This window comes from Ursus arctos, unplaced genomic scaffold (assembly GCF_023065955.2).
Source record: "Ursus arctos isolate Adak ecotype North America unplaced genomic scaffold, UrsArc2.0 scaffold_24, whole genome shotgun sequence".
Taxonomy (NCBI): domain Eukaryota; kingdom Metazoa; phylum Chordata; class Mammalia; order Carnivora; family Ursidae; genus Ursus; species Ursus arctos.
In genome coordinates this window covers 23,758,004-23,829,066 of record NW_026622919.1, presented here as the reverse complement: position 1 = coordinate 23,829,066, position 71,063 = coordinate 23,758,004, and the positions used below count along the sequence as shown (strand labels likewise).

Here is a 71,063-nt window from a genome sequence, read left to right as displayed (position 1 = left end):
TGTGACCCAGCGGGGACTCGAACCATTATTCCTAAGGCATTTCTGTGGCTCTCCTTTTCTCATCGCAGGGTGCCCAGAGATGCTCGGGGGTTCTGTTGGCTCCTCCCACACCCTTCCTGTTCACCCCAGGTATGGTAACAATCACAGGACCCCTAAGCCTCCAAGTCAGTCATGAGCCCAGTGCTCTGAACCCCTCTTCTGTCTGTTTTCCTAGTGCCAGAGGAGCCTCAAATGGCAGAGGGCAAGCTCAGCTTCCCCCCAAAGGAATTATTATGTGCCCTGGTGGCCACATTCCCCCCTTGCCTGCCCTAACCTGCCAGTTCAGAGGCTGAGCGTGGTGATGCTGAGAGCGGGTCGCGGGGGTAATCTAAACCGCCCGTCCCCACCCCTGTCCCATAGATCCTGGGGGTTCGGACCCACAAAAGAAAAGCACTATGTTGATGGTGGTTCACTACAGAGCTCGGGCAGCAGCCTCACCATTGATGACAGCACCTCATCTTGCAAAGTGTTTCCCAGCTGGCACCCCACTGGGGCTTGGCCGGGTCAGTCCTTCCCTCAGTAAAGCCAGCAGCTTCCAGATGATGGACTCATGGTGAGGTCAGCAAATCCTGCCAGCCTTTACCCCTTGCCTTAGATTTACAGAAGAGTTGCAGGCTAGTGCACAGGGTTCCCATATCCCCTCACCCAGCTTCCCCGGAGGTTAATGTTTCTTATAACCACGTACTTGTAGTAACTCTAAGAAATTATCAGGGCACCTGGGTGGCTCAGCCATTAAGCGTCTGCCTTCGGCTCAGGTCCTGATCCCAGGGTCCTGGGATGGAGCCCCAAGCCGAGCCCCGTGTCAAGCCCCGCGTGGGGCTCCCTGCTCGGCGGGAAGCCTGCTTCTCCCTCTCACACTCCCCTTGCTTGTGTTCTCTCTTGCTGTCTCTCTCTGTCAAATAAATAAATAAAATCTTAAAAAAAAAAAGAAAGAAAGAAATTAACATTGGGACGATCCTATGAACTAAACTCCAGACTTCAACTTGGATTTCCCTGTTTCACTAGCGTCATTGTTCTGTTCCAGGACCCACATTCCACTTAGTGTCTTACTTATTTTTCAGGGAAGGGCTTTTTCTTCTCCTCCCCCTCCTCCCCCTCTCCACCTCCTCCTCCTTCCCCTCCTCCTCCCCTTCCTCTTCCTTCTTTTAAAGATTTTATTAGGGTCTCTGGGTGGTTTAGTCTGTTAAGCATCTGCCTTCAGCTCAGATCATGATCCCAGGGTCCTGGGATCGAGTCTCACATCTGGTTCCCTGCTCAGTGGGGAGTCTTCTTGTCCCTCTCCCTCTGCCCTGCTTGCACTGTCTCTGTCTCTCTTTCAAATAAATAAAATCTTTTTTATTTTATTTTTTAAAGATTTTATTTATTTATTTGACAGAGAGAGAGACAGCCAGCGAGAGAAGAACACAAGCAGGGGGAGTGGGAGAGGAAGAAGCAGGCTTTCCAGCGGAGAAGGGAGCCCGATGTGGGGCTCGATCCCAGGACCCTGGGATCATGCCCTGGGCCGAAGGCAGACGCCTAACGACTGAGCCACCCAGGCGCCACAATAAAATCCTTTTTTTTTTTTTTAATGATTTTATTTATTTGAGAGAGAGAACAAGGAGGGGGAGGGGCAGAGGGACAAGCTGAGTGGGGAGTCCCACGCTCAGAGGGGAGCCCCACGCAGGGCCCAGACTCAGGATCCTGAGGTCGTGACCTGAGCCAAAGTCAGACACTCAACTGACTGAGCCACACAGGCATCCCCAGGGAAGGGGTTCTGTGTGGGAGCTAGTATGGTCTAGGACACCATGGCCACCTAGAAGACATTTCATGGGTCCATAGATTGTAGCACTGACAGAGACATTGCGGGCAGGGAATACAAATCCGATTCCTGAATAAGTCCTGTTCCAGTGAGTCTGTCCCCTCCATTGACCTGCCACCAGAGAACTGGCTGGTTGCCTTGAGGTCTGGTATTTTATAAGCGGCTCGGGGTTGTCACTGTTGCTGGTTCACTGGCAAAACTGTGCCGGCCTTGATGAAAGAAAGCCCTCACTGTTCCACTCATGCATAACCTCCGTTCCTGCCTCGCTGGCTGCTTTGTTTCATGAGTGCCAGTCAGCCCAGGGGTCACCCTGTCCAGGGGGTTATAAGCCTCTCCTGCAGGGGCAGCCTTCTGGTAAACCTACCTATGATCCTTAAATACGTTCAGTCTCTGAACTCACCCTAACGTGACCAGCCACATAGCTCTCCCCAGATATCCTTGTCTCCAGTCCTTCGATTGGTCTCTAAGACCTTGATCATCTGACCAGAACCTTAATTGCTTCCCAGGATCAGAGAGGAAGGAATTCCCTTCCCTGCTGACTTTTGGGTCCCCCCGAGAAGCGCAGTTCCCAGAGAAAGGGAAATCACTGGGATGCAGACGTTCAGATGTGATCAGGCTGAAATTGGGGAAGTAAGAACGGAGAGGAGGTGATGAACTGGGGAGGTGATGAAGAGGGGAGGTGATGAAGAGGTACCCTTTTCAGGACTTCGAGATTGCTTGAATGTTGGCAGGATGGCAAGGAAACGTCTCACACGACTTCAAGTTTCTTTCTGGGATGACCGAGGGAATGGTGGTGTCACCAATCAGAAGGCCCTTCTCACCAGGTGATTCTAGGTGATTCCCGGTGGCTTCTCCTCCCTTCCCTTTTGCCCTGTTGAAAACCACTGCGAGGTGACAGCTGATAATATGGAAGGAGGTGAGTCCGTGCAGGGTGACTGCGTGGGGCAGGATAGGAAGAGGCCAGGGTGGAGCCTGGAGAACATTGGCCACTCAGGACTAGGTGGAGGAGGAAGGGCCATGAAAAGGACCAAGTAAGGAGGGTCATGGTGTGAGGAGGCCAAGCGGAGAGCAGAACATTGAAATTCTCATGGTCCTGAGCAATAAAATAAGTCAGGAAAAGGACTCCTAATTTCCCGGTCAACTAACATCAAGCCTAATCTTTCTTAAATTCTCTGTCCTTCCACACTCCACATTCACCAGAGAGCCCCAGGGCGGGATCCCCGGGCCTTAGAAGGAGGAGAAGGGAAGAGGGGAACAGCTGACTGGTTAATTCGGGGCTCAGCGCCTGGGGCTGGCCGCAGCTAGAAATCCTTCCTCGTGGATCAGGCAGCCCAGCAGCCCCCCCCCCCTTCTGGATTTTACCCTTGTAATCTGGAGGAGTTGGGGGTGGGGAGGGAATAGGCTCTTGTCTGCTTGGCATCTTGGTGCTATGACCTCAGGGCCTCTAGGAAAATCAGTCAGAGCCCCCTGGCCTGCCCCTGCCCCAATTCCCCACCTGAGCTTGAGGCCTGGGAACAAGACCGGCTTTATGGGTGCTTTCAACCTGTGCCATCACATGGGGCTTCCTACGGAGCAGGGCCCTCTGCTTGCTTGAACACTCTGCTTGAAATTCTTAATTTTTGAACAGGGGCCTCACATAGTCCATATCTGGTCCTGCGGAGGGAGGCGGAGGCCCCAGCCCAGGGGACGAGGCCAGATCAGGAGCAGAGTTTTTTTTTTTCCTTTCTTTCTTTTTTTTTTTTTTTAGATTTTATTTCTTTATTTGAGAGAGAGCCAGAGAGCACAAGCAGGGGGAGGGGCAGAGGGAGAAGGGGAAGCAGACACCCCGCTGAGCAGCGAGCCTGCTGATCTTGACCCTGGAATCATGACCTGAGCCCAAGGCAGACACTTCACCGACTGAGCCACCCAGGCGCCCCAGGAGCAGAGTTTAAGGTGGGGTTCAACATACCCCAGCCAGCTACTCCCTGCCCTCCTCCAGGATCTCTGAGGGTTAGAAACTGAGTGGGGGAGGCAACTCTGAAGGGGTTTCTCAACATCCCCGTGGCCCCTCTGGCTTCCCGGTTCCCTCGTGCGTCCACCTATACTCCCAGCCCTCTGCTTTTCATTTTACATCCGCTTCAGTCCTCGGTTTATCAGCCCGGATTTCAAGCACCCTGAGGGTAGAAGTCGTGTCTTTGATTTTTATATTCCTAGCACCTCGAACGTGGTAGGTGTCCAACAAGTGGGTGTTCAATGACTGCGTGTGTCCCGTAATTTACAGACTTTCTGTGTGCCGGGCATTCTGAGACGTGTTGCAAACACATTATCCCAGGCACAAACGAATAGACAAAGATGGCAATATACCGACAACCCTGGCAATCGAGCATAAGGGAAAGAGGCCAGGGGAGGCACAGACCCGGCTTCCCTGGTGGCCCGGTGCTCTGCCCTCTCCTGGTGACTCTGGTCAAGGACAACATTTGACAGTCACTACCTAATGAAAACTGCTACCTTTGGGGGACCTTCCTGGGAAAAAAGTCCTCGGGAGGGGCCCCTCAGACTGTTGGAGGAGAGAGAGGTTCTTTCCTGAGCTAGGAGGGATAGTTAGAGACGGAAATGTGCAGAGGCTCTCAGAAAATCTGCAGCTAGGAGGGGAAGGACAGAATGGGGTGGGGGTGGCGAGCTTGTAAATGTTTTACTAGCTGGGGGTTAAGAGCCATTAGTGAGTTAGGAAATCAATTTAGTGGATGGGGACCAACCTTTAGAAATCTTCCCACACCTCCAGGTGACAAAGACCTTGGAGCGCCCCCAGGAGACTTCCAGGCATGAGACACTCAGAATTTCTCAAGCCTGTTCTGTGGACAAAGGACGCAGGAATTGTTAGAAAGTTCTTCCGATTGCCCCTCTAACTTCCACCCACAGGTTCTCATCCTCTGCCTCTGTTGCTACCCTTCAAGTTTTGCTTTCCTCCCCACATTAGCACTTTTCTCAAGAGTCTGAGCTTCTGTAGTCCTCTCTGTTCTGATTCTTTCTAGCAGTTACCATTAGAGAGCCTCTCTTGGCTCAGGTGCCCAGAAAAGGACTTTTGCTTACTATTTTACTAGCTCTTGCCACCCTGCTATGCAAAAGGACCGCGGTTGTCCCTTTTCCTTTACTAATGAGGCTCCTAATATCTTTTTTCCAGATTTACTGAGATGTAATTGACATGTATGATTGTATAAGTTTAAGGTGCACAACATAAATATTTGTTTCACGTGTGTATTGTGACATGATTGTCACAATAAGTTTAGTTAACACGTCCATCACCTCACATAGTTACAATTTCAGAACATTCGAATTGCTTACCCAAATGCACCTGGACAGTTAGGGGCAGGGTGATATTCATCAGTGTTCTCCTATAATGCCTGGGATTGAACCTGATCCTTCAAACGCCCTTGGGCTGGCTCAGAGTAGAGGATCTCTATCCTGACTCCCCAGTCTGTGGACAAATTCTTGCTCTCAGATTCCTCATCCGTGACCAGGACAGAAACACGTCTCTAGATAGGTACTTTCTTAACTTCTTACATTGAAAAACACACTTTCAGAATAATGAACACAGCATAATGTGCATTTTAACAAATTTTTGTCACAAACAAGCTATGTAACCTCCACCCAGGACAAGAAATAGAATATTACCAGTTCCAGGCTCAGTCGATAGAGTATGGCACTCTTTTTTTTTTTTTTTTAAGATTTTATTTATTTATTCGACAGAGATAGAGACAGCCAGCGAGAGAGCGAACACAAGCAGGGGGAGTGGGAGAGGAAGAAGCAGGCTCATAGTGGAGGAGCCTGATGTGGGGCTCCATCCCAGGACGCCGGGATCACGCCCTGAGCCGAAGGCAGACACTTAACCACTGTGCCACCCGGGCGCCCCTATTCTCTATTCTTAAAAAGAGTCAGCATTGTCATTCTGTTGAGTGTAGAGTGGTACCTCATTGGGCTTTTAACCTGCATTTTGCTATGATTAATGACGCTTTGCATCTTTTCATATGTATATCAGTTATTTTTTTTAAGATTTATTATTTATTTATGTATTTGAGAGAGAGAACAGACGGTGGGGAGGGGCAGAGAGAAACTTAAGCAGACCCCCCCACCTCTGCTGAGTGCAGAGCCCTACAGGAGGCTCGAACTCAAAACCCTGAGATCACCAACTGAGCATAAACCAAAAATCTGAGCCTTAATCCACTGAGCCACCTGGGTGCCCCTTCAGATTTCTAAAGTAATCTCTACACCCAACATGGGGCTTGAATTCACAACCTCAAGGTCAAGAGTTGCATGCTCTCCCGACCGAGCCAGCCAGGTGCTCCTTTGTCAGTTATTTTTTATTTCCTTTTTTTGTGCAGTGCCAGTTCAAGTAGTTTGCTATCTTTCTATTAGGTTGTCTTTATTCTGACTTATTTTTTAAATTTTAATTTTATATTCTTACTGATTATTACAAGTTCTTTCATCTAGATACAATTTCTTTGCCAGTTATGCATTACAAATATCTTTTCTTATTCTGAGGGTTACCTTTTGGCTTTCTTATTGGGGTTTCTTGATAAGAAGAACACAGAGTAGCATATTAATATGGTGACATGGACTAAGCTTTCAGAACTCTTTGTGTCTTGTTTAAGAGGACTTTTCCTACCCTGAGGTCATGAAGATACTCTCCTGTGTTCTCTTCCAAAAGCTTTATTGCTTTTCCTTTCCCGTTAAGGTCTGTGATTCACACGGAATGTATTGCTGTGTTTAGTGTAAGTTGGGAGGAAACTGATTTCATATTTTTCCATTTGGACACCCAGTTCTCCCAGAATAATTTATTGAAAAGTAGATTCTTTTCCCTCCTGCTCTGTTGTGCTCCTTCGTCATGAATCACTTGTCCAGATATGTGTGGGGCTATCTCGGGGCCCCCTGTTATGCTCCATTGGCATGTTTGTCTCTCTTGCACCAGGACCACACTATTTTTATTCCTATAGTTCATAGTTGATAATAAGCTTTAATGTCTGGTAGAGCAAGCCCTCCCACCTCTCATGCCTACGTATTTTTGAGGCTGGGCTCGGTCACACACACAAATCCATTCAAACGTTTATGCAGTGTGTGGGTGGGGTGGGGAGGAGGGATGCTCAGGGGAAAGCGGAGCGAGGATCGTGTTTCCATGGCATCCTCCCGGGGGGCGGGCACGTATAGCCAGGGTGCCAATCACCCTGTAGGGAGATCACAAATGCGTCAATGGGCTCCCTCGTCACTCATCCCAGGGGCCAGACAGCTCTCAAAGCCCAGATACAATTCAAAGAAGACAACACTCCAGGCGCGCCTCTTCCCCTCTACCCCAGAGACACACCCTTTCCTGCAAATCACGCGCGACTGGCCAGCACCCAAAACACCAGTCCTGGACAGATTCGCCAACAGACGTGCTCAACCCTGTTAGTGAACCCCATAGAGATTCCTACCCTCTAAGGGAAAAAACACCCCACCCACAAGGTGAGAAACCGCGGTCGGAGACCCCTGACCGACTGGCACGGCCTGAAAAACAGACATGGACAACCTCACTGCCTACTGCCTGAGTGCCGGACAACCAACCAGACCCACTTCACTATCTGACCCACGCACAGGCGGACTGGATCCAAACGACACTCCCTTCTCCCCAGTCTGTTACTGTTTCCCGCGCCCCTTGGCTCCGCCCAGTATTTCTATCCGTTTATAAAGCAGTAATTGATCGTATTCTGCACATTAGCCAATAGGAAGAAAGATTCCCAACAGCGGGGGTTTGGGGGGGTGTCTTCTAGTCCGGAAGGCTGCGGTCCGAGGCAGGCTCCCTGGGGTCGCTTCACCGTCCCCTCCAAGGTAAAGTCACTCTCGGCCTCCACCAACACTTTTCCGCCCTGACTCTCACGCATGCGCACTGCGACTCCCAGGCTGGACCTGAAACCAGAGAGGGGGAGGGACCCTAAACCGCGATCCCCTAGGTCACGGGGGTAACGGCACAGCCCCAAGCGGCCGCCGCCGCCAGCAGTCCTCAAAACAGGAATTGTAGAACCAAAAGATTTGAAGAGGTCCCACCGAGATTTGAACTCGGATCGCTGGATTCAAAGTCCAGAGTGCTAACCATTACACCATGGGACCTGCTGGCGGATTTAGGCGGCCGGGAGGCTTCTCAAGCCACATGGCGCGCGAAGCTGCCCTTCCAGAACGCCGGCGGAGGTCCCGTTCTCCCCGCCGGGGCTCTGCGCTCTGGGCCCAAGGCCGGGAGGGCGGGCGGAAGCGGAGCAGCAAGGGCTTCCGCGGCCCCGACGTTGCCAGTCCTGCGGTGTCATCTCCTGTCGCCGCTCTTCCTGCTCTCCTCCCGGGGTCCTGACCTGCGCCCGGGGAAGCCGGGAGGCCGGCGGGCTGGGGGGCGGAGACGGCCCGCGGCGGCCCCTGCCGGGAGCGGAACGCTCGGCGCACGCATCCTGGGCTCCGGCCTTGTTTATTTATTTTCAAGCGCTCCTTCGGGGCTGGTGTGGCCAAGCAGGGAGAGAAGCGGACTGGCACGTGGGGAGGCGGCGGTTCAAAGCCCGGGTGTCCCAAGCGCGAAAGATGAGGGTGTGGACCTAAAACCAGGCTTTCTGCCGACACCCAGAGCATTCTGCTTCCGCTCCCCGCTTTACGGGCTACTAGGTGGCACTGCTGTGGTACGTGGTTCCTTCCAAACTGTAAGCTTTGATCAGTGAGAGATGGACTTCCCCTTGGGTTTTTCCAGGTCAGCTTTAAACCTCTTACTACATTTGACTCAGCAGTTTCACTTTTGCAACTTTATCCCAAAGGACTACGAGGACCAGTACCAAGTGTTCAAGGATGTTCTCAGCTGCGATGTTTAAAATGGTAAAGAATAGAATACAAAAACGAAAATCGATTTAGTAAATACTGACAATATCTATACAATGAATACTGTGCAGGAATTTAGATGAGGTTTTATTGTAGTGACGTTGTTTTGATTTATAGTATTACATTGATTGATTGCGTTGACACGAAAAGAGCCACAAGCCTCACCAAATCAAACCAACACCAAAAATCTACCTACCAGTTAGTATGTATAATAACATCCCACTTATCTACAGGCACAAAAACTGGATAGGTGCCATTTATTTGCCCTGTGACATCTGACTGGCTGCCTTGCTTGAGGGATCCAGCATGGTATGCGTCTGGGTGACAGCAGGACTGTGCTCCAAGACAGATACACTCACTCTCCGGAGTGCCTATGTGTCCCTTAGCCTGGCCAGCTGGACTTCGAATCCAAAGCGACTGATGACCAGAGACAGGAATGTTTTAGAACTTTATCTGCTGCTGGTGGTAGCTCGGACACCCAGTGTCTCAGGAGCAGTGACAACAGCCATTCCCTGTCCACTGGCAGCAGAAGTCGGGTCCTAACCAGATTGCCCCGGGTACTGACCTCGGCTGGGTTCCTGGTTGCGTAGTTCCCCCTCATTCTTGTCCATTTTCTTGAATTGCTTTCCTTTTGATGCTGTGAGCTATCTGACTTTCTTGCAAGGAGTACTGTTCCTGTTTCAATTGCCCAGAATCTGTTTCTCCTGCCTTTAGTCAAGAACCTGCTTAGCTCAAATCCAAAAAAGTCTGCTGTGGACAGATATCCCTGGGGAATACATTTATGAGGTCTCTTTCTCACAGTTTATGATTTACTGTATTGCTTGAAAAAATCCTTTTTAATTCTTGTATATTGTCAGAAGAAACATTATAGTTTTTCCATTTTGAGGAGTGAACCAAACTCCCACTGAGTTCCTATGGTGAGATAAGGGTGTCTCTTTATTAGGCTGGACTAACAATATCGAACTGACTTAATATCAAATGCTTTAGTCTCTCTGGCTTCCCATGTATTTCCTTCTTACAAGCACTCTGTACCCATGAAAGTGTATTGAAATTAATTTTTCAGAAGCTACATAGAAATCCTAAAGAGTTGTGATTATGCCCTTTGAAAAAATACAGGAGATAGTTCCTTCTGTCCAATAGGAGGACTTCTCCCTCCTCCCATTCCTGTGGGAGGTTCTTCCTTTCCAGTTCCCTCCATCTTCTCAGCTTGAAACATCTTCCCAGCCCAAATGAGACCCTCACTGAAATCCCCACCCGTGAATTCCTCCAGTGACATAAAAAGGATCATCTCCCTGACAGCTTTTGTCATTACTTATTGGAATTATAGGTCATTGTGTTCTGTGGCTCAGTCTCTCCCATCGTCCCTCCCCATGTCCCCTTGGTTGGACTGTGAATTCTTCTGGGGACAAGGCCCAGGACTTGCTGATTTTTAACTGTGGCTAGTGCCATCCCAAACACCCTCATTGAACCCCCTCAGAGGGCACCAGAGAACTCAGGAGGAAGAAAGAACATTCTCTTTAACATCACATTGGTTATTTTGGAGACAACAGAGAAAACAGAGACAATATGTAATCCCCCCATCCCGCATCACTAGTTTCTTTTAACATAAATGCGTAAGGCACGACACCCCGGAGATGGCATCCCATGAAGCCTTTGAGCGCAGACTCTCCGCTTCCACCAGGTGGCTCCTCGAGCGTGGGCAGGTCTGGGCTCTGGGGGAGGCGGGGTGAGCGTGGCTTCAGCGGTGGCACGGTGGCACCCGGGATTAAGGGCTGAACTGAAGCAGACGGTACCCCAGAAAGTTTAATGAGGTCAGAGATTAAGACAAGACAGGTAAGGGGTGCCTGCGTGGCTCAGTCGTTAAGCGTCTGTTTTCTGCTCGGGTCGTTATCCCGGGGTCCTAGGATCGAGCCCCACATCGAGCCCCACATCGAGCCCCACATCGGGCTCCCTGCTCAGTGGGAGTCCTGCTTCTCCCTCTCCCACTCCCCCTGCTGTGTTCCCTCTCTCGCTGTGTGTCTCTCTGTCAAATAAATAAAATCTTAAAAAAAAAGAAAAGAAAAGAAAAGACAGTTAAAGTCCAGGATTAGGGACTTTTAAGGTATTCTCCTAAGTTTCTTGTGGCGAGTGGAACAATAGTACAGTAATGTTTTCAGCGAAGTGGAAAGAGTTCATGTTCACTGTCAAGTCCAAGTCAGTTTCCTTTATCCAGGCTGACACTGCTCACAGCTAGCTGCCATAGAATCAGCCTTGCTGCGTGTCCTTGCCACCCAGGACAGGTGACATGTGCCACAAACCCCCTACTTTGCCTTGGGAGCCCCAGCTGTGCCAGACAAGCCATAAGCGCCACCTTGTGCCAGGTGACACGGGAGGCCCTGAGTCTCTGAGCCTGCTGCCCCGTGCCCTGCTCTGGGCCTGGCATTCAGAGGCTCTGATCAGGGAGATCTGGCTGCTTACTTTCTTTGAACAAAGCAGCAGCCACATTTTATCCCATTTTTGAAGGTTATCACTTTCTCCTTTTAAAATCATTATTTTATCTTTTCAGGTTATAAAGGCGAAGCATGTATTATGGAAAATGTAGAAAATGCAGTGAAGTAGAAAGATTTTTAAATAACTACAATTCCAACAAGCACTTTTTTTAAAAAAGTTTATTTTCTTTAGTAATCTCTCCACCCAACGTGGGGCTCGAACCCATGACCCTGACATCAAGAGTCCCACGCTCTTCTGGCTGAGCCGGCCAGGCACTCCCCAGCAAGCACCTTTGACACTTGATTTTTTTCCACTTCCTGTTTTAAAATGCATTTTTATGTAGTCTTCACTGTATAATTTTAAGCTCTGCTTTTGTGCTTAACACAATAATGACATTTTTTTTAAGATTTTATTTATTTATTTGACAGACAGAGAGCCAGCGAGAGAGGGAACACAAGCAGGGGGAGTGGGAGAGGAAGAAGCAGGCTCCCAGTGGAGCAGGGAGCCCGGTGCAGGGCTCGATGCGGGGCTCGATGCGGGGCTTGATGTGGGGCTCGATCCCAGGACCCTGGGATCACGCTCTGAGACGAAGGCAGTCGCTTAACGACTGAGCCACCCAGGTCCCCCTAATAATGACATGTTACTTAAAAATCTTGTTTCTTCTTTCCTTAAAAAGTTTAAAATATTTACATGGGTAATACGTGAGCACAGTACAAAATTCACAATGTATAAAAGGAAATGCACAGCCAAATAAACCTCTTGACTATAATTTTCTGCTCTCAGAGGCAATTTCTTTTTTTTTTTTTTTAAGATTTTATTTATTTATTTGACAGAGATAGAGAGAGCCAGCGAGAGAGGGAACACAAGCAGGGGGAGTGGGAGAGGAAGAAGCAGGCTCATAGCGGAAGAGCCTGATGTGGGGCTCGATCCCAGAACGCCGGGATCACGCCCTGAGCCGAAGGCAGACGCTTAACCGCTGTGCCACCCAGGCGCCCCTTTTTTTCCTTTTTTAAAAAGTAAGCTTTATGCCCAACATGGGGATTGAACTCACAACCCCGAGATCCAGAGTCTCATGCTTCCCTGACTGAACCAGCCAGGCGCCCCATACTCCTCTTCTTTTAAAAAGTGGAAACACTGTTCTGCACTTTTACTCATTTAGCATCATATCTTGAGGATTGTTCCGTAATAGTACATACATCTAATTAAATGGCATTTTATTGAGATATTATTTAAAGTAAAATGCACAAACCTTCACTGAAGAAATCAATTATTATTATTATTATTATTATTATTATTATTATTTACAAATGTAGGCGTACCCCTGTGTGACTATCAGCTAGATCAAGATACGCAGCATTTCCATCATCCCAGAAAGTTCCCTGGTATCTTTTCCTGTCATTCCCTGTCCTGCTCCCCTGAAATCACTACTTTGGTTTCTATCACTGAAAGACTGGTGTTGCCTCTTCTTTAAGCATATATATAAAGAACATATCACTAAATGGTATCTTTTGCTCGACACAGTGTTTTCAAGATTTATCCATCTTACTTTATCTACCAGTGGGACGTTTTTTTCTATTGTCAAGTAGTATTCCATTGTAGGAATACCAACTGTGTTGGTCCAATTGATGGACATTTGGGTTGTTTCCAGTTTGGGGCTAATACACAGAAAGCCGGCATGACCATTCTCGTGCAGACCTGTTCGGGTAAGAGTGGGATTGCTGGGTCATAGGTAAGCAGACATTTACGTTTATCAGGAACTGTCACGCAGCTTTGCAAGGTGATTGTACGCTTTTACCCTCCCACAAGCAGCGTATGAGAGCATTTCCGATGCTTCACATCTTAGCTAAGAGGTGGTATCGTTAGTCTTTTAAATTTAGCCCCTCTGGTGGGTGTGCGATGATTTCTGCTTGTGGTTTTAATATGCATTTTCCTGGTAGCTAATGATGTTGAACTTCTTTTTTCATGCTCCCTGGCCATTTGGATATCTTCTTTTCTAAGGGTTTCTTCAAGTATTTTGCCCATTTAAAACAATTGCCTTTATCTTATTGATTTATAGGAATTCTTTCTATATCTGGGATATGAATCTTTTTTTTTTTAAAAGATTTTATTTATTTATTCGACAGAGATAGAGACAGCCAGCGAGAGAGGGAACAGAAGCAGGGGGAGTGGGAGAGGAAGAAGCTGGCTCATAGCGGAGGAGCCTGATGTGGGGCTCGATCCCATAACGCCGGGATCTCGCCCTGAGCTGAAGGCAGACGCCCAACCGCTGTGCCACCCAGGCACCCCTGGGATATGAATCTTTTGCCAAATATTTGTATTACAGAGCTGCTTTTTCCAGTCTGTGGCTTTTCTTTTCACTTTCTTAATAGTGTCCTTTGATTAGCAGAAGGCTTGAATTTCAGTCAAATCAAATGTATCCTTTTCTTTTCCTTTTATGATTCATGCCTTCTGTGTCCTTGCATGCAGGAGAGCTGGGATCCTTTGCCAAGCGCCTGGGATAGGAGAGGGACAGATTATTCGGTTCCATAATTAAAACTTTTATAATCTCTTGGTAAAATTTCCAGTGGGATAAGAGACATAGATTTTTAGAAGGGAGACTTGTTTGAAGCCAGAGCAGGAAGGCTAAAGGACACGAGGGCTGCTGGAGCTTCCAGGCAAAGGATTAAGAAAAAGAGGAGGTGTTGAATATTCAGATATGAATCCTCTGTGAAGGTCATTCGATGTAGGGTTGAGTGTAAGAGATGGGGTGGAGACAGGGACCAGCTGGGAAACTGGTGATCCTGAAACTTGCTGATATCTGGAACACGGACTATGTGCCTATCAAGACTCTAGAATATCAAGAATGGGAACTGGTAGGAAAAATCAGCGTGTTGGCATGTGTTAGTGATTTCATGCAGAAGTCTTTAGGACGGTCCCATAAAGAAGACAAGTTTCAGGCTGAAGGTCCCCTGTTTTAAAGCAGGTATACTATGGTTTCTTTAAGAGTGGCTTGCAATCCAAGTTTCCTGGAAGGTCTGTAATTTGGAGTCTTGCAGGTCGGGAAAAGCTGAATTCTCTACCCCAAGAGAAAGTACCAACGGAGACTTAGCAGGTGACCAGGTTAAGCAAAAGGCCGGCCTGTTTACAGTGCGGCATTTTCATCATTTCTGCTCACAAAGAGGAAAAACCTGGGAGCAAAGAGCAGATTTTAGTCTCTCTGTCCCTCAGAGGAAGATTTTGAATAGCCTCCAGGCAGAAGCCGTTTAACCCAGTGCCAGAGGATAAAGGAGGCCGACAGTCCCGAGGTGACCAGACTGGGTTTCCCAGTCTCAAAGACTGTGTCTAGACAAGCTGTCTGGAATTGACTGGAAATGACAGAAAACCTCTTAAGTTTTAAGGAATTGCTAATAAAATTTCATTAGCAATTCAATTTCCTTAAAAATCTCACTGATAACCGATAGTAAGTTTTACCTCCTATGGGACTAACCGGAAGTGGGCAGTTAAAGCTTCAACAGCCCACAGAAAGGGTCACTCACCCTGCCTGAGGACCCGTCTGTGGGGGTATGGACGATAATGGACAAGGGGACCCTTCCTTGAGCGAAGAGCCTGGAACTGCCGGATGGGCTGAGCAAGGCACCCCCTCCACTGCCAGGCTTGGAATCCCCGATTTTCCTCCTGATCATGGCACACCTGTGGTCTGCCCCCCGCTTACCCCACCTGAGACCGTTTACGACAAGCTTCAACTTGGGTCAAGTTTCTGGTACTTGTAAGTAAAAGCATTCTAATAGATCACATTTCATAGTGGCTTATGTACACTTTTGGTCTATTAAAAATCAAAAACAGGAGCACCCGGGTGGCGCAGTCGGTTAAGCATCTGACTCTTGGTTTCGGTTCAGGTCGTGATCTCAGGGTCCTGAGATCGAGCCCCGTGTTGGGCTCTGCGCTCAGCACGGAGTCTGCTTGAGTTTCTTTCTCCATCGTCCTCTGCCCCATTCTCTCTCTCTCTCTCTCTCTCAAATAAATGAATAAATCCTAAAAAATAAAAATAAAAAACAGTTGGGGAGTCACCTTCTTCCTGGGCAGAGGAGAAAGTATCCAGAAGAAAGCGGATCCCAGTCCCATTTCCACTTCGGCCACATGAAAGGGACACACCCACACATGCCTGGTGGCCAACAGATTCCTCTTTGCTGAAAATCACACAGTAGCAGTTTTCCTTTCCTGAGCAGGTTGAGGGGAGACAGAGAGAGCAGGCTCGAGCTCCCCCTGGAGGCCCACACGATTTATTTGCACCAACTGGTCCTGGAATTGGGGGTTTAGCCCAAGTCTCAGGAAGGATGACTTCACTGCCTTCACTGTCCTTCACTGTCACTTTCCTGTAAGGGATGCTTCACTGTCCTGCAGTGTCCTGGAAGGAAACCTCTGTCATCGGTCTGGTCCGGGCTGCTTGGTTGTGTCTCAGAGTCAACGCTGGAGGGAGGTCTGTGCGGCTGTGATTGTCTGTGACCTGATTTTTGCTTCCCAACCAACCAAGGAGAAAACTTTTTAGTTAACGCTTTTCTGTTTTGAAAACAGCCAGACACACAGAATGTTGTATTATTCAGGACACTGTGGTTATAAGTAACAGGAGCCAACTCAAATTAGGGTTAAGCAAAAAGGAAGAATTATAAGGGTATAGTGTTTCACGAAATCCCAGGGCACAACTGTAGCCAGACCTTAGGAAAGAACCAGAAGGCTGTCAGGAGGCTCTCATTTCAGCTCCTCTTTGTGTGTATGTTGCCTCTTTTTTTTTTTTTTTCTGGCTAAAGACTGGCCTTCTCAGCTCCTCAGTCCGCACGCTGTAAGGGGCACGTCTGCAGCTCTGGAGTGTGACGTCTGAAGTCCAGCCGTCCACAGAGCCTTGCTTTGCAGACCCAATTCAAATTATTATTATTATTATTATTTAAAGATTTTATTTATTTATTAGAGAGAGAGACAGCCAGCGAGAGAGGGAACACTGGCAGGGGGAGTGGGAGAGGAAGAAGCAGGCTCCCGGCGGAGGAGCCTGATGTGGGGCTCGATCCCAGGACGCCGGGATCACGCCCAAAGCCGAAGGCAGACGCTTAACGACTGCGCCACCCAGGCGCCCCTAAATATTTTACTTATATCTTAATTATTTAAAAATATTTCAATATTTCAAAGCTATAATACCCGAAGCTAGCAAACTGTTAAAATACATGCTCTATCCTCTTATCTTGACAAATATATCTTTATAATGGCAAAATAAAAAATATTGTCAAGTTGTGGTTTCCATAGGACTAAAAGTTGGCAACATACCAAAGCCATGGGATTTAACAGTCATTGTGCATGTCTGGCTGTTGAGTTGATGCACGGTGACATGTGGATAGGAAAAAAATATATAGGTAGATGACAAAGATAATTCATAATTTATCATATATTTATTCCATATAATTTAATTTTCTTGCTTTTGTTTCAGCAAAGTCACTGGGTGGCTCAGTCGGTTAAGCGTCTGACTCTTGGTTTCATGATCAGGTTCTGATCAGGTCAGAGTCGTGAGATGGAGCCCCACATCGGGTTCCATGCTCCGTGTGGCGTCTGCTTGAGGTTCTCTTCCTCCGTGTCCCTCTGCTCCTCCCCCTGTTCGCGCACTCTCTCTCTAAAATAAATAAATAAATAAATACGTTTCAAAAAGATTAAAAGAAAACCAAGATTATATTGGACAAATACCACATTTAAAAATCAAATTTATTTAGCTATTTTCAATTTAGTTTTTGAAAATTTAAGTCATTAAATATTTTTATAAAAAAATAAAATGATTGCACCATCAGCATTCAAATGACCAACCAACTTGCCAGGGCAAAGAATCGGTGTCACGTTTCGAGCATGATGCATCTAGATTACATATATAAGAATTAATGCGTACAAATGGTTTACTATTTTCAAATGTCCCTGAAGCCACGAGGTGCGGCTGCTGTGAGTACGGTACTAATCTTTTTAGCGCTTTTAGAACCATGCACGGAAGGCAAGAAAATAGACACTAAGTAGTAGGCAAGACTCTGGTGCTATTTATGGTATCTGAGAGGAAACACTTGTCTTCTTCTTTTACCCAAGCACGTGGCAGATCACGTCGTAGCCGCACCCCAAAGTGCTGCCCCAAACTTTCAATGCATCTGGATGCAGTCATCTTTCGAGGACATAAGGTGTGGAGAAGCATTTCCCTGGGGCCTGAACACTCTGGGTCCCAAGAGTGGATATCTAGGGTAGCAGGTTATGCTGTGCTCACGCTGAGCACTGGGTCCCAGGTGACAGAGATGCCCAGGGGGTCACGAGCAAGCCCTTGTGTCTGTCATCTACAGTGTTCTCTAGCGCTCGGGATCCAGCGAGGGGCTTTTCTTGCCCGCTTCTCAAGGCAGGACTGAATGGGACAATCCAACATCATCTTCCTCTATAGCTTTGTTATTGCAGGTAAAGTGCATGTACTATTGCACCAGATGATTGTCCAGGTTAGTTAAAGTTGCCGAAGCATTTGCAATAGAATCGTGATCACATACACAATAGAAGGAGGTATGTATTCCATTCTGGGTTTGGGAGTATTAAAAAAAATGATTGTCAGTCTATATCCATAGCTGGGAAATGCTGACTTAAACAAAATTAACCTGATTTCTTTACTGCAGGACTTCTCAGAGCCTTTAATATGCAAATGTGAATTGCGACTTTTCAAGAGGGCGATACAACTTCCGGTATTTTTCAAAATGATGGGACCACCAAAACATTTTTTATGGAGTTTTATGCATATCTCAGAGCCACATTTTCAGGGATCCTGAATTAAACTGGAGCATCTTCAGCAGGAAAGAGGAGAAGCCGTCAAGGCAGGGCTTGTATAGTAGTAGTGGAAGCTGCCCACTCCTGAGATAACAGAGAGAGGCTTCCTCCACAACACGAGATGGCTCTTCTCTGCAGATGACATGGGTCTTGAGCGGTCAACAGTTGCACCACTGCACTGACACTGTCTATCATGGCACCTTAGCACTGGGTCGGAGTTCAATCCCTGGCGTTCCGGAATGTATCCTTGCAGTAGTGAGTCTGATGCCAGGGAAACCTCTGTTGGGGCAGACGGGGGACTCCGGCGCTCCCTCCCTCTGCTGCCTGAATCCCATCCATCTCCCCACCGAGCCTCCCTCAGCTGCCCGGCCCTTGGTCACTCCTCCCTCCTCTGATCCCCCGATCCTGGCGTGCAAGTCTGCTAGCGGACTGAACTGGACCAGGACCCTGCATCATTCACATCATTTAAGTCCCCAAGGTAGCAACAAATACATATTTGTGGAGGCTGGAGAGGGTGCTTCTGACTACGATATAATTTCTACCAAATAAGCCTCAAAAACCCCGCAGCCATTCTTTTGACCAAGGACACCAAGCCAAGCTACACTCTTTTGCACGAGATCCAATGAGAGGACGCGAGATACCACGTGTCGGATCCTCCCTAAAATGGTACCGCATCTCAGAAACAAGTAATGATTGTTACGGATGGGCCTCTGTCGCCCTTCTCAGGGATTGGTCCATTTCTAATGACCCTTGGCCTCTGATGGGTATTTCTAGTAACTGAGCCCCACCCACCTGCCCCGCCCACTGGCTTGTCCTTTACAGCCCTCCTCTCCTCCGGAGTCCCCCCACCAGAATCCGCTGTCTTAGAGACCCACCCCCGGTAAGTCCAGAGCGTTTCTGATGCCCGGGAGACTTCACGTGGAGCACTGGAGATGGTTCTTGAAGTAGTGGAGAGCCAGCTTGAACTGGATCTGGTCCTTGGTGTTGGTCCGGAATGCACTGTAGGTCTTCTCCAGGGTGGCCAGCTCCGGGTCAGCCACCGGAGAACGAGCCTGGTGACCTATCACCACTTCTGGACATGACCCCACGAGTAAGCTCCCGAGCCCGTCGATAAAGAACTCTGCCAAGAGAGGGAGAACACGGGCTTCAGCTGAAGACCCGGGGCCGTGGTCCAGGTCTGGGGGGAGAGGCAGGTGGGGAAGGGCGCAGTTTGTACCCGTGGGGAGGCTGAGCGCCAGGCAAAGCCCCCTGCCCAGGCTGGCAAGTTGGAATAGAGAAAATAAATAAAATAAAAAATAAATAAATAAAAAATAAAATAAATAAGTAGATAAACTAATAAAGAGGCACATTTCTCAGAGGTGTGGCCAGAAAGTCTGCAGACAGACCCAGATGAGCTTTCCAGCTGGACAGAACTATGAACTCCGGAACTGAGGGAATCCGTGGGGAACAAGGGTGGGGACAGAACTGCAGGGAAGGGTGTCTCACATGGGAGCAGCAGACGGGAGGTAGGAAGTCACAGTGAGAGGGAGGAGGGAGGCAAGAGAGACCCTGAGCTCCCTCGTGGGGGGGAAAGGGAGAGAAACCCACTGTTGAGGCAAGGACCACGATCAGTGGCTCGTGGCCCTTGGAAAGGACAAACTCCTGAGGTCAGTCCACGGGCCGACACCTTCCTCACCCAGCTTGTCCCCACCTGAGTGAGCCACTCGCTGCAGGCGGGGGTCGAAGCCAACCCTCTGGAGTCGCTCCGTGTGGGCCAGGAAGAAGTTGACAACACCACTGGTCACCACGCAGCGAGGGAAGCCATCCAGGGGCCTGAAAGAGCCTGGCCTCCGGTGAAGACAGTCCCCATTCTGACTCTTCTCCAGCAACAGCTTAAACTGGAACACATTCCCAAGCACACTGCCACCTACCTAACCGGTGGGCAGAGAAACGCACGTTAGAGAACACAGACTTGATAGCCATGTTGCCTCTGCCAGGAAGCCTTCCTGGACTGAACCTCAGTTACAACAAGAATCACACCTGTTCTGTATCTACCCTTCATACCCTTCCTTGGATACTCTCTTGTTGCTGTTATGGCTACAGCCTTCCGCACACCACGGCTAAGTCTCTTGGTCTTTTCATCCTGCTCACCCCAGGAAATCTCCTTGGCGGGAGCAGAAAGCACCAAGTCCAAAGGGCACACAACTCATCCGACAGCAAGTTCACTCTTTCCAGAAGGCAAGTCACTCCCTTACACAAGGAGGAGCCGTGTTTGGGGGCAGGCAGGCAGTAGCCTGCGTGCACACAGGTCCCTTTGTGGAGTCCCCACTGCCGGACTTCTTGCAACGAGCCGTGCGTGCCGGGTGCCATGTGTCTCAAGCTGCCTTCCTCCCACTCCTCTGCTCCCGGCTTTCCTCCCTGGGCTGTCTGTCCACACACTAGGGGAAGATATGCATTTCTAGGTGTGAGCCCCAACAAAACAGGATGAGTCCTGAACCATCATAAACATCCAGGACGGCTCCTTGTCCCCCATCACTCGTTCTTTTCTTCTTCCTTTAGCAAACTAGTTGTAAGTGGACTAAATTAAGATACAGCCAGCTACGCCACTGAAGACGGGCTCTCCCCACTTCCCTTGCGAGGTCTGACCATGTGTCTAAGTCCTGGCTGAAGGGATGTGAGTTAGAAGGGACGCCTGCAACTTCTAGCACATTCTGCAAAGGCAAATGCTTGTGCTCTATGTTCTCTCCCCCTTTCTTCCAGCCACGCAGCCGAGGACCATGAACACAGTGCAGCATCAAGGGAAGGAAGGAGGCTGGTCCAGACTGACGCTGGAAGCAAAGTCAAGGGCCAGCTTGGATTTTTATACGACAGGAGCTGTGCTTTCTACCTCGCTGGTGCTACTGTGATTTGCTCTCTGGAAGAGTAGTCGGGAGATACCGCAGTCATACAGATGCCCTGGGGACTGTCCTCCCGGAAGAAATAACTGAGATCACAACGACCCTGATTTTCTTATCCATTTCCTGTTTTTCTTTTCTTAAAAAAAAAAAAAAAGCCAGCTTTTATTGAGCTATCTTTGATACATTAAAATCGTACATCTATTTTTAAATTCTATACATTTAAGGCTTACGGCTTGATGTTTTGATATATGGATACATTGTGAAGAGATCACACAATCAAGCTAATTCACGTATCCACCACCCGCCTAGTTACGGTGCGTGTGGCCGGAGTGACAATCTACTCTCTTCACAATGTCAAGACCACAATACACTCTCATTAACTGTAGTGGCCTTTTGCTTTTCTATATGTGAAATGACTTTTGATGTTCTCATTCTTTTCTTTCTTCTTCTTCTTTTTTAAATGCCATTAGGGCTATGTGTGCTTTTAAAACTCTGTACCATTCGCGTTTTTTAAACATGGGGTGAGACAGAACCAGACAGCGTCGCTGCTTCTCACGCCAGTCCGGTGAGGGGAGTTAGAAGTGATGCACAAACACCCTGTTTCAAAGACAGAACAAGGCTTCATGGGGAGGGGGGTGTGCGAGAAAATTCGGAGGCAGAAGCCGCACAGCTCCTGATTGCTGGTAGGATGTTCTCAACCCCGAGTTGTGCTTATTCTTCTCCTGCTTCAGCCCCTCCCCCTCCCCCGACCCTCCCCCTCCCACCCCTCCCTCTCCCCCTCCTCCTCCCCTCCCCTCTCCTGGCTGTCTCTACAGGGGACAGCTGGGGTGAAACTGGCAACGCTCCCTTACCACGTCCAGCTCTGTTTTCTCAAGGACATCCACCAGCACCTCAATCTTGGTGTCGTGACTGAAGAGGAAATCATCGTCCACCCAGAGCACGTATTTGGTGGTGACCTGAGAGACGGCCAGGTTCCTACCAGCAAACCAACCCTGCAGGCGGAAAGAGGTTAGATCAGTGCTTGCCGTCCCTGGCCACATTTTATTGTATTGTATTGTATTGTATTGTATTGTATTGTATTGTATTTATTTATTTATTTATTTATTTATTTGACAGAGATAGAGACAGCCAGCGAGAGAGGGAACACAAGCAGGGGGAGTGGGAGAGGAAGAAGCAGGCTCCCAGCGGAGCAGGGAGCCCGATGTGGGGCTCGATCCCAGGACCCCGGGATCACGCCCTGAGCCGAAGGCAGACGCTTAACGACTGAGCCACCCAGGCGCCCCTCTGGCCACATTTTAGAATCACCTGGGAGCTCTCTAAATTCCCAACGGCCAGGCTGCGCCCCCCAAAGAGCGGTCAAGAACCACCGGGTTAAAGGGAGTCCGTGTCTCAGAGACCTTGGAGAAAGGACAGTGACTCCCTGAATCAAAGGATGAGGCGAAGAAAGGCTCGGAAGCCCTTCCTTGGTCCTCGGGCCGATGCGGATGGATTGAAGTCCTTTTTCTACTGAGTCTTCCATTTCGCCTTATGGTGCCTGGAAGGGTTGGAGGGTGGGCGCTATGGTACGGATACCATCCATTGCCTTCTGTGTGTCCTTGTAGGAAGGAGGGTGTGTGTGGGAGAGAGAGCGCGAGCCTCTAGCTTGGGTAGAATCATAGGGATCACAAGTTTCTCTGCATGTCGGGAACCCCTAGAATGTCAGTCACCTCGAGTCACTTAGAAGGACCTCAATTAATGTCCATACCAAGCGCTTCATTGATGCAGAAACGTGAGAGTCATCCAATGTCTCTGTGAATTTGGAGTCAGCAAAGGGACTCAGAGGACAGTCCCACCCCTCTGCTTCAGGATCGAGTCTCCCTGGGAAAGCCGCTCAAGCATCCCCATCCGGGGTGGACCCTGACTCTGGGGCCCTCTTTCCCAGGCCCCGGATGTCTCCCCATCCGGAAGGGACGTACCTTCCCGAAGGGCATGGTGTAATACTCCACGTGGTTGTCATTAATCTTCAGGGGCTCCTTGCTGTCATCGGCCACGATCACCGTCAAGTCTGGGTAGTACTCACGGATGCTCCGGAGCATGATCATGAGCTTGTGGGGACGGAGGAAAGTTTTGGTGGCAATGGTCACCAGGTCTCTGAGCTTCCTCTCTGGGCAAGAAAGGGTGGATGTCAGAGCACTGCGTTTTGGGAAACCTCACGGACTTGACTTGCACTGTTCTGGTGCTTTCTTTCTGCCACGACCTCTCGGCGTGGGCCTCATGCCTCTCGTACACAGAGCTTAGTAAGAGTTTGTTAGTTGGAATAGAAAATAAATATATTTAAAACATAGCCAGCTTGTTGAGATTTTATCTGTCTTCTAGAATTTCTTTCCCTGCTTCTGTTGGCTCGACTATGCCGCCTCCTACTCTTAGTGTGAATGCTTTGTCTTACCAACACTTCGTTTGCATCCTGCTGTCACGTTAATACTAGGAATTGAGATGCCCAGAGCTCTGCCCATCAAGGGGTTCAAGATGGAGGGACATGGGGCTCGCTGAGGGGAGGAAAGATCTGAAGGACTGAGACTTGCCCCCGTCATCAGCGGCACTCCTAGAGAGAAACACACTTGGTCTCTCTCCTCAGGAAGACTGGAGAGGAAGTAGGTCTACTTGGAGAGTGCCAGGTCGGGACCAGATCGTCCAGCTTAAGGCGTGTGATACATACAGTAACTTGGAAAAGGTACAGCTTTTCTGTGGAAAAGGCCTCATGTTGAATCCGCTGGAGCAGTGGTGTGTTTCTGGGATTGAGTCACCAAACGTGGAGCCACGCCAGCTGACTGAGCCCGTGGGATGTTGGGTGGGGTGGGGTAGGCTCTGTTGGGGTTAATGCATGCTGAAAGCTGCAACCCTACACCTGGCGTGGGGGCGAGAGCTCCAGAACCCCACTGCAGAGCTCCTTTTCAGGGTGACAGAAGTCAGAAATCATTCCAGAATCCTCCTTTTAATACCCGGTGCACCATTACACCGGCTCCCCCTGGGTCTGAGGGCATGAGGGAAAAGCGATCAGTGGGAAGAGTCAAGTGAATTGTGCTCAAGGGCATGCCAGATGAATATTGTCCTCCCTTTTCTTGGGCCACATGCCATCCACTTATAAAGAGAGAACCAGGGGCATGAATCACTAGAGGGTGTGGTCAAGATAGGGGGCTCCTGGCTAAGCGGGTGCTGTAGCTTTCTGTTTGAGAGTCCCTATTTTTTCCAAATCTATAGCAGCGATAAAGACAATACAAAGATATAACTATGCCCAAAATACACATTACTTCCAAGGAACAGAAATAAAACGCAGTGAGCAGAGCTGGGGCTGGGACCGGCTGCGTTCTCGGATCAGAAGTAGCAGAGAAGGCTGATTCTGAGGGGTAACAGAATTAAGGTCTCTCACGGGATGTGTGGGTCCAGAGCCAGGCTTTTTGCTAGAAGCCACGGTCGAGAGCTAGGCGGCACACCCTCCATCCCTCACCACATACTACCTGCCAGGCAAGGAGCCCCAGAAGAGCTATTCCCCCTGCACATCCCTCTGGGTGCAAACAGAAATGACACCACCTCACAGCCACGACCCTTGCCAAGCCACCCTCAGGCCCAGCAACTGGCTCTTTAATAGCTCCGATATCACCATGAGACAGGAGCCCCGAGACTCCAGTATAAAGAGGTAGACCAGAAAGCTGGGGAGACAGGGAGTAGATGCGACTATAAAGCTGTGGGATGGGAGGGAGTCAGGAGAGAGAAGGGAGAAAGTAGAACACAAGCCACGGAAGCTTCTACTCAAGATGAGCCCACCCACAAACATCACAGAACACTTAAAGAACATCTGCATGAACGACAGCCAACGAATCCACCGTGTACAGAGGGACCCATTCCAGACAGACTAAAAATAACAGAAAAATCCAAAAATGATTTAAAATGAGAATGTTCAAGCAATTGCATACATACATTGTTTCCCTCTTTCTTTTTACAGAAAGAATAACTTACTCTTCCCTCTCTTCTGTATCTGCTTATAACTTGGAAAGCATTTTGTAGCAGCATAAAAAAAAAAAAAAACAACCCTCCTGTGTCTCCCCCGTCCCTCCTTCCGAATGCCACCGCACGGAATTTCATTATATGGACGGACTGCACTTGATCTAATCGATGCATCCCACTTCTAAGGTTTTTGTCTTCGCAAACAATGCTGTAATAAAACACCTCAAACAAACATCATTTCCCGCAGATATAAGTATCTGCACGATCATTTCTAGAAGTGCAACTGCTGGGCCGAAGGGAATGCTGACCCAAATGTTGATAGGTATTGCCAAATTGCCCCCAGAAAGGCTGTGGCCATTTACATTTCCCACCAGGAGTTTATAAGAATGCCTCCTCCCTGCTCCTCGTCCAATACTTTCTGATATCAATGTATTTTTCATTTGCACTTTTTTAAGTATGAGACGGAGAGTATATTCTAATAGCTTAAAGTATTGTTGAATTTAATCTGTTGCCAACTGTGCATTTTTCCATTGGCTTATTAGGTGTTTGGTTTTTTGTTTTGTTTTGTCTAGGTGGTTTAAAAAAAAACAAAAATATTTGCTTATTTGGGACACCTGGGTGGCTCAGTCGGTTAAGTGTCTGCCTTCAGCTCAGGTCATGATCCCAGGGTTCTGGGATCGAGTCCCACATTGGGCTCCCTGCTCAGTGGGGAGTCTGCTTCTCCCTCTGCCTCTGCTACTCCCCCTGCTTGGGCTCTCTCTCTCTCACAAATAAATAAATAAAATCTTTAAAAACATTTACTTATTTAAGTAATTATTAAGTAATTACTTACTTAAAAAGTAAGTAATTACTTAATTACTTATTAGTAATTACTTAGTAAGTAATTAATTACTTACTAATTAAGTAAGTACTTATTAAGTAATCTCTACACCCAAGGTGGGGCTTGAACTCGCGACCCCCAGACCACAAGGTACAAGCTCCACTGACAGAGCCAGCCGGGCACGCAGGCCTATTGGGGGTTCTTACGGATTTATAGACACTTTCAAGTAAAAGTACACCTTTGACTTTCATGTATGTTGAAGATATTTTTCCCCAATTTGTTCTTTGTCGTTTGCTTTTGCTTTTGGTGGCTTTCTGCCATAAAAACATTTAAAAATTTCATGCATTTTATGTGTCGTCTTTTCTCTCTGGTCTTTGTGTTTTGTGTCATATTTAGAAAGGTCTTACACTCTAAGACTATTTTTTAAACTCCACGGGTTTTTTTTCGAGTGCCTAAAAATATGAGATATTTGATCAATTTGGAATTTATCTTGATATGAGCTGTAAGATAGAGCCAACTTTAAAAAAAAATATTTTATTTGTTTATTTGTCAGAGAGAGAGAGCACAAGCAGGGGAGCGGCAGGCAGAGGGAGAAGCAGGCTCCCTGCTGAGCAAGGAGCCCGACGTGGGGCTCGATCCAGGGACACTGGGATCATGACCTGAGCCGAAGACAGACACCCAACAGACTGAGCCCCCCAGGAGTCCCTAGAGCCAACTTTTTACCTTCCTTTATCTACGCAGTTGTCCCATGTGATTTCTCGGATCTTCCTTCTCTTCACCCTTCAATTTGGAAAGCTACCTTTATCGCATGGTAAGCCTCCAACATATCTGTCTCTGGATTTCCCATTCAACTCCAGTGAGAGAGCTAGCCACGGTCCCATACCACTCTGTTTTTATTACTATTACTTATTAAGATGTTATAATTAATTGTGGGGTTTTTTTGCCAAAATAAGCACAACCACATAATAAGTTAAATATAATTAAGAAATATTAGAATATTCGAATTTTTTTCTCCTTTGTCAGGAACCCTATCAGAGCGGTTACTTTCATCAATTCTCCTCCTGCACCTCAGAGCCGATCCCTTCCGAGTTTCACCGAGTTTCATCTCATCCCTGGAGCCCCAGGAGCAAGGGTCTTACCTGGTCCAGGGTCATATAACTTAGGGATGACAGGGTAGCGGATGGTCACCGGAAACTTGGCCACAGAAGACTTGGACTCCAGACTCACTGCAGGGAGAAATAAGGTCAAGGAGGGCAGCACGGAGTCTAGGTCATTCTCCACACTGCCCCCAAGGAAACCCATTTGCAGCAGGGGTGAAGGTTGGGTAGAGATTGTCCTGCCTGGGAGGAGACCCCACAGAGTGGACAGCATTCTGGCTACTGACTTGATGTGTGTCCTGGGGTAACTGGCTGAATGTCTCTCTCTCTTTTTTTTTTTTTAATTAAGTAATCTCCATGCCCAACACGGGGCTTGAACTCGGGACCCTGAAATCAATAATGGGGAACAGAGCCGGGTGGTTTGTACCGCATAGCATGCCTGATCTGCCCTCACAGAGAGATGTATATCTTCTTTCCTTCAAGTCACGCTGTGGGGTCCATGGCAACGTGGGGGTAATGTTGGGGACCGTAATTGAGAAGTTAGATGTCCAGGGTTTGAAACAAGAGCAAGGGAAGAATCCTAAATGCTGGCAGGCTTCCTGGAGGAGGAAGACTTTGGGAGGGCGCGGTGGTTTTTCCACTCCCTAATAAGCATCTTGCTGTGCAAGGACAGGTTCTCACCCACATCCACCCTGTGGTGCTGGTACACCGCGCTGGTGTACGTCACGTGCTGGAGGATGAAATTCAAAAGCTTCCGGTTACTGGTCGAAATGGTCAGCTGCTTCTGGCCTCTGCCCTGCACCACACTGTCTGGGATGTCAGCGAGGGTATTCAGTGTCCCCAGAGAAGCTGTCAGGGTGACCTAAGGGGGGTGAGGTAGAAAGATGCTAAACGCAAGGGAAAGCACGAGCCCAGGATGGCCAGCAGGGGGGCAGAGCGCAAGAGGCTGCGAGGATCACCCCCCACCCCCCATCCCCCCGCCCCTGGCAGCTGGGGTCTGGCTCTGCAGCGGGTTGCGGCTCTATCCCCAGTGAAGTCGAATCAAGTCCTGGGGACCGGAGTGTTCAAGGGCCATTGCTCTCTTCTTCCTTGGCTTACAGGATCCCGTGCTTCTAGATGGCTTCCTACTCCCGCTGGCTCCTCCTTTTGATTGCCGACTGCCTCCTCCCTCTCCTCCTCCTCTGTCTGACCTCCCCAGGGGACTTTTTTTCGGGTTGGTTCTGTGCTCTTTTCTCTTCCTATTCAACACCTTCTCAGTAAAGGAGGCGGCTTTGAATACCATTCAAATGCTAAAGGATTAACAGTGTCCATCGCCCGCTCCCGTCTTCCTGAGACCCAACTGCCTGGCGGATTGCTCCGCTAGGACATCGCACAAGCAACTGAAATCCTCACGACTGACCTACTGATTTTTCTCTATAAACCTGTTTGCCACTCTCTCCCTGGTTCTCCCTGCCTCCTGAATGGCACCTTCATTCGTCCAACTGTTGAAGTCCCTAAGGGAGGTCATTCCTGTTCGGAGTGAGTCCCATTGGGTCTACCTTCAACATGTAGCTAGAACCGGGCCCCTTCTCTCCGTCCCACGGCTACTCCCTAAAGCAACTCTGCTCTCCTGCCTTCTCGTCCTCTGGGCAGTCTGGTATTTTTTTTTTTTTAAGATTTTATTTATTTATTTGACAGAGAGAGAGACAGCCAGCGAGAGAGGGAAACAAGCAGGGAGAGTGGGAGAGGAAGAAGCAGGCTCATAGCGGAGGAGCCTGATGTGGGGCTCGATCCCAGAACGCCGGGCTCACGCCCTGAGCCGAAGGCAGACGCTCAACTGCTGTGCCACCCAGGTGCCCCAGCCTGGTATTTTTATGACAAGCACCCTGGGTTATGTCACATCTGCTGAAAGCAGGTCGGTTGGCCAACAGGTGTTTTCTGAGATCCAAATTATAGGTCTTGGGAAGACAGCGGTGAATAAAACCAACTCCCCACCTTCAAGAGGCTTAGATTCTAGTCGGGGAGAATGGCGGTAAGTATATCGTGATGCATATAAAATAATTCAGGTACAGGAAAGCACCATGAAGAAGATAACGTGGAGTACCGGGAAAAGTGGCAGAGGTTGGGGAGGGGTGCTTTGCTGGGGGTGGGGGAGGGCGGAGAAGGCCATCCGAGAACGACTAACATAGTAAATCCGTTTTGCAGAGTTGCTCACTCATCACCCACTCCATCCTCTGGCGTGCAGAGTGGGAAAACGAAAACTACATTCCCCAGACTCCTTTCTAGATTAGGGTTCTGGATGCGGTTTGTATCCCACCCATCAGCTGTGCACACCAGGGCTGGATTTGGAGCTCCATGAAGCGGGGAACGAAAGGCAGGGCGCAGAACACTGGTCTTGCTGGCTGGCACGCTAACCCGGACGGAGGCAACAGGCCCTGGAGCCGGGGCTGGGGCGACAGCTTTCTCCCGCAGCGAAAGCAGCAGCATCTGCCCTGGCCCAGGTCTTTGGAAGTCCTCCTGGGAACTCCAGCCACTGGCATGGCTGGAAAAATCATGCCTTCTGGAGGCATCTACTCCCTCGCCCCACCTGGGACTCATGTCGGATATTCAAACTGGAGGAGCACTCGGTCAAAATCCGAGACCAGCCACCATCAGGGATGCGGAGGTGGGCAGTGATGCCAAATGAAAAAAGGGTCTGGGAAGGGGACTTGCCTCATAGATGGGGGCCTCGGGTCCTTCAAACTGGAGACCTGGAGGACACAGGAAACAGGATAAAAAAAACACCATTTGAGAGGATGCCAAGGGCTCCCTGATGCTTCCTACCTTCCTGATGACTCCTACACGTCCTTCCAGAATGCCTTCCAGGGTCATCTCCTATCCAGGGTGTTTGCCGACTATTCCCCTCTCCCTGGGGTCCTGTGAGGTGGTGTCCCATGGTCCTTCTCAAATTCCAGGGGGTCTAAAGCCTCTGATGCCCACCCTCAACACTGGATGGCTTCTGTGAATTAATCCAGCCCCTTCCAGATATCTCTGCTACCAAAGGGAAAGCCACAATGGCTAAGGAATGAATCATCTTTATATGAGGGACCTAGAATAGTCAAATTCGCAGAGACGAGACAAGACATTCTACTGAATGGTGGTTTCCACAGGCAGGAGAGGGGAAGGGAGTCAATGTTAAATGGGTACAGCGTTTCAATTGGGGAAGATAAAAAAGTTCTGGAAATGGATGATGGTCACAGTTTCAGAACAATGAGAATATACTTAATGCCACAAAACTGTGGGCTTAAAAACGACTAACATAATAAATTTTGTTATGCATATTTTATAATAAAAAAAAGGAATCATCCAAAATGACAAATCACTTTTTAAATGACTATTCAAAAATACTAGCAATTCATCCAAATGTATTTACTTCAGAATCTCTGTTCTCGTAATATGACTAATTCAAGTTCTAATTCAAAAATAGTCTCCCTACGGGGCCTTAGATACCTCACGTCATCTGTGGAATTGGCAAAATAACATTTACCTCACAGGGACGTGGTGCTGTACTAGAGAAGTGTGTAGAAATCCCTTGTAGAGGGGAGTTTCAACCAACCTGAATATTCTTTTCAATATGCTCTCCCAGCAGGTGGGCTCATCTTTGCCTGCTCTCATGATGCTGGAGGACACCGAACAACTAATCATGTCCTAAGATTCCTAGAGGCACACAGATTTCTGTCCTCTTCTGTGTTATCTCGGATCCCCAGGGAGGTCACAGCGGCCAAGCGCGATTGATTCCCCACAGTGGAAACATTGTGATTAACCATTAAGTGAAATCACAGCGAGCTTCCCGTATAGTGCTGAGTCCACAGCACGTACTCAATGAATGATTGCTTCCACTCCCCCATTTTGCTTACGAGTTAAGAAAGTTGCCTGGCTCCTCTCCGGCTGGAGATGTACCTACCCGGGATGGGAACCGTATGCAGGGGCATCACCTCCACCCCATGGACCGGGTACCCAAAGGGGAGGTTGGGCTGAGCCAGCAGCGGCGGTGGACGGGGCAACCCTTCTCTGCAGGAAACAGAACCAGACCGTTAGCAGCTGCTCTCACGTGCCTCTCTGCTTCGTTCTGGAAGGGGTACCTGTGTCCGGAGCTCTGTGCTTGCCAATGGGAAGAAATCGAAAGCAGATCGTCCCGTTCACCCCTCCATTTCCTCCCTCCAGCCTTGAATTCCACAAAGGAATTGAGGCAGTTTACAACAAAGCACATATAAGAAAATTAAAAACACACCAGAGAGAAAGAAGAAACAAAATAACAAGACCATCTGGGCCAACCCCGCTGCAGCAGCGGGATGCCACGGTCGCCACGGTCGCACGTGAACTTCCCGGTAGTCAGGGTGTAACGCGGTGGACAGTCGGTACTCTGGTCTTATTATCAACAGGACAAAGCAAACGACTTCTGAGGCAAATAAACTTTGGCTGGCTCGGAACGCAAAAAGAAAATACATCGCAAGAAATGTGATTTGTTGCCTCTGTATTTTCAGAGCAAACACGGTGACGATTTTCGTAGGGTTTTGTTGTTATAATAACCTCAGGGGCGCCTGGGTGGCACAGCGGTTAAGCGTCTGCCTTCGGCTCAGGGTGTGATCCCGGCGTTATGGGATCGAGCCCCACATCAGGCTCTTCTGCTGTGAGCCTGCTTCTTCCTCTCCCACCCCCCCTGCTTGTGTTCCCTCTCTTGCTGGCTGTCTCTATCTCTGTCAAATAAATAAAATCTTTAAAAAAAAAATAACCTCAGTCAAGGGCAAGAGCATAGAAGCCAGCGAGACTGATTCTTTGGGGGACTAAGGTAATACGGTTGAAATGCAGCCTTCGGGCATCCAGGGTAGCCAAGGGTTTCATTTAGATCACCTGGAAGAAAGATTCGACTACTATAGCGAGTATTCCTGAGAATACGAAAGAGACGAAATTTAAAAATGGGAACTGATGTAAAGAGGCGATTAACAGAAGAGGAAGTACAAATGGCTCATGCATAAATGAGACGTGCTCAGCTTCAAAATTAACCAGGGAGAGGCAACTTTTAAAAACAATGAACTAGGGGCTCCGGGCTGGCTCCGCTGGTAGAGCCTGTGACTCTTGATCTCATGGTTGTGAGTTCAAGCCCCATGTGAGGTGTAGAGATTGCTCAAAATCAAATCAAATCTTCAAAAACAAAAACAATGAAATATCTTTTTCATTAATGTTTTAACATGTACTGAGAGGGAGTGTTGGTTAGGTAGGGGGTATCTAAGGCACTACGCTTACCCACTTGTCATGAAAGTGTAAGTTAATATAGGTGCTGTTGAACGCAGTCTGCCAGTATTTACTGCAAGTAGAAATAAGCACCTCTCATGAGTGAGCGATTCAGAGGCTAGTTAAGGGGAGAGACTCCTGCCTGTGTAAACAGCACCATGCACAAGGAGGTTCATTTCAGCAGGTTGAAGGGAGCCTCCTTATACGCATCTAAACGAAATAAGGAAAGAATGTAAATATAATGTAAGATGATTATTATAATTTATGTAAATGCAATCATGAAAATTTCCCCCAAATCTGAATATCATTCAATAGGAGAATAACTTAATAAAATTCAGTGTATTCATATTCATAGCTGTATAGCAATTAAAAGGAAAGAACTAGAACTATAGATAGCTCTTAAAAGTTACTTAATGAGGGATTCCTGGGGGGCTCAGTTGGTTAAGCATCCAACTCTTGGTTTTGGCTGAGGTCACAATCTCAGGGTCGTGAGTTCGTGCTTAAGATTCTCTCCCTCCTGGAGCGCCTGGGTGGCACAGTGGTTAAGCGTCTGCCTTCGGCTCAGGGCGTGATCCCGGCATTATGGGATCGAGCCCCACATCAGGCTCTTCCGCTATGAGCCTGCTTCTTCCTCTCCCACGCCCCCTGCTTGTGTTCCCTCTCTCACTGGCTATCTCTATCTCTGTCAAATAAAATAAAATCTTAAAAAAAAAAAAAAGATTCTCTCCCTCCTGCCCCCTCTGCCCCCGCTCCTTCTGCCTCCTTCCCGTGCTCAAGCACTCTCTCTCTAAAACAAAAACACTTGAAAAAAACCATATTGAATGAAAAAAGCAAATTCTAGCGCGATTTGTTCTTATGGTGTCAATTACATTAAAAACGTACACACAGATGGGTGAAACAGGTGAAAGGGATGAAGCCCTGAGTCACGTTGAGAATTGTGGAATCGCTGTCTTGTACGCCTGGAACTAACACAACACTGTATGTTAACTACGCTGGAATTAAAACAAAATTTAAAAATACACACAAAAACCCAAGAGTCTATGTTTATGTGGATACAGATACACATAAATACGCATGTGATTACGGGTGTTCATCCGTGTAGAGCAGTATAAAAAATAGTGTGGAATAATAGATACCAAACGCCTAAGGGCAGATTGGGTTGGCAAAGGAGCACATCATACAAGGAAGGGAAGCAAGGAGAGTTGAGCGGGTTGGTTCAAGTGGAGTTTTTTAAAAAGAGCGTTATCCTTGTACTTTTTTTTTTTTAAGAGTTTATTTCTTTGACACAGAGAGAAACGGTGAGAGGGAACATAGGCAGGGGGAACCGGAGAGGGAGAAGCAGGCTCCCCCCTGAGCAGGGAGCCCAATGCCAGGGCTCGATCCCTGGGATCACAACCTGAGCTGAAGGCAGATGTTTAACGACTGGGTCACCCAGGCGCCCCATGTACTACTTTCTAAGTGAAGCATACTATGGAGGTAATCAGATTCAAATGAACCAGAGATCATACCCAACATCAAGCTCCAGTCATGATTTCAAGGATACAGACAATTAAGTGGCAGAGACAGAGCACGCAGAGGTCCCGGCATCCGGGGCGGCGCCCCGCCCTGCTTCCTGCATCAGACGTGCGCTCTCCTGCAGAGGATAATAGGGCGTGATCTCCAAATGGGGTTTTGCAGGATTCCCTCACACAGAGGAGAGCACCTAAGTTATGAATCATCTCCATTGTATACCCGCAGAGAGTTGTCCGGCGTAGGTGACATTCGCCAGGGGCCGAAGATTCTGCGTTATTTATGCTACGTGATCCCTTTGGCCCTGTGCTAATGTGGGCACAAAGGGACCAAGAAAATCCCATTCCTGGAGGGGGAGAGCCCAGACTGAGACACCAATAACTAGAATACTAGGTCGTCTGTGCGGTAACAGGAATGAGGCCAGCTCTGAATGCTACCTTCTGGAACATTCCTTTTGTAATCCTCAGAATTGGGAACCGCTCTCCCTCCTAAGACCTACACTCCCCCTGACTAGACTAACCCTGAACTCCTGAGTTCCACACAGTTTGCTGAACACACCCTGTGTGCCACACAGCGCCCACGGTCACTCCACACTGAGCTGGGGCTCTCTGTGTAACTACAGCGGCGGCAGAGCCGGTGAGATGGAGGGTGGAGGGGACGCGGGGAGTGCGCTGACTGCATCCTCTCTGTGCGGCTGTGAGCTCCTGGGAGCAGGATCTCCATCAGCTCTGTCTTTGTACCTGACTCAGCACCTTGCCCAGACCAGGCATTCAGGGTGTTTCTTGGGCAAGAGAAAGATTTGAGGCCCAGATGGGAGCTGAGCATCTTCTCCCCTGGCTACAGCCACGACGACCTGAGACCCGGTTCACATCACTGATGATTCCTGGGCTCTGTTTGTCCTGGCACCTGCCTGGCCAGGTATAATCCCAGGAGAGCTGGGCATTTCCCCAGGTGAGGGAGGGGCAGGTGAGGACCCGGCCAGCTCACAGCCTTCCCTGTTCTGAGTCAGCTCTTTCTTCTAATGAATTCCTCTGCTCAGCCCCCTCCGGACCAGCACCCCCTCCTAAGAGTCCCCTGCTTCGACGTTCTCCTGCCCCTCTCCGTTCCCCCCATCCCACTCTCTCCAGTGTCTTCAGAGCTCCCTGCCTCTTCTCCCTTCCCCCATCACACACCTGCAATGGGCACACCTGCACTGGTATTTGCTGGAAACAGCCCTGACCCCCTTCTCCCAGCAGCCCCCCACTGCCCACAACAGGGACGGAAGCCATCATCCCGCAGGAACAGGCCCAGCTTTCCCCTTGCACCAGCCACGTATTCCACAGGGGCTTGCTGAGCCCTACTCTGTGTCGGGTGACTCAAGTCCCCGGCTAGCACAACCCCCCGGACAGTGACCAAGACAGACCGGGAGACACAGCGGGAACCACAGCGGCAAGAGGCAGGCGGAGGGAGATACTGCTCGCCGTGAGAGCTTATCACCTCCACTTCTGGTTGTTTCTATGGCTTTCTTATGTCTACTCTCCTCTACGTTCAGTGAGGTTATGAACGGGATACAGTTTTAGGCCCTTCCATGGGTCAATTCACTACATGTCACAACAACTCTAGGTACGATTACTATCCCCATTTTACAGAAGAGCGTAAGCAGCTGGCCCGAGGTCATCTGGCTGGGGCATGAAGGATGCAGGACCCAAAGGCAGTCAGTCAGCCTCCCCTGGCAGCACTGAGCCCTGCTGCTTCTCACACGGCTAGGAGGGGCCGGGGTCCAAACCCGTGCCAGAATCGTCGGTCTATCCCACTGGTTCTTTGACTTCCAAAGCTGCCTCTTGTGGCACCCCCACCCTCCTCTGTGGAGTCTTCCATTTGTATGTAGTTGGGGGGAGGGAGGTAGCTGATTCCCAAAATCTACCCCGGAGGGGCCCGACTCACCCTTTCCCTTCTTTGATTCATGACTCAGGCTCAGCCAACAGAGCACGTGGGGACAGTTCATCCCAGAGGCACAGACGGCACTGTCCCAGCAGCAGAAGGAACACTGACCTTCCACCTGACTGCTCAACAGATCCCCCTGCCTCCCCTACACCTTCCCTACCATGTATTCTCCACTGAAAAGTCAGGGCAATAGTTTACAAAAGAATCTCAGATAAGAACTCGCCACTTTGAAAAAAAATTCAACTCCTGGGGCGCCTGGCTGGCTCGGTCGGTTGGGCATCCCACTCTTGACTTCGGCTCAGGTCATGATCTCAGGGTTGTGAGATCGACCCCGGGCTGGGCACTGCACTCAGTGTGGAGTCTGCTTGACATTCTCTCCCTCCATCTCCCTCTGCCCCTCCCCCACTCATGCTCTAAATAAACAAACAAACAAATAAATAAAATCTTTAAAATAATTGTTCAATTATTTGCGTTACTCAGCAAAAATGCACGCTCCATCTCCCGGCTTACATGGCCTTCGTGACTGGCCTCGCTCCAGGCTCACATCCCCCCAGCCCTCCCCTGAGTTACTAGGGCTCCAACAGCCATCATGAAAGCCCCCCATGCCCAAGGCTCTGGGCCCTGTATTAACTCTTCCTTCTGAGATGTTCCTTTAGAGGAGATGGTGGCGACTCCCACTTGATATACAAATCAGAGTTCAAGGTCACCTTCCTCCATCATCCCATTAAAGTTCACGCCATCAAGTAACATTCTACCACACTATTTTATGTCTCCATAGAGCACTTATAACGATCTAATAAGTGAGTTATGTGCCTCTTAATGAATTATGTATCTCCTGGAAGAACCGTAAGAGCAGCGATATTAATAGTAAACCACAACAGTGGCCGTAGGTGAGATGTTTGTAGTGCTTGTGTATGTCAGGCCCATTCATGAGTTACTAGCTCTTGGTCTGTTAATACGATGCACATCACGAAGCCTTCACGAGCCTATGAAAGAAGTATCTTTATTACAATTTTTCATATGAAGATACTTGAGGACTGGGAGGTCAAGTTACTTGCCATCCAGACTGTTCCAGAGTTCAAGTGCCTAATCATGGTGCTCTTATTTTTATTTTTTGTTATAGCATGCCTTCTGCTATAACTCATAAATGATTGCTAGGAGGAAGGAAGGAAGGGAAGAAGGAAGGGAGGGAGGGAGGGAGGGAGGGAGGGAGAGAGGGGGAGAGGTGGGGGAGGGGAGGGGAGGGGAGGGAAGAAGGTGGGCCTGCCCAGCCCTTCTGTGCTCCCTTGGTTCCTGATTTCTTAGCCTGGTCATTCTATCACCTATGGTTTTGGGGGAGGATCCTACAGCCTTCCCACAAGTACCCTTTCTATATAAGCCCATCAGAATCCATCACTGCTCTTTTCAACCAACAATCCTGGCCCATGTGCCCCAAGTGTGTAATTCTGGGCTCTGCACACAGCAGGGGGCAGTATGTTCTCAACTATAAATGAATGAGAGCTGCCCCTTGCTGCAAAGTCACCTGCTGTAAAGGCCTGCATGCCTGGAGGTCGTGCCAACACCACACGGATGTCCCAGACTGCTTTCATTCCTTTGCTCTGATCTTACTATGAAATGTTCTCGATGTGCAAAGTTTAAGAAATCTTCATTTATGGGCCATTTTCCTCCATTCTCTCTTCTTGCTTTATTCCTAACAGTTCCCCAGGGACTCCGGCAAGAGAGGAGTTCCTCCCTGTTTTCTTGGGACCCGCACCCTCAGGACACAGTAGAGAGAGCTTCTGCTCTACCCCAGGATCCGAGAGCCCTCGCGGTCTCTATTACCTCCTCTGAAAGTGCTCAAATTCAACCCGTCTCCTCGCTTTCACTGCCGGGAGCTCTCTCTGGCCATAGGCATCCTGAAAGTTGTAGCTTTCCTGATGTTCACATTTGCACTGGTTTTTCGGGAACAGCCTAAAACCAGAAAAGGACTGTGAACATGGAGCTGGTGGGTGGGCTGGTGGGTGAGAGAGAACCTGTGGTCTCATCAGTGTGGGGTTCACCCTGAGAATCTCCTTTCCATGTACCCACCTGTCCACTTGGGAGGAGATTCTGGAATCCCAGCAGCGGCCCCTCCCAGAGATACAGGGGATGGGAGGGGTTGGGGAAGGGCAAGAAAGCCCCCTCTCTGCAATTATTCCCTGCACCAAATGTCTTTAAACTTGAGTCATGTGAATGCCAGTGACATCTGGGCCCCACCAGAAGAGGAGGCCAGCGGGACAAAAAAGCAGCAACTTTCTTGCGGTTTGAGCCACACAGGCCCTCCGTAGTTTTAGGGGACTTCGCTGGGTGCACCGTGCAGAACAAACCCTTTCCAGGTCCCACAGTTTGGATCACTTGAACAAAAAGCACAGACTCGGGAAGGCAGGGAACTGGCTATAAAATGGGCGCAGGAAACCACTGGAGGAGCAAGGGAGACGTCGGACCAACGAGGAATAATGTGAATCTCACCAGATTCCATCAAAGGTAAAAAGGTCCTTGAGACGTTCCTCGGGTAGAAGCTTCAGCATCTGGTCAGCTGGAGCAGAACGAGGGAGCTCTGGAAAGGGGCTACTGAACTCCACACCTCCCAACATAAATACAACAACGCCAATAACAGGGACAAGTCCTAAGAGGAAAATTGATCTCTTGGAGGGCCACAGAAAGTCAGACCTGTTGGAACACAAAAGAACAAATCCCGTTAACATCCTTTTTCTTTCTTTTTTTTTTTTTTTAAGATTTTATTTATTTATTCAACAGAGATAGAGACAGCCAGCGAGAGAGGGAACACAAGCAGGGGGGGTGGGAGAGGAAGAAGCAGGCTCATAGCAGAAAAGCCTGATGTAGGGCTCGATCCCAGATCGCCGGGTTCACGCCCTGAGCCGAAGGCAGACGCTTAACCGCTATGCCACCCAGGCGCCCCAACATCCTTTTTCTTGATCGCATAATAAATGACTTGATTGTGTCGTAATACGTGGGGATAATAACTTGAGGAAAAATGTAAGTGAAGCCTTATATCGTAGACTGCTTACCAGAAATGATTTCCGGCGCGCCTGGGTGGCACAGCGGTTAAGCGTCTGCCTTCGGCTCAGGGCGTGATCCGGGCGTTATGGGATCGAGCCCCACGTCAGGCTCCTCCGCTATGAGCCTGCTTCTTCCTCCCCCAATCCCCCTGCTTGTGTTCCCTCTCTCACTGGCTGTCTCTATCTCTGTCAAATAAATAAATAAAATCTTTAAAAAAAAATGATTTCTGATTTTAAAAGAGTAAAGAATCAAGCTGCAACAAAGAGACTCAAAAAAATCAGAAAGCAAAGAATGGGCAAAAACATCCCAAGGGGGACAAAAAAGAAAATAAGGTTTGCAACATTTATGTCCCCAAAGTTGAATTCAAGGCCAAAAAAAAAAAAAAAAGGCATTACATAGGACAAAAAAGATCACTTACAATGACCAAATACATGACCCACAAAACAGATGTAGTGGTCATGAACTTTATCTACTAAATAATAGCATTAAAGGACAGAAAGCAGGGCACCTGGGTGGCTGAGTTGGTTAAGCATCTGACTCTTGATTTCAGCTCAGGTCTTGATCTCAGTGAGTTCAAGCCCCGTGTTGGGCTCCACGCTGGGTGTGGAGCCTACTTTAAAAAAAAAAAAATTAAGTACAGAAAGCAAAAAAAAAGGGGGGGCAGAAGGATTACAAATACAAAGATAGTCGTAGATTCCAACATTCTCACATATAACACCTAACACTCACAACTCAGTGCTTCACAAATCAAGTCTCAAAAACATATAAAGCAATAAAGCAACTAAATGATATAATTCATATTCTGTTAAAGAGCTCTTAGAACCCTTAACAAAACTGGCCACGCAAAGAAAACTGTAATCAAGCAGAAATAGTTCAGACCAGGTACTCTGACATGCAATCAAATGTAACCTAATGAAAAACTCCCTTTCCCCAACAGCATGGAAATTTTAGAGAAGCTTTCCACAGCAACCCTCGAATCAAGGACATCAGAACAAGAATGTAAAGATAATAAAAACACTACATTCCAGAACCATGTAACACACTCAAACTGTCCTGAGAGGAAAAACTGAAGTTTTAAATACCAATTTCTAACTACGAGACATAAAATTATAATAAATTAAGCAATCAAGTAAGAAGCTTGAAAAAAGGACAAAGAAACAAATCTAAGAAAAGCAGAAAGAGGAACTTAAGAACAATGTAAGGAGAAAGTGGTGAATTAGAGAAACCTAGAATAGAATAATTGCTAAATCTAAGCCCTGAGTAGACAGCTTTTGTGATATCTGCCTAGTTTATAACCTCTTTTCTGTAAGACTTTTCTCCTGACCCACACCGGTAACACCTAAGATCCTAGCTTGTATCACACGATACTCCCTTGGCCATGGTGCATTGGACCGAGGGCGAACACCTTGTCTGAGCTGGGCCAGTCAACCACGATTTCTTCCCCAGGAATTAGAAATGAGATCAGGTTATCCTGGTCCCCTGAATCAAGAAGAGAAGAAGGGAATAGAAAGTGAGAGACACAAAGTGAAACCTGGATCTTGAACACCCCAATGAAAGGGACGACTTTCTAGAAAAACACAAATGACCTCAACACACCTGTGCAAGTCTTTGAGGAAATTGTCAAGGGCCTATCTACTCGCCCTTTCAACAAAGTCTCAGATCTGTGTTTCACAAGTAAACAATTCCAGCCTGGTTTATATTTAAAAAAAAAAGCTTTGCAGTAGTACAAACAAGTACTTATGAATAGTGATGTAAATATGCTAACTGCGTATTAGTAACTAGGACACAATGGTATGTTACACGAACCATTCATCATTAACAAATGGAGTTCTTTCTAGGCATGCAAGGATGATTCGATATTACGCAATTTATCAATAAATTTCTCCAGGTGAAAATTCAGAATATGATTATATTGACAGATGATCTTAAAAGCATTTCATGAAATCCAACATCTATCCTTCATTTGTTAAAGATCCCTCATTTAAGAAAGGACCCAGAAGAAATGACCCCACACTGATAATCACAGGTACATCTAACACTAACACCTGCATCTTGGCCTCTGACTAGCCTTCCCCTCTAAAGGGAACCAGAGTGCCTTGGAGAACTGGCCAATTCTCAGTTTGGGGGAAGGGAAGTGTAAAGTGAGTTTAGGACAACCCGTAATGCCGGAGAGGACAGGAGCTATTTAAGAGGACGACAGTCATGTCCAAAGAAATAAGAGCCAGTTTAAAGCCTTCTACCAGCCATATTTGGGACAACTGAAGCATCTGTAAGAACAATGGCTGCAAAGAACTACAACACATTGAACAAAATAAAATCTGGGGCGCCTGGGAGGCTTAGTCGGTTAAGCGTCGGACTCTTGGTTTCCGTTCAGATGGTGATCTCAGGGTCATCAGATTGAGCCCCGTGTCAGGCTGCACGCTCAGTGCGGGGTCTGCTTGGGATTCTCTCTCCCTCTCCTTCTGCCCCTCTCGCTTATTCTCTGTCACTCTCTTTCTCTAAAATATATAAATAAATCTTAAAAAAAATAAAAAAATAAAATCCATGAGTCTAATGATGCTTCAAGGGAAAAAATGCAAGAGGTGCACTTTTAAAAAAGATTTTAATGTATTTATTTGAGAGAGAGAGAGTGGGGGAGGCGCAGAGGGTGAGAATCTCCAGCAGACTCCCCACTGAGCCCAGAGCCCTTCGCAGGGCTCCGTCTCACGACCCTGAGATCATGACCTGAGCTGAAACCAAAGTCTGACGCTTGACCGCCTGAGCCTCCCAAGAGGTGCCTTTTTAATTAACTTTTTAATTATAGAAAAATTCCAAGCAGATACAGAAAATAAAGAGACTAGTCAAATGACTCTCCAGGTACCCATCACCCACCTTCTGCTCATGGACAAAAGGGATTTGTCTCTTTCTCCCTATTCCCCTTACTTCCCAAATCATTTCGACGCAAATCTTGACATCATACGATTGCATCAGTGAATATTCTTGTAAATAGTTCCGAAGGGTAATGGGGTAGCCTCGTACTCTACGTCACTGAGCTGAAACACATTTCCAGGAACTCCTTTCCCTGTGTGGTGCCAGGTGAGGGACAGCCACGAGAGAAATGTGCACTCAATTTGGGGGCAGCAGGGAAACTGTATTGTGCTCGGAAGGTCGTCCTGCCCTGTCCCTCGTTAGAGACACTGGGGGACAGCAGAGGCACTGGCAAGTTCCATCCACTTGGTCTGCTCTCCCCACCTCCCACTCCACATCCAGCCCTCCTTCCCAGTGACGGGCCCTACTGACCAACAACCCCCAGCTCACTACCAGAACTTCCTTTGTGAGCTCACAGTAGTAACAGCCACGAAGAACGAACGATCTTCCATAACCATCTCCATTAACACTTTCTTTCTTTTTTTTTTTTTAAGATTTTATTTATTTATTTGACAGAGAGAGACAGCCAGCGAGAGAGGGAACACAAGCAGGGGGAGTGGGAGAGGAAGAAGCAGGCTCCCAGCAGAGGAGCCTGATGCGGGGCTCGATCCCAGAATCCCAGGATCACACCCTGAGCTGAAGGCAGACGCTTAACAACTGAGCCACCCAGGCGCCCCTCCATCAACACTTTCTGTGGTTGTCCTCCAGAAGATGGATGCTTCTGGATTCTTGTTAAGTTCCAACTCATTCACTTGGGCTGGTTCATGACTTTTCTCTGGTCTGTTTTTGAGCTTTTACTTCCCCAGCTTATGCCACAAGTGTATCAATTTCTATAATGAATTTTTTATTCTATAATACTCATAGTAGTTCTGTTTCCTTGACTGAGGCTTGACTAATACAAACTTTCCTACACACATCACCCCTGCCACACATCCACACAATACTGTTATCACAGCCAAACAATTAACAATCATTCTTTAATACTATCCAATGTCCACAAGGTTTAAATCTCCCCATTGTCTTTTTTTTTTTTTTAAGGATCAAATAAGGATCTCAAGAAGGTCCACACATTGATTGATATGCATCCTAAGTTCCTTTTAATACATAGGTTCCCCTGCCTCTTTAATTTTTCTTGCAACTTACTTATTGAAGAAACTGTACTGTTTATCCTACACAGTTTGGGTTTTCCACATCTGAATTTCACTGGTTTCAGCCCCCCGGAGTCCTGTTCCTTTGTCCCCAGTATTTTCTATAAATTTGTAGTTAGATCGAGAGGCTCGGTCAGATTCAGGCTTGACTTTCTGAGAAAACTACTTCCTAGGTGATGGTCTGTGCCCCTCCATTAAAGAGACAGGGTGCAGAATAGCTCAGCTCATCATCTATTTTTGGGATCTTAGCAGCCATTCATGATGATTGCCAGCGGTTCTCAATCTTTTTGGTCTCAGGGCCACTTTACAATTTTATTTTATTTTATTTTTAAAGTTTTTATTTTGGGGGCGCCTGGGTGGCACAGCGGTTAAGCGTCTGCCTTCGGCTCAGGGCGTGATCCCGGCGTTCTGGGATCGAGCCCCACGTCAGGCTCCTCTGCTATGAGCCTGCTTCTTCCTCTCCCACTCCCCCTGCTTGTGTTCCCTCTCTCGCTGGCTGTCTCTATCTCTGTCGAATAAATAAATAAAATCTTAAAAAAAAATAATAATAAAGTTTTTATTTTATTTTATTGAGAGAGAGCACGTTGGGGGGAAAGGGAGAGGAAGAGGGAGAGAGAGAATCCCAAGCAGACGCCACGCTAAGTGTGGAGTCCGACTGGGGCTCCATCTCCCCACCCTGAGGTCACGACCTGAGCCGAAATCAAGAGTCAGACACTCAACCGACTGAGCCACCCAGGTGCCCCCACTTTACAATTTTGAAAATTACTGAGGACCCAAAGAGTCTTGTTTTTGTGGATTTCATCTATCAGTGTTTACCACTTTGGAAAGTAAATTGGAGGAACTTTTAAAGTATTTATTCATTTAACAGAATAATAAATCCCATACGTGTTCACAAGAGTAACATATTTTTGCGAAAAATAACTACATTTTTCAAAACAAAAAGTAACGATAAGAATAGCTTCATTTTAACATGTTTGCATATCTCTTTAATGTCTAGCTTAACAGAAGACAAATGAACTCTCATATTTGTTTCTGCGTTCCATGTTCTACATTGTCGGTTAAAATATATGAAGGAAATACGGGCTCGCAGAGATATGTTTTTGGAAAAGGGAGAAATATTTTACTTTTTCAGATAATTGTGGCTATTTAGCTAGACACCACACCAAACATCAAGACCAAAAACCCAGACGTTTCTTAAAAGGTTAGTAGTCATGATGCGGAACCCGAAACCATATCAATGATTTTTTTGTGCTCTGTTACATTCAAATCCACTGGCCTATCCTGCACTTTGCATGGATCTTTTGCCCATGTATGATTTTATAGCATCATGCATTGGTCATATGGAAAATATTGGTGCCCTGAGTTGTGCTGGTCTTCCCAACGTTACTGCATCTCAGAATGCAACGTCAAAAGTCCGCAGTCATTCATAGCAACGCCAACCTCATCAGGGAATCTCTACAGACTGAGAAGCGGTCAAGCTCGTTGCAGGGGACAGAAGACGTACAAAGCTCTAATTTTTTTGAAAGCTTGAGACTTGGCAATACATACTACCCGTTGTTTTCCTGAGGGAGGTCACAGGACCACTTGGTCCATTTGTTGAGAAGACATCTACCGCACACCATGGTCGATTAGCCATACTTTTAAGTTAAAAAGCTCTCCATTGAAAACAAAGAAAAAAACAGCTAGTTCATCTCACAGCTCAAATGGCACAAATGTTTTCTCTTGAGACAATGACCACTGTACTTCGGTAGACAGCAGGCGGCTTTTATGGGTACACTTCATCAAAAAGATGTATTTAGGGGTGCCTGGCTGGCCCAGTCAGTAGAGCATATGACTCCTGATCTTTGGGTCATGAGTTTAAGCCCCACGTTGAGTGTAGACATTACTTAAAAATAAAATCTTTGGGGGCGCCTGGGGGGCTCAGCAGGTGAGGCGTCTGCCTTCAGCTCAGGTCATGGTCCCGGGGTCCTAGGATCAAGCCCCACATCGGGCTCCCTGCTCAGCGGGGAGCCTGCTTCTCCTTCTGCCTGCAGCTCCCCCTGCTTGCGCGCTCGCTCTCTCAGTCAAATAAATGAATAAAATCTTAACAAAATAAAAAATTAAAATTAAATCTTTTTAAAAAGACATATTTAAAAATCAGTAGTTTTTGTCATTTCATTAAAGATACCTGAAGTACACTGCCTGCTTTTGGTTCCTAGGAGCGTGGGCGGCAAAGTACACAACCACCAGAGTTTGGTCTGGTGCCACTGCCTTAATTCAGGCTAAGGGGCCAGCAGCTTTGCCCCTAACTGCCTCTGGGTCAACAGTGTAAATGTCAACACGGTGAAAAAGGCAAAGCCTTTTGCCTAATATAATTATGAAAATAGTTTTTTTTTAAAGATTTTATTTATTTATTTGACACAAAGAGAGACAGCCAGAGAGAGAGAGAGAACACAAGCAGGGGGAGTGGGAGAGGAAGAAGCAGGCTCCCAGCAGAGGAGCCTGATGTGGGGCTCCATCCCAGGACTCTGGGACCTCGCCCTGAGCCGAAGGCAGACGCTTAACGACTGCGCCACCCAGGCGCCCCTATGAAAATAGTTCTGACCTTGCAGACTCCCTGGGAGGGTCACTAGGACCCTCAGGGGTCTACGGTCCACAATGTGAGAACCTCCTGCTCCAGCCCTTCCCGAGGGATGTCAGCGTCTCTCTTCTCTATTCTTAGAAGCTGTTGACATATAGAGATAGTCATTCTCCTTTTGTCTGTGATGTAGGTAGCACATATTATTTTTCCCAATTTGTCACTTGTCTTTTTTTTTTTTTTTTAGGGGCGTCTGAGTAATTTGGTCAGTTGGGCGTTTGCCTTCGGCTCGGGTCATGATCCCAGGGTCCTGGGATGGAGCTCCCCCAACCCCCCAGTCAGGCTGCCTGCACAGCGGGGTGTGTGCTTCTCCTTCTCCTTCTGCCACTCCTCCTGCTTGTGCCTGCTCTCTCTTTCTCTCAAATAAATAAAATCTTAAAAAAAAAGAAAAAATAAAACTTCCATTTGGAAGGAAGCACAATCGTAGTCTTCAGACAAAAGCCATAGAGTTCATTGAAGGTTTGCATATAGTATGCAATTTAACAGGCAGAGCCTGCAGAAGAACGACGGGGCTATTCATATTTTTAATAAAAGGTTGCCATTGTCTTGTGCAGAACACGTAGAATATATCCTCTAATTTAGTAACTATTTTTTAAAAGGCAGTGATGCTTTGTTACTGAAACTAAAACGAATTTTAATCATAAAATTTCTGAACATCTCATAATTTTTATATACCAATCAGTTGTTCAGCACTTTTTGTTTGAAAAGCGATTTTTTCCTTTGCTTCCCAACCTCTCCTTAAAAAAAAAAAAAAGGAAGCGAATTTCTAGCAACGAACTAAGCCTAAGTTTAATATATGACAGGTTTCTCCCACTCTTTGAAACTAGAGCGATCGCATGAGACCTTTTGTAAGGCAAAACAGTGCAAAGCAAAGAAGCAATTACCATGAATTTATATAGAAAATTTTTTACTGTTCCCAGACCTCCAAAAGAACCACACGTGGGCTTTTCCGATACCTTCGGAATGTCTTGCTAACGCATGCACAAAATAAATGGAGATAATGCAGTTGCTCGCAGACACGGCACAAAGGTCTGGTGGCTTGATGTTGAGACGCTGAGTGTAGTTCCCGGGAAAGGTGCTTGGTGGCGCCACTGAGGCGGCTAGCGTGCCTGCCACCTCTACACAGAGGGCTTGCAAAACAAACCGGGAGCGCTATTTTTGCTTTTCACCTTTTTTGACAAATGCAAAAATCCTCTTTGGATTTCTTTCGGTTAACAAAACCAAGTACTAATGTAGGTCTTCCGTATAAGTGGTGTTACGTGAACTTGCAAAAATCAGAGTATACCTGTATATGCCTTTTGAGGTGTGTAACCTAATTTTTGGATACTTGATAATTTGTTTTATTATGACAGTTTTTGTTTATTACTTCATAGTCCGTTTATAAAAAATTATAGACATTGCTGTTAGTTCAATTATATATTTATGTCGTCTGGGAATGTATGTTAACAGTTCTTTGGGAAAAATAATTTGTCAAATATTCCCCAGCTTGCCAAACCCTAGTGTGAGAGTTCAAATATCTAAAAGAATAACGAAATGCATTTTTTTATTTATTTTTATTTTTTTTAAAATTTTATTTATTTATTTGACAGAGAGACAGCCAGCGAGAGAGGGAACACAAGCAGGGGGAGTGGGAGAGGAAGAAGCAGGCTCATAGCGGAGGAGCCTGACGTGGGGCTCGATCCCAGAACGCCGGGATCACGCCCTGAGCCGAAGGCAGACGCTTAACCGCTGTGCCACCCAGGCGCCCCCGAAATGCATTTTTTTAAATCAAATTACTGACTAGACATTGTATAAAGCCTTTTAAAAACTAAGACTTTTTTGGATTGGATACAAGACTACATGTCTCTTTAGTGTGTAGTCACGGAAAAAATATCTGATATGACATACACCGAGTCGTTAATTATACTCAATGCTAAGAATCGGATTACAGCGAGGAATTTTTCTATCAACGTGTTCTTATATCAATATATTCTTATACTCTCTCTTACTTTTTGCACTGATCAAGAATTAATTTTGTCATTGAACAAATAAAGAATTAAGAAAACTACCAGGATATTAGGGAAATATGAATAAATGGAGATAAATTCCTTATTCTTAACTAGAATAACTCTGTATTTCAGAGATGTAACTGGACTCTACCTTAATCTATAAATTCAACCTAATAACCACACCAATTAATCCACAATAGGATTTTGTTGTTGTTGTTGAAATGACTATAGGGACGCCTGGGTGGCTCAGTCATTAAGCGTCTGCCTTCATCTCAGGTCATGATCCCAGGGTCCTGGGATCGAACCCCACATCGGGCTCCCTGCTCCTTGGGGAGCCTGCTTCTCCTTCTCCCACTCCCCCTGCTTGTGCTCCCTTTCTCGTTGTCCCTCTCTCTGTCAAGTAAATAAAATCTTTAAAAAAATAAAAATAATAAAATGACTGTAATGGAAACTAGCATGAGAATAGCAAAGAAAATATTATAAATAAGATGGACAGCTGTTGTATACACTATTACTAAAGAATAAAATTATTAGAAAGCTACAGTTATTAAAAGCCTGACACAGATCCCAGAATAAGCAAATTGGGTAAATAGAATAAACCAAAGCCCAAAAATATGTGAGTATATATAAACATTTTATATGGAATTTTCACTACTTTGTTACATATTTCTGTAACATCTGCGTTTTCTAAAATGGCATTCAGAAAAGGATGGATACAGGGGCGCCTGGGTGGCGCAGTCGTTAAGCGTCTGCCTTCTGCTCAGTTCATGATCCCAGGCTCCTGGGATCGAGCCCCGCATCGGGCTCCTTGCTCAACGGGAAGCCTGCTTCTCCCCCTCCCACTCCCCCTGCTTGTGTTCCCTCTCTCGCTGGCTCTCTCTCTGTCAAATAAAAAAAAAAAAAAGAAGAAGAAGCGGAAAATAGGCTTTTACCTCCTCTTACTCACATTGGACCACGCGATGAGACCTGTCTCAGCTTTCGGGTTCTGATTTATGAACCCTGGTTCCAGCTAGAAGAGCGTTTGGGAGGCAGTCATGAACAGCAATGGTTTGGTAGGAGATTACCAATAAAATATTAAGCAGCTGAATTTTTATCAGGTAAGTATATGTTCTACAATGTTCGAACTGCACTGTGTGTGTCCTTTTGTGGGGACTGGGTAAAATTTTAATCCTATGAGTCTGCTATTCTGGTTGGACCATATTTGAGAAACAAGAAAAGGCCACAATGCCATTGAATAAGTCAGTGAGAAATAAGGACATGAGCCAGTCATCCGTAACAGCTGGTGGCAGCCTGTCCCTTCAAGTCGGGTGAAGCCGCTTAACCCCACCAGCAGTTCCCATATTCCAGGTACAGAACTCGGGGACCAGGCAGAAACGGCGGGAGCAGCCTGAGTCCTGGGTCAGAAGATGGTGAGACTCGTTTCCCTGAGGGGCTCCTGTCCCCTAGCACAGGTGGTCCCGATGTCCACGTGTCTCAGCAGACAGAAGAGGCCAGTTAGGCAGGATTTTCCTCTTGCCTACGGAAGCAATCTGCTAATTTCTGTTTGTTTTATCACACCAATCCCTTTGTGAACCATGACACTTCACAGCCTAGAAACACCTACAAGGGGAAAGACCAGAATGTTGAAGTATGCATCCAACTTCTAAAATATCCACGCAATGGTGGGACGCCTGGGTACCTCAGTCAGTTAGGTGTCTGCCTTCGGCTCAGGTTCTGATCCCAGGATTCTGGGATCGAGTCCGCATCGGGCTCCCTGCTCAGCGGGGAGCCTGCTTCTCCTTCTCCTGGCCACTCCCCTGCTTGTGCTCTCTCTCTCTCTTTCTGACAAATAAATAAAATCTTTTAAAAAAATATTTGAAATATCTGCACAGTGAAAAACACCACTGAAATAAAAATAGCACTACTGGGCTATTGAAAAGACTCCTAACCAATATGAAAGCAAAGGTTTCATCTTAACTCACTTATGCAAAAACCATTAAGACACCAGTTAGTCAGTGGGCACGGACTATGAAAAAACTGACCCAGGAATAGATATATTTATTGGGAAACACACAGGAAAATATTTGTTTTCACTTGAAAGTTAGAAATATTGAAATTAAAAATAACTTTGAAATAGTTTTTTTTTTTTTTTTAGTTTTTTTTTATGTGACAGAGAGACAGCCAGCGAGAGAGGGAACACAGCAGGGGGAGTGGGAGAGGAAGAAGCAGGCTCACAGCGGAGGAGCCTGATGTGGGACTGGATCCCGGAACGCCGGGATCACGCCCTGAGCCGAAGGCAGACGCTTTAACGACTGCGCTACCCAGGAGCCCCCCTGAAATAGTATTTTATACCTATTAAGTTAATAACCAAAAAGTTCTGGTGAGATTTTAGGCAAACGTGGCAGATACACACTGGTTTTGTGTACTAAAGTTGGGCGTCTGGGGTTGCAAGTACCAGAAACCCATTCAAATTATATACAGAATAACTATGAATTACCATATATAATTGACCCTAGAACAACATGGGTCTGAACTGTGTGGGTCCACTTATATGCAGATTTTTCTCAATAAAGATATTGGAAAATATTTTGGAGATGTGCCACAATTTGAAAAACTCACAGACAAACTGTGCAGGCTAGAAATACCAACAAAGAAGTTAGGTATTCCTTAAGAATACATTATAAAACACACATCCATATAAAATATGTGTTAAACTGTTTATGCCATTGGGAAGGCTTCCAGGCAACAGCAGACTACTACTAGTAGTTAAGTCTTGGGGGAGTCAAAAGTGATACGTGGGGGGCGCCTGGGTAGCGCAGTAGTTAAAGCGTCTGCCTTCGGCTCAGGGCGTGATCCCGGCGTGCTGGGATCGAGTCCCACATCGGGCTCCTCCGCTGTGAGCCTGCTTCTTCCTCTCCCACTCCCCCTGCTGTGTTCCCTCTCTCGCTGGCTGTCTCTCTGTCACATAAATAAATAAAAAAATAAAAAATAAAAAAAATAAAAAATAAAAAAAAAAGTGATACGTGGATTTTCAACTGTGCAGGAGTTGGGGGCGGGGGAGTCGGTGCCCATAACCCCCGTTTTGTTCCAGGATGCACTGTAATTCTGTAACAATAACTATTAAGTGTTTCATAATATTAAAAGTCCAAATAATATCACCTTTATTTTCTTGAGCTCCATTTAAGTGAGCTATACCCCACCTTTGCTGTAAGAGCCCCAAACCAGTCTTATGGAGGTTCCCCCTCCTCCACCATTGACTCATCTAAGAGCCTTAGGGGCAAGAGCGACTTCTGCCTCCAGGAAGAGTGGACTGAGCGATTCAGACAAACTCCCCCCTCCCCCCACTGCTGACAACTGGACAAGCTGAACCAACACCAAAACCAAAACACATCTGCTTGAAGGACTCAGATGGCAGTCAAGGTAGTGAATACAGGGGCAGGGTTGGACGGGTAATGGAGGCTAAGGAATGAGGTTCCTTTTCCCTCTGGATATGTTCACTGATTCCTCAGGGTGCAGCTGAGAGGCTGGGCATGCTTTTCTCAGCCTTTTAGGATTAGGGGAATAGCTATTAGAGTCCAAGATTCTCTACGGGTGGAGCTGGGGGTAGGGGTTCCAGGTGAACCCCTTTGCTTTGCGTTGGAACTTCAAGGGACTACTCCGGGCAAAGGGCTGAAGCTGAATCAGGCTTGGCCCCCAGGCTGCCCATCATCTCCTGGAAGCTGAACTGAGGCAACCACACAGTGCCCGTGCTCCCGGTGCCTAGCAGAAGCAAACATTAAGCGCCATTTCTGGAGGCAGCTTACCTCTCAGATTATTTCCACAAGCTATGTTGTAAAGACGATAGCGCGGATGCAGATAACATTTCTTAAATGAGGCAAGTAAGACCAAACCAAACCAAACCAAACCACAAGCCTTCCGAGACTGGAGTTCTCAGACACATGGTGACGTAAGTACACTTCCAGTGCTGAAGACCTGTGAGTTAATGATTTGAGAATTTCAACACAGAACCGAAGAATATAAAAAAGAGCCAGACGGAAATTTTAGAAATAAAAAATCAAATAACAGTATTGACAGCTCCGTGGTCAAAGTTAACAATTAGGCAAGACTAGAAGACAGAGCAGGAGACAACCACCAATATGAAAGGCGGAAGAACAAAGGATTTTAAATTACTGGAAAGGGGCACCTGGCCGGCTCAGTCGGTAGAGCACATGACTCTTGATCTCAGGGTTGTAGGTTCAAGCCCCACGTTGGATGTAGAGATTACCAGAAAAGATAAAATCTTGAAGAAAAATAAATTACTGGAAAGAAATAAGGACATAGAGGATGCGGTGAGCATAGGAGGAGACAGAGGGTGGGGTAGGTAATATTTGAAGAAGAACATGGTTAAAAACTTTCAAAACTAATGAACGACCTCAACGCATGCTTTCCAGAAACTCTACAAGCCACAGGGAGGAAAATGTTAAAATAAATACACACCAAAGGACATCAAAGCAAAAATGCTGAAAATTAAAGGAGACAATCTTTTAAAAGTAGCCAGAGAAGAAAAGATTACCTTCAAGATATTCAAGGATGAAGGTGGGATAACATTTTCAGACAAGCAGCGTTGGAGGGAATTTGCCCCTAGCATAGTCGAACTAAAGGACCTAAAGTCACGTTAGAAGAAAAGAATGAAGAGAAATCAAAATGGCAAGTAAGTGGGTAAGTCTAGGTAACTACTGACTACATAAAGCAGTAACACCGTTTTGTATATCCAAGAAGAAAGAAAGAAAGAAAGAAAGAAAGAAAGAAAGAAAGAAAGAAAGAAAGAAAGAAAGAGAAAGAAAAGTAAATAAGTCAGGAAGGGCAGTAAAGAGACTAAAAGTGTTGTAAAGTCCTTGCATTGCCCAGAAAGAGGATTAAAAATACCATGTAATTTTAGACTTTGATAGGTCAAGAATATGTTATGATCTATAGTGTAAATACCATGGAAATAATACAAATAGTGAATAGCTTTCAAGCTAATGGATAGGAAAATGGAATAATAAAAAAATAATACCAAAAAGTGCAAGAAAAGAAAGAAGAACGTAGGTCAGGTAGAACAAACAGAAAGCACTCAATGAAATGCTAGATTTAGGGGCGCCTGGGTGGCACAGCAGTTGGGCGTCTGCCTTCAGCTCAGGGCGTGATCCCGGCGTTATGGGATCGAGCCCCACATCGGGCTCCTCCGCTATGAGCCTGCTTCTTCCTCTCCCACTCCCCCTGCTTGTGTTCCCTCTCTCGCTGGCTGTCTCTCTCTGTCAAATAAATAAATAAAATCTTTAAAAAAAAAAAAAAGAAAAGAAATGCTAGATTTAAACCAACGTAAATGAGTTCAATGCTCCAGTTAAAATATAAAGATAGACTGGTTGGGAAAAAAAAGCCCGATGATATGTAGTGTTGCAAGGCACACGTCTTAAACACATGGATATAGAGATGTTTGAGAATGAAAAGGGAAGATAAACATACTAAATAACCAACATAAAGTTGATATCTCTATATTAAAACCAAATGAAATAGATTTGAAAGACAAAAAGCCAAACTACAGATACCTGAAGGTTGTGAAATATTCAGTTCACCAGGAGAAATTCCTTTGTCTAATTAACATTGCCTCAAAATATATCAAACAAAATACTGAAAGTATTACAAGGAGAAACAGACAAACCCCCAATCCCGGTGAGAAATTTTAACATATTCCTCTCCCCAGCCAACAGAGCAAACAAACAAGAAATTAGCAACCATTTAGGATTTTTGAACCAGACGATCAGCAAACTTGATATAAAAAACATGCAGAACACTGGATGCAATGACTGCGGAGTTCACATTCCTTTCAAACACACACAGAACCTTACAAAGGCTGGGTCAGAAGCGAAGTGTCCAAAATTTCAAAGAATTTAAATAATATGGAATATATTTTCTGGTCCCCACGCAATTAAGCCAGCAGCAAACAACAAAAACGTATAACTAGAAAATCCCTGTTTTTCAAAATTCAGAAATAGACTTCTAAGTCACCACGGGTCAAAGAAGAACCCGCAAGGGAAGTTTGACAATCGCGTGACATAAACGAAAACAAAATACCACACATCAAAACATCAGGGAAGCAGCTAAAAAAGCAATGGTTGCAGAGAAATATACTATTGCAACATCTTCCACAAACCCCCTAACGACCTGCTGATCTTAACCCTCCGTTTGGCCAACCGTTTCCTTAAAAACGCATTGAGACTTCATAAAACTGGCATTTTCGCAGAGCGTTACCCCCTCTCTTAGATGCTTCTTGTAAGTCCAGCTCCACCAACCGCCCACCGGGGGCAGCCGGGCTGGATCCGAACCGTCCGCCAAGGCGCACGTGAATGTCAGAAGAGGCCACGCATGTGGCTAACAGCCCACGACATAGAACCATACGGAGCTCGAGCTGGCGCGGCGGAGCCCCTTTGGCTGAGCGGGTGGGCTGTGTGGGACAGTGGAACCTACTGGTTGAGGTGGGGCCGGACGCTCTTCACATCCGAGAGGTAATCTCTGAAGGCAGAACCTGAGCCGGGGGACCACACGTGTCATCAAAGCTTCTGTCTGTAATCTCTTTCTTCATAGAATGAACTTGCATTCGTTCAGCCGTGAGTGCCGTTGGCCCGGGGCACTTGGCTAGGCAGCGAGGAAATGGAAATAAACCACCTGTGGTCCCTTTCCTCGAGGAACACATCATTTGATTTTTTTAATTATTTTTTAAATGATTTTTTATTATATTATGTTAGTCACCATACTGTACATCCCTAGTTTCTGATGTAAAGTTTGATGATTCATTAGTTGCGTATAACACCCAGTGCACCATGCAATACGTGCCCTCCTTACTACCCATCACCAGCCTATCCCATTCCCCCACCCCCCTCCCCTCTGAGGCCCTCAGTTTGTTTCTCAGAGTCCATAGTCTCTCATGCTTCACTCCCCCTTCTGATTACCCCCCCTTTCTTTATCCCTTTCTTCCCCTACCGATCTGAACACATCATTTTAATAAAGGAGAACTCATCGTAGAGACAAATAAGTTCCAGGTGAGAAAGAGAAGGAGGGAGAGATGGGGAGAGAGAGAGAGAGAGACAAGGAAGAAAGACTTTGCAAAATTTGAAAATGTCCACGTGCAAAGGTAACCCTGATCACTGATCAGAACTTTTCTTTTCTTTTCTTTTTGAGATTTTATTTATTTATTCATTTGAGAGAGAGACAGAGAGAGCAGAAGCAAGAGGAGAGGCAGAGGGAGAGGAAGAAGCAGACTCCCTGCTGAGCTGGGACACCCCCCCCACCCCCACCCCCGAACTCGGGCCTTGATCTTGGGACCTGGAGATCATGCCCTGAGCTGAAGGCAGATGCTTAACCATCTGAGCCACCCAGGAGCCCCAGAACTTTCCATCTCTGGATGATGGACGCTAGCATCACTTGTGCTCGTGGCATTTCATATTACCCCCCCACTCTGGTGGAACAGTACAAGCCATAGACCTGGATTCTGGTCAGAGCTCTCCCGGCTTCCAGCTGGGCGAAGCTATTACCTCTCTGTCAATAATGGAGGATAATGGAGGCTGCTCACCCCATGACTGGGAGGATGCTTCCTCCTCTAGGAGAAATGAGGAGTACTATAAGGCATGACTATATTCCTCACTACACGACCTTTCAGCTGGGTGATCTCTAATTTTTCCAGTTGTCCGTTGCCCTTCCAGCAAAGCAAAAGATCTGAGCCTCGGTGCATGATTAGGGATCGGCCCCCAGGCTTGCAGAACTGGCTAAAGTCATTCGTGAAGTTTCGGTGTATCCCGCATGCATATGTTCCTAGTTCCGCAGTCTTCATCGGGCTCTCTAGGGAATCCACGGCTGCAAGAGAGGCTGAACACCGCTGGTCTGGACAGAGGGGTTTGGAGGTACAGAGGGTGACTGATTTACCTTTGTTTCCCCAGACCTGTGTCACAGTGCCCTGCACCCAACAGGGGACTCCTCACTTTGTTATATTAAAAAATATCAAGATGGGGGGCGCCTGGGTGGCTCAGTTGGTTAAGGGTCTGCCTTCAGTTCAGGTCAGGATCTCAGGGTCCTGGGATGCAGCCCCGAGTCGGGCTCGCTGCTCCGCGGGGAGCCTGCTTCTCCCTCTCCCTCTGCCCGTTCCCCTCCCCCCTGCTCGTATAAAAACAAAACACATCAACATGGATACGTGTTATGATGGCAAATATTAACATTCCAAACAAGTCTGGTTTCATCCTAGGGATGAAGTATTGAATTCTGATGAAGCCTGTCGCTGGCGGTCACGTAGGAAGGGGTACCAAACGTAGAAGGCCTGGCTACTGCAGCGTTTTCAACAATTGTTATAAGAGGTTCATTATTTCTTAGCTTGTGTTTTCAACCAACCTGGGGGAGGTCCTTCTCTCATCTTTGTCGAACTTGCAAATGGTTTCGTTTGTTTGATCGTGGCAAGGTGGAAGGAAGCTCAGTCATGCAGGCCTCCTAAAAGCTCCTCTGGGCACATGAGAACATGTCCCCTCCCCGGGACACACACCATGCCTGAAAAGCAGAGCCGACCTCAAGGGAGTATTTGGGTATGCCTGCTCTGACCGTATTTCCTACAAGAATGCAAGTCTGCTAACACAGAATTTTCCTGGTCACAATGACCTGAGGCTGTCAAGTTTAACACAAGCCTCAGACAGAGGAACAACAGAAGCGGGTTGAGGCGCTTGGCCTGTCAAACCACAACACAGCTAAAGTACAACCGTCTCTCCCCTCATCGTTGCTGTCACACCGAAAACCCCGAAAACAGCCTGAATGCCAATCCATACGAGACTAGCTAAAAGAACTATCCTATATCCTAACAATAAGATACTAGTATCCTGGGGCGCCTGGGGGGCTCAGTCCTGTAGGCGTCTGCCTTCCGTTCAGGTCACGCTCCCAGGGTCCTGGGATCGAGCCCCGCATGGGGCTCCTTGCTCAGCAGGGAGCCTGCTTCTCCCTCTGCCTGGAGCTTCCCTTGCTTGTGCTCTCTCTCTCTGACTAATAAATAAATAAAATCTTTTTTTTTAAAGGAAATATACACTATAAAGAATCATCAAAGCCAAAAATTGTTTTATTTTTAAAATCTAATAAACTCGTTGGCAGGATCAAGAAAAAACAAGAGTAGGCACAAATCGCCAGTGGCAGGAACACTGAGAGCATCCCTAGAACCTTACAGCCATTAAAGAAGGAATCAGAGAATATAAATTAACAATTTGTACCAATAAATTTGAAAAAGCAGAGGAAATAAATTCTTAGAGAACACTGCAACTTACAAAAGCCGACGCGGGCCAGAAGAGAAAATTCTGAATAATCCTGTAGTGCCAGATTTTCCTTTTTATTTCATTTTCTATTCTTCCAAAGAATAGGAAGAGAGGGAACACTCCCCAGCTTATTTTGTGAAACAGCACAAACATTTTACCAAAACCTGAGAAAGATGTGATGAGAAAGAAAAATCACAGCCAAGGGTTCGTGGCTAGCTCAGTGGATGGAGCATTGGACTCTTGATCTCAGGGTTGCGAGTTTGAATCCTGTGTTGGGTGCAGAGATGACTTCCAAATAAAAATAACATCTTTAAAAAAAAAAGGATAATCACAGCCAATCTCATTCATAAAAATAGATGCAAAAATCCTGTGGTAGCCAATCTCCAATGATCTGTGCCCCTTAAGTAGTCACACCTTAGCGTAGCCCCTTCCCCCGTGGGCCGGAGTGACCAATATGCCAACAGCATCGGTCACCTCTGAGGTAGGTAATAAAAGACACTTGGCTTTCACCTTGGTGCCACATCCCCCCTCAGGTAATGAGTTCTGGGGACCGGCCATGGCGGCAGCCATGTTGTGAGCTGCCCCCAGAGTGCCATGGAGAGACAAAGCAGAGTCCCCAGCCAATCATCACAGGAGCCAGCGAGGAAGTGCATCAGTCAGTCCCGGGCAAGCCTTCAAATAATTAATTTTTCATTAAAATTCATGAGGTTAACACCTCGAAGGTTGGGGATTGTTACTTTTAACGACTGAACAAATACACTTTTTTAAATTTTCTCAGCTTTGGGGCGCATTGGGGATTGTTACTTTTAACGACTGAACAAATACACTTTTTTAAACTTTCTCAGTGGTTACGCATCTGCCTTCAGCTCAGGTCAGGATCCTGGGGTCCTGTGATCGAGCCCCACATCGGGCTCCCTGCTCAGTGGGGAGTCTGTTTCTCCCTCTCCCGCTCCCCCTGCTTGTGCTCTCTCTCTGTCTGTCTAATAAATACATAAAATCTTTAAAAAAATAAACTTTCTCAGCTTTAATGTCTCATGTGGCAATGGGAATAGATAAAACTCACATAAAGAAATGTTCTTGGGGCACCTGCGGGCTCAGTCTGTTAAGCGTCCGACTCTTGACTTGGGCTCGGGTCATTTTTTCCCAGGGTTGTGAGATCGAGCCCCACGCTGGGATTCTCTCTCTTCCTCTCCCTCTGCCCCTCCCCGTCCTCTAATAAAATTTGAATAAATTTTCTTAAGCTCCTGGGGGGGTCCTCCATCATTTCAAAGAATGTAAAAGGTCCTGGAGACCAAAAAGATTGAGAACTGCTGTTCTAAGTTCCAAGCAACCATTGCACTTGCTGTGACGTTTTAATAATACACATGAGCTTCAAAAGAGCACCATTTATTGCTTCTCCTTTATACAAATTATATTTTCTCATGGAATTTGATCTCAACAACTCAGTCACACAGCTGGCTCCCAATACACACCCCTCAGCTCCATAGGTTCCTTTCAAAGGTAAATGGATTGGGAATCGTTCAAGCTGGCTTAGGGAGTAGTTTGGCTCTAACCCATGTGCCCTTACCTATTCCTCCATTCAAGCAGTGGATGTGAAATAAACACGAAGAGCACAATTTTTTTTTTTTTTTTTTAGCCCCCAAGGGGCTGCACCGTTCCTGGAGGACCGGGATACCGGGTCAATGCGTGGAGGGGATGGAGCAAGGTCCTATCCCACCTCCCTGTCATCTATTTTAAAGATGAATAAACCAAACTTCAGTCCCCTCAATTCTGTCATTATGTGTGACCACCGACTTTTTCATTAGCGTTTAAAATTTAAAACAGCAAAACAGCACAAACTGCCAAATGTAATATTTTGTTTGGTAAGTGCCAATTTTAATTCATACATAAAATAGTTTATCCAGTTTTGGTATCTTTTGAAATTACAGTTTACTTTATTTTTTTTAAAGATTTTTTTATTTATTTGACAGAGAGAGAGAGGGAACACAAGCAAGGGGAGTGTGAGAGGGAAAAGCAGGCTTCCCACTGAGCAGGGAGCCCGATGTGGGGCTCGATCCCAGGGGTCCTGGGATCATGATCTGAGCTGAAGGCAGACACTTAATGGCTGAGCCACCCAGGCGCCCCTACAGTTTACTTTAATTGTCTTAAAATAGAAGAAGCAAGAGAATTGTATTGATTATTACATGATTATTACTGAAAATAATTCTGTCCTGTAGAGGAAAGGGGGTGTTAAAAATAAGTAGCTAAGAGGAGCAGGTGGGTGGCTCAGTTCAGTATGCATCTGACTCTTAAGCATGTGACTCTTAGTCTCCGGGTCGTGAGTTCAAGGCCCAGGTTGGGCTCCATGCGGGGCGTGAAGCCTACTTAAAAAAAAAAAAAAGAAGAAGCTGGGAATGACAGATATGCTAGAGTCACCACTTCTCCAAGAGGTGAGGACAATTGTGTTCCTAGTACCCAGCACCATGCCGAGCAAACAGTAGATTATCAAATATTTGTTGAGTGAAATATTACAAATAAAATGTCCCATGCAATGGCAAAGCATCAGCTTCAGCCTCTAATGGAGTTGAATTCCATTCAAAATTAGACTTTTTTTTTTTTTTTTTTTTTTTTTTTTTTTACGTAGGCTCCATGCCCAACAGGGCTCGACTCACTCTGAGATCACCACCTGAGCTGAGATCAAGTGTGGGACGCTTCACCGACTGAGGCACCCAGGCACCCCCAAATCAGCCATTTTTTTAATTTAAAAAAAAGAAGAAGAAGAAGAAGAAAGAAAAGAAAACGAGGGGCCCCTAACTGGCTCAGTCCGTGGAGCCCTGGGACTCTTGCTCTCTGGGTCGTGAGTTCGAGCCCCACGTAGGGTGTAGAGATTACTTAAAAAAAAAATTCTTAAGGAAAAAAAAAAGGTAACTAAAAAGATAAAGAAAAGCTTAAAAGAATTAGTTTCTTTTGGGGAAGAAACATTAGATTCCCCCCATGGTCACGCAGGACAGCAGCCTTAAGATCGCAGAGCTACAACGACAGCAAACAACATCAATTAAAGCCAAGACCTTTTGTGCCGTCCAGCTGTCCATGTGTGAAGGAAGAGTCAAATTTGCCAAAGCCTTGCCAGTTTTAAATTCGTTGGCACCGAGCCTGATGCCAGGACTGCTAGGTCACACGTTAAGGAACGTGGGGTGGGGGGAATGCTGGGGAAGGAGAGGGAGCACTGGAATGAGAGCCCGAGCACTCACGCACGCAGGGGCTGCCTCCCTTCCTTCCCCTCGCTCCGCCACATCCTCTGTGTAACCCGGGCTTCGTGTTAACGCTCAGAAAGCATCAATCATCTCACGAACACCCTTTTGCAAGATTTCGCAAGATGACCTCCTTGTCAGTGTTCGACGATAGTTCTAGTATTGAAAAATACAAAGAAAATAAACTTTGGGGGTAAAAAGACACAGAACGTATTTTTGTCCTGTGTTGTGGGCTCTACAAAGTAAAGCCGCCTTCCACGTCGGCTTTCCGTCCTGTGGTTATTCCGCTAGTCCTCGGGCTCTCCGGCGCCCCGGCTCCGGCACGGACGCGCACTCTGCCTCGAGGCTGCGCGCCTGGGCGCCTGAAACCCGACTTTCTAAAATTCGCGACTGCTCCGGCTGTTTTCCGAGCGGCCTCGGCTTTCCGTGCGCCCGGAGCCCGCGGGCCCCTGGTCGGAGCCCCCGGGTCCCGAGCCGCGCTCCGCGAGCCGAATCCCACGCTCGGAACATCCAAGCGACCCCTTCCCCCGGCCCAGACGCAACCTCCACGTCCAATTTTCCGACTGGAAAACCAGGGTTTCCTGGGGGCGCGGCGTTCGGGAAAGAGCAGGGGCTCGCAACGGCGTCCGGTCCCCTTCCCGCCGCCCTCGCCTATGTGGGGGGACAGGTCGGGCTCGGGCCCGGAGAACGCGGCGTCCCCGGCCCAGGCCCCCGCCCGCCAGGGCCCACCTCCCACTTTTCTCTGCTCCCCGGACACTCACCTGCACCAAGTCATCCCGAATCCCGCCGCCCGGCGCCGACCCCGCGGTGGTGCGGCTCGGCAGCCCCGACTGCCCCAGGCAAATTCCTGGGAGGCGCACAGGTGGAGGAAGCGGGGAGAGCTCGGCTCGGTCCCCGCCCACGTCGCCACCCACCCCCGCCCACCCCCGGCTCGCGCCGTGCGCCCAGCCAGGTGCCGATGTCTGCTTGCTGAGCCGCGAGCCTCGCACGCACAGACCGGCCACGGGCCCACGCCCTGGGGAACCGGAGAAGGTGGGGAGAAAGCCCACAGCCCCGGCTGGTGATACTTCCTCGGTACCTGCTCGATGCTACCCTCGATTTGCGCTGTGCCATTTATTTGTCATAACGGCCCTAAGAGAAGAGTACGGTTATTAGCCCCACTTTTAGGACGGGGAAACTGAGGCAAAGTGGGGCGATCAGCCAGAAAGTGGAGGGGCTGGGACGGGAACCGTGTCGGGGGGCGGGGACTGGGCAGCCCCCGGCGAGTGGAGCATTTTCTGTCCCGAGCCGGCCAGTCTCCGCCGCGTCGGTGGTCAGAGTTGACAGAGGGGCCCTCTCTGCGGGGCACCGAGGGGATTGAGCGCGTGACCCGAACCTCCGAATGGCCAGGGGCTGGGAGAGGCGGGGCAGAAGCGCGGTCACGGCGTCGCGCGCGTTTCCCTCCTCCCGGGGCTCCGGGAGTCGGTCCTCGCTCAGCGTCCGGAGCCCTGAGGGCTCCCCGCTCCAGGCTGCAGTCCGGCCCCCGCCCTGCACTCGCCAGCTCCCAGCCTCTATCTGGGACCTCTTCTCCTCCTCGGCTGATAAAGGGACTTCTGTCTCCCCCCCTTAAAGAGCGACACAATCCGTGCGGTCACCTAGTTTAGCCTCCCGACCACCGCTGCCCCTCCCTCTTCCTCCCGTGGAAGCTGGGTGCAGGCGAACCCCCAGCCGCGCGGCCGGCCGACAGCTCACACATCCGTTCGCCAAGTTTTGCCTTGGCCCCTCCTCCACCCCTACCCCCCACCCCACAGGGACTGTTCTGGCAAAAGGCGCGGGGTGGGAAGCTAGAGTGGGTTGAATTCCTCTAACACACCTGTGTGGCCACCAGTGCCTCTGTGCCTGGAAGAGTCCAGTGCATTTCAGCTGAAAATATGGCAGGACCCTTTTCACAAGCCGGGCGCAGGGCTGGGCAGCTTCCTGTGGTTCGGCTCCAGTGGGACTGTATTTTGTTTTCACCATGACCCAGCTTACCTTGCAAAACCTACATTTTTTTAAGTAAACAAAACAATAGGGTGCAAAATGCTTGCCAAATGACCGGTGTTTCTATTTTGATATAGTATGTACTTCGTTATACTCTGCTGTGTCCCAAAAAAGGATTTAAGACAGATGCATACAATACAAGGCCATGTAAATTAAAAAAAAAAATGACAGCCAATCAATCAAACCTGGTAAGTCCAGAAAGAGTAGAAAGACTTGCTGGGGGCGCCGTGGGAAAGGGATCTACGATCCCGGTGCAGGTGAGTCCCAAGTTCAATGCCCAGCTTCTGGGCAGCTCGAAGACAAGAGAAAACCTTGCCGAAGGGGAGTTCTGAGGTAGCAATTACAGATAACTGCTTTCTAGAAACAGCTGGAAAAGGGATGTTCTGCTTTCCTGGACAAGACTCATTAGTAAAGCATTGTGCTTACCATGTGAGAGCAGTACAGAGACCTCATTGCTTACTGTCCCATACATTCTCCCCTTAATTCAACCCTGTGATGCTGCTGTGAGCGGCCTTTCAGAGGTGAGAACCCAGCCCAAGAAGGATTTCAAACTTTGTGGCCAGTGACGGAGCTAGGACCCGCTCCCAGGGGTTGGGCCTGTAAAGGTGGGTCCGGGCTGGCCCCACTGTACGCCCGGCCTCACCAGTTCTGCCTAAACAGAAGGACTTTTCTCGGGACTCAGAAGTGGGAACTGGGTCCATTCAGCCATCACGTCTGCCTCCTGGAAGCATTGTGAGCTGTGATTTCCTGTCCAGGATGAATCCTCTGGTTGGGAGTCTCTGCCCGCTCCGAGGGTGACTAGCAGGAAGGGAAAGTTAGCTAAGTGAGGGCGTGTTCGCTGTGTTTCAGCCGGACCAGGACCAGCCGGGAGCTCTAACAGCAAGCTCTCCATGGCGGAGGTGGGCTGTGGTCGCTGGGTGTAGACCCAGAGCCGAGCAGGGCGTTCGCCGCTGCCCTGAGGGGTAGAGGAGAAATGGCCCCTGAAGACGATATCTGGAGCACTGATGGGTGGCCAGGCCGGGGCACATCTCACTCCAGAGGCTGCCTGGGGTCCGTCTGAAGGTCGTCTCTCCCTGCGGGGGACCTCAGGCTTTGTCACCGTGGCTGGCTACTATTTACCACCAGGATGTGACCTCCACTTCTCCCTGGCTGTGGGCCCATAGCCAGCTACCACTTTGACAAACTGGTAAATTGTTAAGTAATCTAATCCCCGCTGCGCATGGTCATTCCAGCCACTCCCAGGGCCCAGGACAAACACGTCTGACGTTGGTGTCACTTGGCCAACGGCCACACTCTATCTTTGAAAATCAGGCTCTTTTCTACTTGTCCCTTGTGGGGGAAGCTTGGAGTGGCCCACGAGGAACTCACACACACCGAGCAGATCCTGGTACCATATGGGAGCCTTCTCAAAGGCGTTCTTTGAAAGACTGATTCAGCCAGCTTTGCCTACTGGTCCAATGAAAACAGTGCTCTTGACCAAAGAGGAGGGGTGCTCAGCGAAGACAGAAATCGGATGATATCTTTTTTTTTTTTTTAAGATTTTATTTATTCGACAGAGATAGAGACAGCCAGCGAGAGAGGGAACACAAGCAGGGGGAGTGGGAGAGGAAGAAGCAGGCTCATAGCGGAAGAGCCTCATGTGGGGCTCGATCCCACAACACTGGGATCACGCCCTGAGCCGAAGGCAGATGCTTAACCGCTGTGCCACCCAGGCGCCCCAGAAATCGGATGATTTCTGACGCCCTCCCAAAGCGCGGGTCCCTGATCGCCACTTCTTTCTTAGCTCCGAAGGAAGGCGACTGTGTCCTATTCATGCTGTTCCTCCCAGAGCGCCACAGGGCTGCCCAGAGTAGGTCCTCTTCGTTGACTGGCTGAGTGAATGATTGCCTCGAGCCGTGCGACGGTTCTCTCACCCGCAGCCACCACCCGCCCCCCTCCCCAAATCCAGCCCTTGCTCCTGCTCAATACATGGATGTCGGAAGAAAAAGAAGTTCAGGGGTTCAGGGGACGGAAGGGGAAGGGACAAAACACTCTGATGTTGGTTCGCAAACGGGCCCCCAAACATGGGAGACGAGGAGAGACGGAAGAAAGAGCAGACTATTCCAGATGGGGGGGGGCGGTTCCAGTAAGTGAGGGAACCTGCAGAAGACCGGCCGTCGAAGGCAAGTAGCTCTCCGCATCTCCGCGCAGGCTCTTGGCAGTGTATACCACAGGCGCCCTAACTCGGTTCCGTCCCGTGCCCTGTCCAGATGGTCTTCGGAACGGCTCTTGCTGTGGGGGCAGCGGGCACAGCATACATTCCAGGGCCAGGGTGGGTGGGGGTGGGGAGAAGGAACGTCCCATTGCTCAGGTTCAGCCTGAAGGTCAACCGAAGGTCACATCCTCTTGGTCACCTACCTCCTCCAACACATACGTACCATGATCCCACAGGAAAAGGAAGTGGTGTCGTTTGCTCGAGAAGAAGAATGAAGCTCTGGGTGCACGAAGTTAGACCCTCCAAGGGGAAGGTCCTCCATAGACTGAGCTTGGATCTCAAGGAGCCGTGAAGGTTGTTCCAGGGCTCTCACATGCCTTTCCGTCTCCCCCAGAGACTCCTCCACACCCCCATGCTTCTGTTGTCTGGCTTTTACCTTCAGCCTCTGGTTAAATGTCACTTCCTCAAAGAGGCGGTTTCTAGACCAGGTCAGGTTCCTCTTTGGGTATTTCTGTAGCACCCAGTACTTTCTCATACTCGTGTATTTCTATGTGCATGTGTGTGTGTCTGCTGCCTGGTTCCCACGTTCCCTGAAAAGCAGCACCCCTTCTGTTTTGCTCACCATTGTATCCTTTGCACACGGCCTGGCTCGTAGTTGATATTCAAAAACTGTCTGCTGGAGAGAGGAAGGCACTTTCTCACACCCTGCAAAGCTCAGGACCATGGTGGGCCTTCCATGTTTGCTTGTCTCACTCTTACATGAGGAAGGTGACCCCCGGGGCCTCATGGGAGGACCCAGCACTCGGGCTGTGAAGCTCTCCGCCTGCCCTGCTGCCTGGTGTCCGGGAGAGTCCAGGTTAGAGACGGAAGGAAAGTCAGGAAGGAGCAAAGCCATGTCTGGCACAGTGAAGCCAGGACAGATGTCGAGGATGCTGCCCTACTGGCTTCAGCTTGACCTTGACCTTGACTCACGTGGACCAGGGCAAAGGGAACAGAGACTTGAGAGGCTGCAGACTGCTTCTTATAGTTGTCTTCCGAATCGTCTGGATGCCTTCAAGAGGCAGTACGGAGTACTGGTTAGAAGATGAACTCTAGAAAATAAAATAATTTAAAAAATTTTTAAAAAATGAACTCTAGAACCTGGCTCTGCTCCTGCCCCCTACCTGCTGTGTGACCTTAGACGAATTATTGAACATCTCTGTGCCTCAGTACCTTCAGCTGTAAAAATGTAGATGATGATAGTACCTATCTTGTGAGGTCGTTTTAAGAATCAAGTGAGTTGATGGGGCATCTGGGTGGCTCAGCCGGTTGAGCATCTGACTCTCCATTATTTGGGCTCAGGTCATCACTTTGGGGTCGTGGGGTCGTGGGGTTGTGGGATCGAGCCCCCGGTTGGGCTCGGCACTCAGCAGGGAGTCTGTTTCTCTCCTTCTCTCTCCCTCTCTCTCTCTCTCTCTCTCTGCCTCTGTCCCCCCTGCCCCCTTCCCCCGCTCCCGCATGCACGCACATACTCTCTCTAAAATAAATAAATACATCTTTTAAAAAAAGAGAGAGAATTAAGTGAGTTGATACATGTAAAGTACTTGAAACAGTGCCCGGGAAGTAATACTTCCATAGGAAGGTTAGCCATTATTATCTGAAGGGCAGCTTTTGTGCTCCGAGAAGTCCCTTTGTGTTTACTAGGGTTTAAGTTCATGTTGCATTTAGTAAAGTCCCAAGTGCAAGCTCTGTATTCCAGGGACAGATCTGATTATTTGCTATCACTGAACGATTGCTTCTGACGCTTCACTCCCCTATCATAGAGTTATTGCACATCACACACTTGCCCCTGCCTCACGGTGGGCCCTGCCCCACCGCCTCAGGCTTGGCCTTAACCTTTGCTTTGACCCAACAGATGTTAGCAAAGGCTGAACTCTGTGTGCATCGGCTTTATCTCCTGAGTTCCAGGGATCTGCCAGTCGAAGCGCAGGCCCCAGGTAGTTACTGTGCCTTCGCAGGCCAAGATACTCCAGTGGCCGGTGGGAGCTGGAATGAGGGATGATTTCCAGTGCTGCGGGTAGGCTGAAGGCCTCAGCCGTGAGCAACAGCTCGGGCGGAGGGGCAGAGGGTGGGGAGAGAGAAATCGGAATCCGGTCAGACCTGTGGTCTTCGGGGGAGGAACCACCTGCCACTGCCAACCACAGGGAGCGAGCTGGAGGAATAAATATTCCACACCCTCCCGCTTGCTAGTTTCTCTCGTTGGCTAAACCCAACAGGAAGCAGGGGGACAAGGGAGCATGTGCTGTAGAGACTACAGATGTCTTCCGGGAGCACCAGACAAGGAGTGAACGGCGGCAGATAGATCTGGAAGCACAGAATAACTAGCACGCAGTCTCATTTACAACTGGGGCAATCAGGGTACCGTCACAGCTGTTAAGAAGCCACCCCCAAATCATGGGGCGCCTGGGAGGCTCGGTCGGTTAAGCGGCTGGCTTCGGCTCAGGTTATGATCTCAGGATCCTGGGATCGAGTCCCACGTGGGGCTCCCTTCTCAGCTGGGAGCCTGCTTCTCCTTCTCCTTCTGCCCCTCCTCCTGCTCGTGCTTTATAAATAAATAACGCACGTCTACAATCAATAACCCCATTGCTTACTCAAACACAAAGTATTCCTGAATATGGCACCGAAAATATAGTAGGAATACGATGGGTTTGATTTCTTTAATTATTTCATCTCCGTATTTAACTCTGAACTATCCGGGAATTAAAATAAACTTCATTACTAAGAAAACTAGTTCACTCTACCCAGAAATAACTAGGCTTACCATCTCGGCAGGTTGAGCTGTTTACCAGTTGGCAATTTTTCACTGGGATCCGAGACTTCAACCGCTCACTGATTTAAATAAACACTTAGCCAGCTGGGACTTGCAAATCCGTATCCCGTAATTAGGGAACCCTCATAGGACCTATCCCTTTAAGTCCACACTACACCATTATCTTAATCCTTTCATTAAATTTGCGTATACTGAAAAAAATTAAAAATTAAAAAAACAACCCCCCCAAAAAAACTAGAAAACAATTGAGTATACTGGTCTTCACTCTCACCAAGATTGCATCTATTTTTTTTTTCTTCCCTCTTTCTTGAGGTGTAGTTGACACATGACGTTGCGTTGGTCTCAGGTGTACAACACAGTGATTCACAAGTCTCTGCTTTGTGCCGTGCTCACCGCGAGTGCAGCTCCCACCTGTCACGATGCAACGCTGTTAGAGTACCATGGACTACGTTCCCTGTGCTGTGCCTCTCATCCTCAAAGATTTCATCTAATTTCCTCACTGCTTGAGAGGAATTTGCATTTCTTTCATTTTATTAAAGAGCGGTAAATTAACGTAGTCAGGGGGATAAAAGCATAGACTTGGCTCTCCAGAGAGCCAGTCAAATTCCTGGTGTACTTGTAGCTGTGTGACCTTGGGCCAGTCCTTTAACTTCTCTGTGCTTCAGCGGTGTCATCTGTAAAGTGATCATGATAACAGGGCCTCATTCACAAAGCTGTTGAGAATATTAAAAGTTAATACAAGTGAAGCACTCAGAAGAGTGCCTGACACAGGGGTAACTACTATCCACTTATCTCTACTTATTCACTAACATCTGTAAGGCTCTAAAGTCTCTTTAATGCCATTTCATTCACTCCCTCACACCCTTCTGTAATTCCATCAAAACATCTGTACGCGGGGCGCCTGGGTGGCTCAGTCGTTAAGCGTCTGCCTTCGGCTCAGGGCGTGATCCCAGCGTTATGGGATCGAGCCCCACATCAGGCTCCTCCGCTGGGAGCCTGCTTCTTCCTCTCCCACTCCCCCTGCCTGTGTTCCCTCTCTCGCTGGCTGTCTCTCTCTCTCTCTCAAATAAATAAAATCTTAAAAAAAAAAAAAAGCATCTTTACGCGCTGTCTTCTGTGCACATTCTCCCTCTCTCTCCAGGCGTAGGGCTGTGTGTGGCATTACACGACACACAGAGAAAACATGTCCTTGGGCTGGGCAGCAGAGCGCAAGAGCTCAGTGGCCCTGATCTCGAGAACATCATTCTAGACTTCCCACTAACACTCATTTCTACAGTAAACAAGGAATGAGATCTTCCTCAGAAACAAAGACGCACCTGTGTGGGGAGACCAACTCCAGAATTCCCAGAGCACCATTTCCCCTCGGAAGCAAGAACCAGCAGTTCTAACCTGGGCTCAGACTGCCTGGGATTGTTTGGAATCTGCACTGACTCACTTTTATGTGTCAACTTGACTAGGGCACTGGGTGTCCAAATATTTGTGTCTGGCCACTGGGGTATTTCTGTATGAGATTCACAGTTGAATCCGTGGACTGACGGGAGCAGATGTGGGTGGGCCTCAGGCTGTTGAAGGCCTGAATAGAATAAAAAGGCTGAGTGAGAGGGAATTTTCTCTCTCTCACTGTCTTCAAGCTGGGACATCCATCCTCTCCGTCCTTCAGACTCAGGCTCAGACTGGAACTTCCACCATCGCTTCTCCTGGGTCTCGGGCCTTCAGACTCAGACTGGAGCTCCCCCATCAGCTCTCCTGGGTCTCCAGCTTGCCGACTGCCAATCCTGAGACTTCTCCGCATCAGTAGTCACGCGAGACGTCTCCTTGTGTGAGTCTGTCTATGGAGAGATAAAGATATCTGGCCATCCTCTGGTTTTTTGGTTCTGTTTTTCTGGTGAGCCCTGACTAATATGGAGTCCTAACTTGGAACATCCACTCTTAGGACGGGGATTTGAAACATGGGGTGCATCTCTCTCTGCACCATACAACTCTACAGCTTGGCCTGGGGCTGGGGCTGGGGCTGGGACTGGGAAGGAGCTTGGAGGAAGTGTGTTCGAGGAGGTGAGCGAGACAGGTAAGAGGAAGAGTGCCCACTCGGCTTTCCCCATGGGAGAAGCTGCTGCCCACGTCTTTCCACCACAAAGACAGACAGTAGCAAGGACAGTGGGGGATGAGAACAGCATGAGCTTGGAGCCTCAGCGACACCTGGGAGCCAGGGTCCCCTGGCTTCTCGCAAAGGTTCTTGAACCCTTACAGGCAAAATTTAAAATCACGCCTCATTAAGGAAAGAAAAATTCTCCCCAGTTTTTTCTTCGGCCACTATTCTCCTTCTTCCCTTTGTAGCCAGATTTCTCTGAAGAGTTGTCTGCACGCGTTGCCCCCATCCCTCCCCCAGCCACACCCGCCTCAATATCTCTTTTATGGATTCCACGCCACAGTGTCACAGAAATTGATTCTGCTAAGATCCCTGTGACCTTCGTCGCTAAATCAAATGTGCACTTTCACTCTTCAACTTTTTCACGCTCTCAGCAGTGCCCTAAGTCTAGAGAGTGGGGTTAGATGTACCCCCTTAAGCTCAAGTGCTGACGAGCAGACCACATAGAGCAGATCGCATTATTGTTCTCAAGTATTCACCCTTCCTTGTAGCGGAGCCCTCTGTGCTGTGACTCTGCAGCTCCTCCCATTAGGGGTGGAGTATCCTTCCCCACTCTGCTGGTGTTGGGATTGGCCAGTGGAGTAGGGGTAGAAGGGACGGTGTGCCAGAATGGCCGGGACTTCCGATGTGATGCCTGTGTCTACTGATATCGTTGGGCTGCTACCATTGTCATGAAAGAAAGATGCCCTGGTTCCGGAAATTATGAGAGACACGTGAGCACAGCTGCTCCAGCTGCCCCACTGACCTGTGAGCATGAGTGTGATAATTAATGCTTACTGGGTTTTTAAAAAGATTTATTTATTTATCTGAGAAAGAGAGAGAGAGAACATGCGTGGGGCGGGGGAAGGGCAGGGGAAGAGGGAGAAGCAGACTCCCTGTGAGCCTGATGCGGGGCTCCATCCCAGGACCCTAAGATCATGATCTTAGCCGACTGAGCCTCCCAGGCGTGCCAGCGCTTCCTGTTTTATGCCACTGAGTTTGGGGCTGTTTGTTACACAGCACTTTTGTAGCAGCAGTAGCCTGATACACTGTGTCCTCCCCACACAACAGTCATAAGCCTCAAAATTGGTCAGTGTAGAAATCAAAGCTATTTGCCAATGGCTGTCTTAGGACTCTTCTTGCATTTCTCCTCTTCCAATATCTTATCAATGGAAGAAGAATGGAAGGTTCTAGGAATAAGACATGTCAACTCTTGAAATTTTGTGAGGGTCCAACACTTCCACATCAGAATTTGGGATCTAAGAATCTGTGGGTTTGGACCTCAGGGGAGGTGACTTCAGATATTAATATCACAGAATTCTGGTCCAGAACCATTATCTGGAAATTACCAATGGGTAATACCAATACCAAATACCAGTGGGTATCCATTTTTTTTCTTGGCTAGTAGTTATGATCATAAATTCCCAGTGGTCAATATTTTTTACCATAAATATGAACACAGTTTCTTCACTTCTGAAAACAATAAAATGCTCCTTATCAAATTCTGAAACCCCTTCCACAATTTCTATTGTTTTGTGAGCCGTGTACCTCCCCGGCACTGGCCCCAGAGCTTTATCAACAGCAGTGGTTTTAGACACATTTCATAGCTAAGTGACCTATAAAAATTTTATTTGTAAATTATTCCATCTCATCGCCAAGCGATTGCAGTTTCTTACTGACCTTTCTCTAATCAGTGTGGTCCATCCATGAAGATGTGTGAGGGAGAATTGAATGTCTGCATAAATAGGTATACTTTGTATATATGAACTTGAACTGTCTGGCTTTTTTTTTTTAAAGATTTTATTTATTTATGTGACAGAGAGACAGCCAGCGAGAGAGGGAACACAGCAGGGGAGAGGGAGAGGAAGAAGCAGGCTCCCAGCCCAGGAGCCCAATGTGGGACTCGATCCCGGAACGCCGGGATCACGCCCTGAGCCGAAGGCAGACGCTTAATGACTGCGCTACCCAGGCGCCCCGTCTGGCTTTTCTAAGGGGGACAGCCTTGCAACAACACAAGAGACAGAGTGTTGGCGAGGATGTGGAGAAAAAGGAACCCTCTTGCACTGTTGGTGGGAATGCAAACTGGTGCAGCCCCTGTGGAAAGGAGTATTTATTTAAAAATAAAACTACCCTGCAGTTGAGTAATCGCACTACTAGGTATTAACCCAAAGAAGATAAAAGCACTCATTCAAAGGGTTACATGTACCCCTATGTCTGTAGCAGCAGTATCTACAATAGCCAAGATACAGAAGCACCCCAAGTGTCCATCGATTGATGAATGGATAAAGAAGATG

The 71,063-nt window shown here is 47.8% G+C and overlaps 1 protein-coding gene and 1 non-coding gene across 3 annotated transcripts; both read right to left on the bottom strand.

Moving 5' to 3' along the window:
• Nucleotides 1-7,882: 7,882 nt before the first annotated feature.
• TRNAQ-UUG (transfer RNA glutamine (anticodon UUG)) lies at nucleotides 7,883-7,954 on the bottom strand. Its single transcript has one exon. It is a non-coding gene; the product is annotated as a tRNA-Gln (tRNA).
• An 8,545-nt stretch (nucleotides 7,955-16,499) lies between these two features.
• B4GALNT2 (beta-1,4-N-acetyl-galactosaminyltransferase 2) lies at nucleotides 16,500-60,461 on the bottom strand. 2 transcript variants are annotated; one of them, XM_057318223.1, is made up of 12 exons: nucleotides 60,384-60,461; nucleotides 37,906-38,106; nucleotides 37,240-37,368; nucleotides 30,659-30,765; nucleotides 29,428-29,465; nucleotides 27,418-27,598; nucleotides 26,779-26,865; nucleotides 22,794-22,981; nucleotides 21,690-21,830; nucleotides 19,653-19,872; nucleotides 18,838-19,082; nucleotides 16,500-16,796 (listed from the first exon to the last, which is right to left on the bottom strand). In XM_057318223.1, the coding sequence occupies exons 1-11, from the start codon at nucleotides 60,395-60,397 to the stop codon at nucleotides 18,877-18,879; spliced, it is 1,512 nt and encodes a 503-aa protein (XP_057174206.1). In that variant the 5' UTR covers nucleotides 60,398-60,461; the 3' UTR covers nucleotides 16,500-16,796; nucleotides 18,838-18,876. The 2 variants fall into 2 exon arrangements, with proteins under 2 accessions (XP_057174206.1, XP_057174205.1); XM_057318222.1 differs by lacking the exon at nucleotides 16,500-16,796 and having other exon boundaries at nucleotides 18,777-19,082.
• Between the last annotated feature and the right edge of the window lie 10,602 nt (nucleotides 60,462-71,063).

What these genes read in the sequence shown, in the direction of transcription:
- B4GALNT2 (XM_057318223.1), bottom strand. An exon ending in CCGAGGCCCCCATCTATGAG is followed by an intron (nt 27,599 to 29,427) that starts GCAAGTCCCCTT and finishes CACCCCCCTTAG; the next exon opens with GTCACCCTGACAGCTTCTCT. An exon ending in AGAAAACAGAGCTGGACGTG is followed by an intron (nt 19,873 to 21,689) that starts GTAAGGGAGCGT and finishes CCCACCGGTTAG; the next exon opens with GTAGGTGGCAGTGTGCTTGG.